The sequence below is a fragment of the Leucopleurus acutus genome, assembly GCF_964270905.1.
Source record: "Leucopleurus acutus genome assembly, chromosome: 2".
NCBI classification, from domain to species: Eukaryota; Metazoa; Chordata; class Mammalia; order Artiodactyla; family Delphinidae; genus Leucopleurus; species Leucopleurus acutus.
Genome location: NC_139143.1, coordinates 163,364,671 through 163,425,618, shown reverse-complemented (window position 1 = coordinate 163,425,618; position 60,948 = coordinate 163,364,671). Strand labels below are relative to the sequence as shown.

Below are 60,948 nucleotides of genomic sequence, written 5' to 3'. Positions count from 1 at the left end.
CATGTAAAATGCTCAGAACTGTGCCTTGTACATGGAAAGTGTTCCTAGACATTGGCCAGTTTTATTAGAGGTCTCAGTACATGCATTCTTAGGCTCCCCATGATTAAATATTTGTCGATTTTTCTGAATCAACATGATGATTTCCAACTAGTTCTGACTATGACTAGGTGAGGTGAGGACTTACCTAAGCCACACCCTACCCGTGAAAGTCCCACTCACTAGGATTTCCTTGAACATCCTGTGAATCAGGAAGTCTCATGGACCAGCTGTCTCTTCCCTCCTCAAAACTCTCCACGAAGCTCCACTTGGGAGGTGAGAGGGAACAATTCAGATGAAAGACCATTGAACCAGGACTGAGGCCATTTCCATCCTAGCTCTACCACTGCCTTGCTGAGGGAACCTCAGGTAAACAATTTCATAGGATCCTTTCCACATATTCCACTCCAGTCCTGTGGTCCCCTGGCCTGCTCAGTCTGAAACAACGTCCTCCTCTACTACTGGCTCAAAAATCTACCTATTCTCTAAGGCATACTTCAAATACCACCTCTTCTCAGCCATACAAAAGAATGAAATAATGCCATTTGCAGCAACATGGATGGACCTAGAGATTATCATACTAAATGAAGTAAGCCAGACAGAGAAAAACAAATATCATGTAATATCGCTTATATGTGGAATCTAAAAAAAAATGCAAATAAACTTATTTTACAAAACAAAAAGAGACCCACAGACATAGAAAAGAAATTTATGGTTATTAAAGGGGAAAGGGTGGGGGGAGGGATAAGTTAGGAGGTTGGGATTAACATATACACACTACTACATATAAAATAGATAACCAACAAGGACCTACTGTATAGCACAGGGAACTATACTCAATATTTTGTAATAACCTCTAAGGGAACAGAATCTGAAAAAAAAAAAATATATATGTGTGTGTGTGTGTGTGTGTGTGTGTGTGTGTGTGTGTGTATAACTGAATCACTGTGCTGTACACCTGAAACTAACATACTGTAAATCAACTCTACTTCAATAAGATACAAATAAAAACTAAACACAAATACCATCTCTTGCAAAAGGTGCAGCGCACCTCCAAATTATTTCTCCGTTTCTAACTCACAGCTGTAAACCAATTGCTAGCATAGTAAGTTTATGTAACCATTGATTGATTGGATTAATTCACTTTAACTTTAGAGTAAATATGAACAAATCAACTGTCTTTTGAAATTGTTTCCGGGACTTCCCTGGTGGCACAGTGATTAAGAGTCTGCCTGCCAACACAGGGGACAGGGGTTCCATCCCTGGCCCCGGAAGATCCCACATGCCGCGGAGCAACTAAGCCTGTGTGCCACAACTACTGAGCCTGCACTTTAGAGCCCACGAGCCACAACTACTGAAGCCCGTGTGCCACAACTACTGAAGCCCGTGAGCCTAGAGCCCATGCTCTGCAACAAGAAGCCACCACAGTGAGAAGCCCACGCACCGCAAGGAAGAGTAGCCCCCGCTCGCCACAACTAGAGGAAACCCACGTGCAGCAACGAAGACCCAACGCAGCCAAAAGAAATTTTAAAAAAATAAATTAAAATAAATAAATAAAATAGTTTGCCACTTGATAAATATACTAGAAAGTTGACCCAAGAGAACGAATGAAGCTTTAAATTCCAAAGCTTTAATTTAAGTCAAGTAGCCCAGGACTTCCCTGGTGGCGCAGTGGTTAAGAATCCGCCTACCAGTGCAGGGGACACAGGTTTGAGCCCTGGTCTGGGAAGATCCCACATGCCATGGAGCAACTAAGCCTATGTGCCACAACTGCTGAGCCTGTGCTCTAGAGCCCATGAGCCACAATTGCTGAAGCCCACACACCTAGAGCCCGTGGTCCGCAACAAGAGAAACCACTGTAGTGAGAAGCCTGTGAACTGCAACGAAGAGTAGCCCCCACTCACCGCAACTAGAGAAAGTCCACATGCAGCAACGGAGACCAAGCACAGCCATAAATAAATAAATAAATAAATAAATTTAAAATAAATAAATCAAGTGGCCTTCACTTGATATAAACTCACACACCCAGGAACACTGTGGGATCAGAACATTCTTTCACAAGCAGGCATTACTGGCGTGTTATGTGCATGTCACACTTAGGCTCTGATGAACGTGGCATCATTTCGTTCCTCACACCCACTACTGATTTCCACAAAGGGAAGGATGTTAAAAAATATAACCATCTGTGCACCATATCAAATCATAAATTATATTTATATATGTTCTAAGCCTTTAAAAACCAAGCTGTGTTGTATATTGGCATTTCAATACAATAACACAAAAAATTTTTTTTCAGTTATCTGATTACTCTGCTTTCCCTTATCATCAGGATACAATAAAAGTATTTAAAAGTTAGATCACCAGTTGCTCTTAATGAGCTATCCTTTGTCAATGTCAGAAAGAGGGAATGAGAAAATGACTGGGAAGAGGCTCCTGGGGAAAATCTGAAGATTCTGTCCCATACCTCGGCAGAACTGTGGGCCACCACAGAGGATTTGGGGGAGGGGCTCAGAAGCAAAGGGCCGTTTTGCAGATCGCTTGATTTTAACAGCTATGACTTGCAGACAAGATAGCCAGGGTGGAGAAAGGGTGGGTGATAAAGCAATTGCAAACAGCTAAAATGAACATCAGTTTCTAAGCAATGAATTAATTCAAGAAGAAAGTTTTAGGATTTTGTCAACTTCAAATGAGAAGTCTGCTGGTGATATCTGGCTTTGGAGATAAGTAGTATCTTTTCTTTCCCTTTCTCTTAAAAAATAAAAAGTGTGTGTGGGCAAGGAACACCGTCCCATATATCAATGTTTGGCATGAAGAATCTCTTAATCCAGGAAGCAAAAGTCTACTACACAACTGGGACCTTTTATTGAAAATGTAGGCAAGGACTTGCCTGATGGCACAGTGGTTAAGAATCCACCTGCCAATTCAGGGGACACGGGTTCGAGCTCTGGTCTGGGAAGATTCCATATGCTGTGAAGCAACTAAGCCCGTGCACCACAAAGACTGAGCCCGAGCTCTAGAGCCCTCGAGCCACAACTATTGAGCCCTTGTGCCACAACTACTGAAGCCCGCGCGCCTGGAGCCCGTGCTCCGGAACAAGAGAAGCCACCGGTATGAGAAGCCCGCACACCGCAACGAAGAGAGTAGACCCCCACTCGCCGCAACTAGAGAAAGCCCGCGTGCAGCAACAAAGACCCAATGCAGCCAAAAACGAATAAATAAATTTATTAAAAAAAAATGTAGGCAAAGTGGTCATCTATCACAATGTTCACCAGGATGGTGCTTGAAGCCAAGCCTAAGGCTGCCAGGAAGCAGTAGTTACACATATTGAACACGGAGGCCCTGGAGTGAGATGCCAGATTAGCCCCTCATCCCAGGAAGAGAAAACCATCAGCCTGGATCAAGAGAAAAACTCATCAAAACACATTTTAGACATGCACGTATGTAATAGTGCCTCCAGGGGCCAGGGCACATTGGGTGAGGATGCTAATTGCTCTTACATTGTTTCTTCCCTCATGTAACCTTTCACCTAATTAACCTTATTAAGTGTTCACTCTTCAAAGGGGATCTTTTTTCTTTTTCTTGCCATGACACACAGGTTGTGGGATCTTAGTTCCCCGGTAAGGGATCGAACCGTGCCCCGTGCAGTGGAAGTGTGAGTCTTAACCACTGGACCGCCAGGGAATTCCCCAAAGGGGAATCTTTTCATTTCTTTTGAATAAACATTAGTCAGCAGCCCACGATAGTCAACATTTAACCCTGAGTACATCTAAGTATGTGAGACCTCAGTGGAAAAACAATGGTAAGGAAGACCATCTAATAATGTCATTAGTTTCCACCCAAGAGAAACAGTTAGCAGAAGCACTGACTTGCATCATCTCTCCTGCCTCCCATCCCACCCCCCATCACCACCTGAGGGTGAAACAGCAGGGACAGGGGTCAACTGGTATGAGGCCCACCATGTATAACCTGCCCCAACTCTTGACTATTCTGGGAAGGAAAACCCCTTCACTGCCAACTCAGAGAGCACTGCTGCTTCAACAGGACCATGGCTCACTCGCTGAAATTTGAAGATCTGGATTCCAGTGCAGGGTGAGTCCTATCACCCCCAGGGTACCCTCCACAACTGTCTACTTTTACCTCCAAAATATTGATACAAAGATTTCTTTAGCAGCAAATATACCTATGAACACAAGGTCCTCTGTGCTAGGAAAGAAGTACTCTTTGAAAGGGGGCTATATTTACAAGTTTTATTATTTTTTATTCCAAAAATACATATAAATGAAAACCTGCTCTTCAAATGCAGGGAGGCCTTTGACTATAATGCAGTATTACATTTACATCACAAAACATTCTCATAGGAAAATCAATATGCAGCTCTTTCACACACAATTTTTTAAATATATACATACACACACACACACACACACACACACACACACACACACACACACACACACACACACACACACACACACACACACTAGATGTAAGCAGTTATGACTTTTCTACTTACACATATTCCTCTGGTGGAAAATTAGGAAACTGGGCTGTTCCCAATTGCCCAGGTAAATACAACCTCTCCGAACATTTTTGTAAAAAGATGAAAACATGTAAACCACACAACACATACACGTTGTTAGAATAAAGCAAGGACCCTGCCACATAAATGACAGTGTGTTTCTCAAAGAAGGAAGAATGGAGATAACCTCTAAATAAAAATGCAAAGTTGAAGATCAAAATTGTTCTGTACATGCTCCATGGAGAAATCAGAGTTCTCTCACAGGAAACAGATCCACGACCCATTTCAGCCTCTCGTGACATGTAATCAGCACCCACTGGTAGTGGCCATGACCTTCCTGTACAGTCATAAGCTTAAGCAGGCTCCACAAAGCATCCGTTTAAGTCCAACAGTCAATAATGAGGTCATGTGGTAAATCTCCCCCACCCCCCTGCCCACCCCCAAACAACGAAGTGCAAAATCAATTTCTGTGACTCAAGAGCTCAACCAGGTCAAAGCTTTGGTATACTCGGGAGGCTGTTTTGGTGATAACCAAAGCTTAGTAAGATTCTCTGTTCAGGGGTCTGCCCCCAAGACAAAAACAAACCCGGTCCACAAAGCTTAACAACAATATAAATAAAGTAACTGTACAAAGAAAGCAAGCCACAATCCCCTTCAACCAGGGCTTTATAGTTTCCTGCACAGTAGTTCTGAAAGCACCAACTCAAGCCACGATGCTTCTACTAAAACACGATGTGTTGGTGAGACTGTTCAGAAAACAAATGCCCACAGCGTGTGCGTGTGGCTGATGTGCCACAGAAAAAAGTTCAACCAAACATAAGTCAGTTTTCTTACACTGAAACGTAAGCTGGTCAGCAACAGAAGAAAGACTTAAGGCAATAAGAGGCGTTACAGAGAGCACGGCGGTGCCCTTTGAGTCAATCCCAAAGCTTTCGCAGAAAGAAAAGGTCTCTCGAGAGTTTGGCTTGTGCTTCAGTCTGCTAGCTGTCAGATACCTCCTCCTCCTCCTCGTCATCCTCGTCTTCTTTCCTGTCCACTTCAGACGTGTCCGAGGACTCGTGGAGCAGAACATACTCTCTGCTGCTGAACCCAAATTTAAGGACATCCTTTTCCTTCAGTTCGTAGTATCTCTGTGGCTCAATTCGCTTGTTGTTCAGGAACGTTCCATTGCCTGAGCCAAGGTCAATGATGTAGGGCTTCACCCTGCGGCCAACTGTCCCATCAGCACGGGTATATTCCACAAGCCTAGCAGAGATAAAGGAGAGAAACCTGTGAGTGAAATCCTGCCTCAGATCATCCAGCTCTTTGCTAACACAGTCTAGATGATGTAAATAACCTGGCTTAGACACAGTTCAAGTTCAAACTCTAGGAAGTCAAGGGAAAGGCATGGCCATGGATTCAGAAATTGGGAGCAAGTAGAAATGGTGAGAACTGGTCACTGGGCGGGGAGGATTCATGGTAGATCAAAGCTTAAAATGCAGAATCTAAGGCCTCTTGCCATGGTTGAGAAATACATTTTTTGACACTTTTTGCATTGTTTATAATCAACATAATGCTTCTTTTACCTATATCTCAACATACTTTAGCTTCTGCCCCAATGGGAATAAACCAGTGGATTTGGACTTCAGAGTCAAGGGAACAGATGAGATGATCAAAACTGTTCAAATCAAAGTTGATTTGAGCCAGAGTTCTACTACAGTGATCATTTATTAGGCAAGCCACTTGGCTTTGCTGAGCTTCATATTCTCATCTGTCAAATGGGGTATTAATACCTGTCCTCGCCTCCCCACTGGATTGTTGTGAACATCCAACAATAACAGATGTACTATGGAAACTGTCAAGATACAGATTCAGCTAACATATGCCAGGCACTCTCAGCTTTATTTCCATTTAACCCTCATAACAGCCCTGCGAGGTAGCTAGAAGCCGAGGCCCAGAAGACTGGCTCGCCCCAGGACAGACACCTGGTAAGTGGCAGTGGCAGGATTCAAAATCTGGATTTCTGACACCAAGTTCCAGTCTGTTACACAAATGTAAGCAATTATTGGTGTAAAGTGATCATTCGTTAGATGAATAATACTCCTTAGATACGAGGGGTATGGGCTTCTTGTGCACACACAGGCGCACAGACCTCAGCGATCCTAACTAACCGAGAAGCCGGGCTTCTACCGGCACTTCAGTCTCCCTCTGCAGACGTGCACTCACCGGTACTGAAAGACGGCGTGCTGCTTCGAACAGGAGGGGTGATCGATGGGAATGTCTGCGATGCGGCGGTGTCGGCCCAGGAGGTAAGCGCTCTGTCGGTGGATGTACATCACTGGAAGCACCTCATCATTTTTAAAGGGGTAGAGACGCCACCGTTTTTTGGGGATGCGTGCTTCCGGGGGCTCGCTGTATTTAATGACTACACCCCGAAAGGTGTTGGTGTCCTCAAGAAGTGCCCCAGAAAGTTCAAAGCTTGGCTTCTCTTTAACAGGCACGTCTTTGTCTTTGTTGTTGCTGCCAGGGCCAGGCTGAGGAAGTGAGTCCTGAGACGCGTTACCGCCGGCTTCGTTCTTCTGGCGGTGCTCCCGGCGCCGGGTGTTGTGAAACTCCCGCTCAGCTTCCTGCGCCTGTAGGTTCTGGGCATCTCGATCCCGTCCCTGAGGCTGCCCGCTGCCAGGCCTCTCGTCCGAGCTTCTCCTCTGGTGAGAGTGGCCGCGGTGTCTGTCTCGGTTACTGTTCCTAGCTCGCCTGTGTTCCTGTCCTGAGGGTTCTCGGTGCGGCCGATCCTCCCGGCCTCTCCGGGGATGATCCTCACGTTCCTGAAATTCAAACAGATTCAAGAAAGTAAAGGCAGTGCATAGTCTATGAAGAGAGCTGCAGTCAAAAAGTCATTTGTGCTTTGGACTTTGGCATTCAGAGCAAAATGTCCCACAGAAATAAGGTTACCAGTGGTGGTCATGTCCCCTTGCAAGGCCACCACACAGAACAGGTGCCCTAGGCTGCTGCCCAGCTATAGCACTAACAGTGCACACCCACGTTCAGAGCCCAAGAAACAAGAACACCTATAGGCAAACTTAGAGGGACCTGCATACAGAATCAGAACTAACAGAGAGAGTTAAGTAGTCACATACAAGATAATTACGTAAAAAAAAAAGCTAGCTTTCTCTTATGCCCAAAAGAAAAACGTAATAGTAATTTTAAAAGATCCGATTTCAATACCCAGAATAAAATTAAGAAATATGCAAGACATATAAGAAACATATAGTGCTCGCTTCAGCAGCACATATACTAAAATTGGAACGACAGAGAAGATTAGCATGGCCCCTGTGCAAGGATGACACGCAAATTCGTGAAGCATTCCATATTTTTAAATCTGTGGGTTTTCTTCTCCTGTTTTTCTGCGTTGCGTCAATTTTATTATTAGTGTAGCCATAAGAACTCAAGAGGGGTAGCAACAGTACCACGACAGGTTTATCCTGACAAAAATAAACAAGCACTTAATTTTTAAACATTAAAAAAAAAATAAGAAACCTATAAAAATTTACTACAGTTGACCCTTGAATAATGAGGGGGTTAGGGGCACAGGGGCACCAACACTCCAACTAGTTGTAGTCGGCCCTCTGTATACCTGGTTCCTCTGTATTCAAGGGTCCGAATCCACAGACTCAACCAACAGGGGACATGGAGTACTGCAGTATCTACTATTGAAAAAAATCTGCATATAAGTGGACCAGTGCAATTCAAACCCATGTTGTTCAAGGGTCAACAGTAACAGATATATTTTTTAAAGATCTGAAAAAAATGAGGAAACAGGATGGTTTCTTAAAATAGACTCAGCACTGAAAATCAACACAGGAGATAATAGGCAAAGGATATTAACAAGGAATTATCAGAACAAATAAATATTTAATGAACACACGAAGACAGGCTTACCCTGATTAATCTAATAACTAAAGCATTAGAGTTCAAGAGGGGGGCCCCCGCACACTATGAGCAAGGCTGCCCCTCCTGGAAAGGGGTAGAGAGGAAATCCTGAGCACCAGGACTGAGACCTTGTCTCCACTCCCCCACCAGCCCCACCCCCGCCTCAAGGCCTTCTCCCTACCATACACAGGGGTCAAGTAGGGGTCTGCTTGCTCAGAGCAGGACCCAGTTTTCCTAGACTTCCAACCTCCAGAGACAAGTATCAAGAGGCAGGGAGCCTCAGACACCCAACCCTCCTACCCCAAGACATTCACAAGTTTGCCACCACCATCTGCCTTGAGTTCAGCAGAACTCATCTCATTATGCCCTTTATCCCTGATTAAATGAGTCACTGTAAGAAGTCACAGATTCCAGGTCATCACCCCTACCTCCCTTGTACTCTAATCCCCATAGGGCTCTGTACATCAAGGATTCTGTCCCCAAATCTGTCCCCTTCTTCAACTCCTGAAGCTGTTGTTGCACTATGCCCCCTGGAATGGAAAGCTCGGCAAAACTGACCTATATCCTCCACGTTTTCTCGGATCATTCCCATCTCCTTTCGCTCTGACAGAACCCTGGCTCTGCCCTGAGCACACTGCTCCCCTGCAGCTCCTCAAATGGTGGCTGTTTTTCTCCCTCTGACCTCCCCCAACTCCCACCATCTCTGGGTCCGGACATATGGCAGGTGTCGTCCTTGCTTCTCACTGCCAATTCCAGAACACGCCCCACCCTTTTCTTTCTCCCTAAAAAACCCAGCTGTGAATCTCACGTAAGACCACTGTCACCCATTACTCTCAGTGCTGCTGTCATTTACTAATCCTGAGTCACTTCCCCTAACTTTGTGCCAGTTTCACTTCCAGCTCAAGTCATTCTCTCCAGCATTACTCTTGGTCATTTCGATAACGTGCTGGCATCTCTGTTCTTTGCATTTCTCTCCTCCTATTACCTTATTTGTCTCCTCCCTTCTCTTCAGCCACTCACCCCCACGGTTATACACGGACTTTTTCATTTCTAATAACTGCAACCCCTCTATAATTTCCATTTTAAGCAGTCCTCCTTCTGCCCATCTTTCCAGCTCACACTTTACCCAACTCTAACAATCCTTATCCCAATAAGACTCATCCAAGCCTTTGATCCTCTTACCGTTGCACAGTCCCTCTATCTTTTCCCTTCCTAACTTAAATTCCATGGTCAAGGGCTTCCCTGGTGGCGCAGTGGTTGAGAGTCCGCCTGCCGAAGCAGGGGACACGTGTTCGTGCCCCGGTCCGGGAAGATCCCACATGCCGCGGAGCAGCTGGGCCCGTGAGCCATGGCCGCTGAGCCTGCGCGTTCGGAGCCTGTGCTCCGCAACGGGAGAGGCCACAACAGGGAGAGGCCCGCGTACCACAAAAAAAAAAAAAAAAATCCATTGTCAAGCAGTATGATCACTCCCATGTGGACATATTCAAATCCTCTGCCCCTATGCCATTCTGTTGCACTGTCCTGGCAAAACCACAATCAGCATTAAGCACAGCAAAGTGGCTAGAGAAAAAACACAAACCATTCTGAATGGTCCTACCTTAGAAGCATGACCCCAAGCCTCCTTAATGATGCCCAGCAAACATCCTACATTTTCTTGATCTATTCATTCTCCCAGATGACTGTTTTACCACTTCTCTGCCCTCAAATCTCCTACATGGTCTTCCCCATCCCTTATTTACTCAGAAGGGATTTTCTACATCCACCCACCCATCAGTATCTGTACCCATATACTCTGTCTTCCCTCCCTGTGACCATAAGGAAACTATCTGTGCTTCTACCTAAAGCCAATTCCTACATCTGGGAGCTTCCCTCTCATCCAGAATATCACTCCAGTGATTCTCATCTCTCTTGTGCATAATCTACTTCCCCGTTCTGCACTGGATCATTCCCATCAGCACAGGCACCTGCTCTTCTCTAGAACTCATTTCCCATGTCAGCTTCCACCCTATTTCTTCACTCCTCTTTGAGTAAAACTCCTCAAAACAGTTTGGTTTTAATCAGTCTCCAATTCTTCTCCCATCTTCTTTTGAACCCTCCAATTAGGCTTCACCCTTACTACTCCACTAAAATTGCTGGTCAAGGTCACCAATGACCTCCATGTTGCTAAATCCAATGAGCAATTCTGTCTTCGTTTCCAAAAAGTGTATACCAGGCAAAATCAGTAGACACAATGGAGAGAATATGACAAATTACAAAACCAGGTAACACAAAATAACTAAGATTTCAACATATACTCTCAATTATTGATAAGTAGGATAATATACATTTTTTAATGAACATCTTTGCATAGAATACACACACACACACACACGCCCCAAAACATAAAGGAAAAGAAGATAACGTTAAGTATAACAGAACCTTGAAGTATAAATATCAAACTATTAAAACGGCTACTTCTGGGGAGTGAGGTGATTTTTTTGTTTGTGGGAAGGGGTGTGATTTTGAGGCTAATGAGAAAAGTAACCATACACTACATAAACCATACTCTCACTTTCTATTTTACAGAATTCTGTGTTATGATGAACAAGCAAATGATAAATTTATTTTTTTCTGAGGTTTCCACAATCCTGTTCCCCTCCTCCTTTTTTTTTTAATTGAAGTATAATTGATTTACAATGTTGTGTTAGTTTCAGGCGTATAGCAAAGTGATTCAGTTATACATACACACACACCCACACACATATATTCTTTTTCAGATTCTTTTCCATTATAGGTTATTACAAGATATTGAATATAATTCCCTGCACTAGATAACTTTATTTTTTTAATGGTGGCTGAGTGGTGCAGAGGAGAATATCTGTAAGTACAAGTCATGCTTAAGTCAGAGGCTGTGTGCACTCTTACAATCCAGGTGAAAGTCACTGACTTTCAGCTGCCTGTCAAGCACTCAAACCCTTTTGCTCAAGAGCCACTTCCAAGTTTCTAGCTGATTAATACAATGAAATCAGCTTTTTAAGAGATAATTTGAGGTCAGGAGGGAAGTTAGCATAGAAAAGCAAACTAAGACACTTCAAAATAACAATAATCACAAAACAGTTCCATGCTATAAGCCCCAGGATTCACTGTAAAGTGCTGATTTAGAAACCAGAGGTAAAGAACTGCAAGTTGAAAAAGTCAAACATACATATAAATAAATAAATAAATAAATAAATCAGGGAGTAAAATGGTGTTTACTAGGAGATGGGGGGCGAGAGGGTAAGACTGATGGTATTTAAGGGTACAAACTTGTAACGAGTAGTAAATAAGCCATAGAGATCTAATGCACAGTATAATGAATACAGACAATAATACTGCACTATAATGATGTAACGTGGTAAATATTGCTTCAATGGCAATCATATTACAATATATAAATGTATCGAAGTAACACAGCTTTGCACCTTAAATCTACAAAATGTAACATGCCAAAATTATTAAATCAAAAAAGTAGCAAGTTGTACATAAACACACACACACACACACACACACACACACACAAAACTACAAGTGGTTTGAGAGGTTCTATCTGGGTACTGGGCTTCCAGTGGCTGAATTCTGAGATAGCCAAGGCGGTGCCTGACCAATTCATATAACAGACCATCAAGACTGTCTGGCTTTGTATCTTTTTAGGTAGCAGACAGTTGGCCCACAGTCTCTCAAAATCATAAGAAAATCCATTTTCTTAATGCCAGTGTCTCTATTTGCTCTTTGTAACAAAGAGCTTCTTTAAAAAGAAGACTGAATGCTTGTCCATCAGGACTGAGGGCAAAAGGCAAGAGCGTCTGCTCTCACTACTCTTATTCCACATAGTGCTGAAGTCCCAGACAGTGCAGCAAGAGAAAACAAAATGCATACACACTGTAAAGGAAGAAATAAAACTGTGCCTATTTGCAGATATGATTATCTATGTAGAAAATCCCAAGTAATCTACCAAAAACCTCCTAAAATAAATGAATGAGTTCAGTAAGGTCACAGGATATAAGATAAACATACAAAAATCAATTATATTTCTATGTACTAGCAATGAACAAGTAAACAATGAAATTTAAAATATCACTTACAGTCACTAAAACAAATTACTTAAGTGTAAATCTGGGGGCTTCCCTGGTGGCGCAGTGGTTGAGAGTCCGCCTGCCGATGCAGGGGACACGGGTTCGTGCCCCAGTCCGGGAAGATCCCACATGCCACAGAGCGGCTGGGCCCGTGAGCCATGGCCGCTGAGCCTGCGCGTCCGGAGCCTGTGCTCCGCAACAGGAGAGGCCACAACAGTGAGAGGCCCGCGTACCGCAAAAAAAAAAAAAAAGTGTAAATCTAACAAAACACGTATGGGACTTGTACACTGAAAACTACAAACACTGATGAAAGAAATCAAAGAGCTAAATAAACGGAGACACACCTATGTTCATAGACTAGAAGACTCAATATAATAATAATTTAAAAAACCCGACTCACCCCAAAATACAAGTTTAACACTATTCCAATCAAAATCCTAACAAGATTTTTTTTAATAGATATAAACAAGATTGTTCCCACCTTATAGTAAAACAAACTTAAAATAGACCAGGGACTTACATGAAAAACATTAAGGAAAAAACAAATCTTCAGGATCTAGGGCCAGGGAAAAAGTTCTTAGACATGACACCAAGAGCATAATCTACAAAAAGAAAAACAGATAAGCTGGACTCCATCTAAATTAAAACTTTTGCTCTGAGAAAAATCCTGTTAAGAGAATGACCAGAAAAGATACAGACTGGAAGAAAATACTGGCAAACCACTCACCCCAAAAGGCCTAGTATCTAAGAATATTAAAAAAGAACTCTTAAAACTCAATAGTAAAAAAACCCAAATAATCCATCTAGAAAATAGGCAAAAGATCTGAAGACACATGTCACCTGAGAGGAAATACAGATGGCAAATAAGCGCATGAAAAGATGTTCAATATCGTTAGCCATTAGGTAAATGCAAATTAAGATCACAATACCACTATCCCACCTGTAAGAATGGTTAAAATAAAAAAATGGTGCCGGTAACAAATGCTGGATCACTCACATGACAGGTGGAAATGTAAAACGGTACAGCCACTGTTACGGACTGAATCGTGCCCCCAAATTTATATGTTGAAGGCCCAACCTCCACATCTTAGAATGTAACCAAATTTTTTGTAGATAAGCTCTTTGAAGAACTGATTGAGTTAAAATGAGTGAGACCCTAACCCAATACGGCTGATGTGGTTAAAGGAGGAGCTAGGAGCCAGGGATAGGAGCACAGAGGGAAAGGCTATGTGAGGGCACAGTGGAGAAGGCAAGCCAAGGAGAGAGGCCTCAGGAGAAACCAAACTGCTGAAACTTTGATCTCGGACCTCTAGCCTCTAGAACTGTGTGAAAATTATAGGTTCCGTTGTTTGAGGCAGCCAGTCTGTGGAATTTTGTTATGGAAGGCCTGGCAAACTAACACAGCACTCTGGAAAACAGTCTGGCAATTTCTTAAAACAATTAAACCCACAACTACCATACCATCCAGCAGTTGCACTCCCGGGCATCTGTCCCAGAGAAAAGAAAACTTACGTTCGCACAAACACCTGCCCACAAATGTTTACATAGCAGCCTTATGTCTAATAGCCAAAAAACTGGTAACAACCCAGATATTCTTTAACGGGCAAATGGTTAAATCCACACCACTGAATACGACTCAGCAATAAAAAGGAATGAACTACGGAGAGAGGCAACAACCTGAATGAATCTCTAAAGAATTTTGCTGAGTGAAAAAAGCCAATCCCTAAAGGCTTGTACTGTGAGATTCCATTTACACAGCATGCCTGAAGTGACAAAATTATAGAAATGGAGAGGAGATTAGAAGCTGCCAGGAGTTGAGGGGTAAGGGTGGGAGGGAACTGGCTGCGACTATAAAAGGACTACATGAGGGATCCTTGTGATGGAAATGTTTTGTTCCTTGACTGCACTGATGTCAACGTTTTGACTGTGATACTGTTCTATAATTCTGTAAGATGTTACCATTGGGAGAAACAGCCACTTCTGTATTATTTCTTACAACTGCATGTGAATCAACAATTACCTCAAAATAATAGGTTTAACTTAACAAAGCAAGCAGGAAAAAAAACCAAACCCAGTTTTTAGAAAAGCCCATCGCAAGTACAGGAGAACACATACACAACACTCTTTAGCTATGATGGAACAGACTCTAGGTTTGGGGCCAGTATGAAAACATCTCAATCCACTTACCTGCTTTACTTTGACCGTTGAGTGGTGAGGACTTCGGCTTCTCTTACTCCGGGGAGACTTGCTTCTTCTCCCTGAGGACTTGTTTTTCTTTCTGGCTGGAGACCTGTTCAGAGAATGATACACGCAGATTTTACCTCAGTTTTCATTCCCTAATACAAATTAGCTTCAAGTATCAGGCTTACCTACTAACACAAACACCACATTTGTGCAGGTCTCTGCTGATCACACTAAAGGAGTAAGGAGCTTCACTTTTCTAGCCCTAATGTCTTCCACATACATAATTGCCTGATGGAACTTCTCACATAGATGACATAACTCTAGATTCCCATCCCCTCAAGAAACTTTCCTCTGTCTTTGCCATCTGGGTAACTGGCGCCACCCCATCCACCCTGTTCCTCAGGCCAAAAACCTAGAAGTCACCCTTGATTCTTTTTCTCCTCACCACCAGCAGCCCCCCACGCTCCTCTCCCACACAATCACACTCAATCAATCAATCAATCAGCAAGTCCTCTGGCTCTATTTCCTCCGTCTCCCACCTCATTCCAACCACTCTCCTTGATCTCCTGGATCCAACCCCCACCCCCCATTTCTAGAAGGAACACAACTGATTCCACTTCAGGTTCTTTGCACGGGCTATTCCCTCTGCCTAGATCTTTACAAGGCTGGATTATTCTCACCATTCAGGTCTCAGGTCAAATGGTGGACTTTTCAGACAGTGGTTCAGGGAGAACCATTTCCCTCTACCCTCTCACTATCACATTACTGTTTTAACCTACCCCTAACACTTGTTACTAACTGAAACGTCTTCTTTTTTTTTTTTTAATTTGCTTGTTATTTTGTCTCAGAGCTACAGCACGGTCAGTTTCATCGAGGCAGAGATCATCTACGGTGTTCATCCTTGCCGCCCCAGAACCTAGGACGGTCTTCTTTTTTCTACATATACATATGTATATTTTTTAAAGTGTTACATAGATATTTTTCCACATTATTTTATAACCTACGATGGTCTTTAGCACATAATAGGTACTCAGTAAAACTACGTCGAATGAATTAATAAATGGACGAGTTTAACAAGAGACAATATTTTTCCACAGAATATTAGACAGATCGCCTAGGCCCTCGATATGTAAACTTCTTGGGGCAGATAACTGAAAAGATAACTCCCGCACTCCGTTTGCAGGCAAATGGGGAAAATCTTTCATTTCAACTTAAACGATCATTGCTTAACGAACAACTTAAACTGGACCATACCCGGTGAAATGCTGGGTACCCAGAAATGGAGGGACAAGATCCTGTCCAGCAGGCATTAGGCGCTTAACGCCCAACTATTACGCAAGTGACAGGTACCAGAGTAAACGTTCCTTAACACAAGCACAACCGGTCACTTCTATCGCCTTAGGATTAAGTCCAAGCTGCAGCGCTCAGCGTTCAAGGTGTGTTTCTGGTTCTAGCCCTGTCCTCCTTTCTCAATGAACCCGACCTAAGGTCCACCCCGGGCTGCTTCTCACTTACCGGCTACCTCCTCGGGCTCGGTTCCCGCGGTGACTCGGGCGGCCCGACTCGCCGGCCGGTGGGGACGGGCTGCCGCCGGAGGAGTCCGGGCGGCGGTGCACGGGAGGCGCGGATTCCGGGCTGAGGCGCTCCTGCTTCACCACCACCGCCGCCACCATGTCCCCGTCCCGGTGCCTTCGTCGGCTCCCCCGATCCCGCTCGCTCTTCACCTCCTTCATACTAAGAGACCTGCGGAGCCCAGGAAAAAGATGTCCGTAGCACTCCTGTCCCCGAAGGAAATGACGGACCTGACTCTAGGACTTCCGCTTCCGAGTGCACGCTCTCCCAGAAACCCTCGCGGCGGAGATAACGCGATACGATTCTGGAGTGGGAGGGGCCTTAGTGACCCGACTCGAGAGGCAGGAGATTTAAGTTTCAAAAGCAAACTTTTGTGAAAAAGCTACTCTCAACTTTGGGCACTTAGGTTGTTTCCATCTCCGGGCTATTGTAAATAGAGCTGCAATGAACATTTTGGTACATGACTAGAGGCACGGACACATATACACTACCAAACGTAAGGTAGATAGCTAGTGGGAAGCAGCCGCATGGCACAGGGATATTGGCTCTGTGCTTTGTGACCGCCTGGAGGGGTGGGATAGGGAGGGTGGGAGGGAGGGAGATGCAAGAGGGAAGAGATATGGGAACATATGTATATGTGTAACTGATTCACTTTGTTATGAAGCAGAAACTAACACACCATTGTAAAGCAATTATACCCCAATAAAGATGTTTTTTTAAAAAAAAGCTACTCTCAAGGATCTTTGTTGCCCTGTTATAGTAATTACGGAGCACAGAGACAACCTACATGCCCAGCGATAGGGAAGATGTTATGTCGCCATTCGCAATGCTATTTACAAACTATATGACAAATGGAAAAAACCCTGACTTGTTAAACGAAAGAAGCAAGATACAAAATTGTGCGCAGTGTGTGATTACATTTACGTTTGGGAATACCAAGGAAAGAGGAAGAGAAGGAAATGCAATCACAGATGGTAGCCCGTGGGCAAATCATTAGTATTTCCCCTCTGTTCTTGCGCTTTCTGTTATGTTGTCATTTCTCCACTTACTTAAAAGCCAATACTTTTTAAAACCCGGCAACTTCAGATGCCTTCCTCTGGGAATCTTCCCCAACCCTTCGCTGAGGAGTCAGATGATTCCCATTTTGAAAATGACAAAATTGAGGGTCAACGAAGGTGATCTGCACCTAATTCAAATCACGAGCTAGACGCAGCACAGGGATTCAGAACTGATGTTTTCCCTGCTTCCAAGAGTACCAAGACGACCCGGTGAGCAAGTGGCCTGGGAAACTAAGCTAAGAGATCTTTCCGCGAAGGCTAGGCAGAAACTCTCGCGCTGCTGGCCCCGCCCCGCCCTGAAGCCCCGCCCAGGCCATGAGGGCGGGGGAGGTTTCTATGGCGACGGCAAACAAGGCCCTAACTGGAGGGTCGCAGCAGGGCTACTACTCCCGCCGCCGCCATGATTCCCCCCGCGGACTCTCTGCTCAAGTATGACACCCCGGTGTTGGTGAGCCGGAACAAGGAGAAACGGAGCCCCAAAGTAAGGACGGGTCTCAGAAGGTGGGGGTGCACGAAGCTCCGATGGGGAAAGACCGATCCCTGCCTTGAGGATCGGGAGTCCCGAGGGACAGAGGCTGCAGTGACTGGGAGTAAAGGGAATTGGGACCGGAGAAGGAGGGTGGGAGAGCGATACAAGAAGCCCAGATGTTGGGTGACCCCAAAGGGCAGATTTAGGATGGGGAAGAAAGTCACAGGGAGATGGATGGGGCTCACCCTTTTTCACGGTAGTCCCAAGAATAGATCTGGGAGTGATTGCCCCATCACTAGAGCAGAGGCCTGAGCAGCTGTGCCAGAAACATTTCTTCAAGAAGATACAAGCATTAGGTTGGGGTGGAACCAGAGATTCTTTGTGGCCTCCTTCAGCTCTGAAACATAACTTTGGCTGAGAAGACGGGGGAAAGTGAGCTGGGAAGAGGGGAGGGATGTGCAGGAGAGCTGGAGCAACCCAGGGGGCCAGGGTGTGTGGAGCTGAGTGTCTGAATCACCTCCTGCCCCAACTTGTCCCTCCCTCTCAGGCTCGGCCACTGAAAGTCAGCCCTCAGCAGCCCGGACCCTCAGGTCCCGTCCCACAGCCACCAAAGACCAAGCTCCCCTCAACTTCCGGTGTCCCAGATCCTACAAAGCAGGCAGAAGAAATCTTGAATGCCATCCTGCCCCCGAGGTAAAAAAGCAGTGGCTGGGAGGAGGCCCAGGCTTTTGCATCCCTGAACTTGGGGATGTGAGAGGAGGCACCTTGTCTCTGTTTCTGACTGAGATTTCCTCCCAGCATCCTAGAGTTTCTAGGGTTTACACATGGCTAGATCCTGGGAATGTGGGTAGCGGGGAGACCTCTTCTCTATCTACCATCATTTCCTGAGTCCTCTCACCCAGGCTTATGGCTTTAAACATCACTTATATGCTGATTTCTCCCACAGGTCTTTCTGCAGCCCTGTCCTCTCCCCTAAACTCCAGACCTATATATTCTACTACTTCCTCGTTACCTTCATGAAGATGTCTAATAGACATCTCAAACTCAACATGTCCAAACTAAATCATAATGTCTTCCTTCCCCCAACCAGCTCATTCTCAGTCTTCTCCTTTTCCATTAGGGGCACAGGCCACCTTTCATTCCCTTTGATCTCTCACATCACATGTCCTGTCCTTCATCACATTCTTTTGGCTTTCCCTTCAAATTATTTTCCAAATCTGACTGCTTTTTACTCTGCTTCTACCATCTATTTTTTTTTAAATTTATTTATTTGGTTGTGCTGAGTCTTAGTTGCGGCAGGCAGGCTCCTCAGTTGTGGCATGTGAACTCCCAGTTGCAGCATGTGTGTGGGATCCAGCTCCCAGGGATTGAACCCGGGCCCCCTGCATTGGGAGTGCGGAGTCCTGAGTCCTCTAGGAGGCCTTCCTTCAGACTCCTTTCTAAAAGGAGAGCTCCCTTCTTCACCATCCCCTTACCCTGCTTCTTTCTTCTGCAGCCACAAAGATCATTGTGATCACAGTGCCTTTCAACTGTTTTTATGTAATAAGTTGACAGCAGTTTTTAAAGTTATGATGAAAAGGGGAAACAGTAAAAGCCAGACTGCAATCTCCTCTGAAATGGAGGTCAAAGGAGGGGAGGGTGTTTTTCATTTGCTTGCTTTTCAACAGTGCATGGAATCCTCTCCCTCATGGTGGTTCTGCCCTCAGGCCCCCCCTCGTGATTCCAGAACCTGGCTGAGTCTCTGACACAAGGTTCATTACGGGGGGCCCATATAGGTACACACCCCCAATACATACATTCACCTATTTCTGATTTTAGTATATGTGCTGATGAAGCGAGCACCATTCACCTCTTTCTGGCTGGCACAAGGTTTATAGTCCCCTGTGTCTCCTACTCACAAGTCAGTGGGAATTTCCGCTGGGCCTTCCATTCAGATCAAGCAACAACCACCATCAGTCTGCCCTCAACATGTTAGGAGTGTTAAGATCTGGACCGTGGATGACGACTTCACAGAGGGTCGTGGGAGAATGAAGATAGCCTAGCCCCAAGATAGGGGCCCCGTGGAGGTGGCACAGTGGGTGTGGCTTTGGAGCCACACACTCATCAAGGGAGAAAGAGATGGAGGATTCTGGTGGGTCGGGGACAGAACCGCCCCTCACTCATCTCAGGCAGAGAGCGCAAAGGGCCATCTCTGCTCACATCCTGAGGACCCTGTCTGGTGGATGGGGTGCGCTCAGCCTGGCTGTGTCTGTCCCGCAGGGAATGGGTGGAGGACACGCAGCTATGGATCCAGCAGGTGTCCAGCGCCCCCAGCACCAGGATGGATGTGGTACACCTCCAGGAGCAGCTGGACCTGAAGCTGCAGCAGCGGCAGGCCCGGGAGACTGGCATCTGCCCCGTGCGCCGGGAGCTGTACTCGCAGTGTTTCGGTGAGTGGTCCTCGAGGGAAGCTACACCACCCTCTACTGCCTCCTTCCCTTCCCTTCGCACAAATCCAGGCCCTGAGTCCCCTGCAGCTGAAGCCTGCCCCATCCTGGAATGTCTGTCTCCCCCCACCTGCCCCACCCAGGAACTGCTAACTGTGCCCTCTTCCCCCTCCCAGCCCACCTCTCTTACCAGTCCCGCACCCACCCTTGTCAGTCACCGTGTTCCTGACGACCTGCTGGATCTTAGTTCCCCGACCAGGGATTGAACACCCGCCCTCTGGAATGGAAGCGTGGGACCACCAGGGAAGTCCCAATATGTTCGTTTTTTAATCAGAAAGATTTAATGTTCTATATTTATATCCATCCATCAACATTAGGCCTTGGTCCAGAAAAATATTTCAGGGTGATTTGTTGTGACCCGACACACGCAGGGATTTGAGATCTCCCTCCTCGGGTGCTGGTGTCAGATGACTGGCCCTCGGTCTAGTCTCACCAGCCTGTGTGGACTCAGACATGCAAACCGCATCCAAACCCTGAGGCAGCTGCACTGGGCTAGCGGGCTCCCTTCAGTCTGAGTGTGATTCTGGTTTGCCCTCCCAGTCGGCATTTATGGAGGAGATGGGTGGGCAGGCTCTAGACCCTGCTGTTTCCAGCCCCAAACCAGTCCAGCCAAGGGGCCACATAGGAGCTTCCAGCTGCTTTAAAACAGCCACCACGTTTATATTGAAAAAGTCAGAATTCTTTGAATAGCACCCAGTTTCTGCCTAACGGTGGGAGAGAGGGCCCCCACGGCTGCAGACAAACCTGGGCTCTTGTCTGCCTCTGTGCTGGCCAAACCAGGCTTGCTGATGGCCTGTAGTCCCAAGTGCCAAGTTCAGAGCAGTGGCTGCATGGCAAGGCCCCTCCCTGAGGCCTGTCTCCAGGTGAGGAGGACATACCCTAGTGCCCTTCCGACTTCCCGGTAGGAAGGTGGTTCGCAGTAGGTGCGGTGCATTTCCCCGCCTGCCTGCCTTCTCCGACCTCGCCACGTGTGCCTTGGCAGATGAACTGATCCGCGAGGTTACCATCAGCTGTGCGGAGCGAGGGCTGCTGCTGCTGCGAGTCCGGGACGAGATCCGCATGACCATTGCTGCCTACCAGACCCTGTATGAGAGCAGCGTGGCATTTGGCATGAGGAAGGCGCTGCAGGCCGAGCAGGGGAAGTCAGACATGGAGAAGAAAGTGAGACTTTGGCCCTCTTCGACTCTTCTGTCAATCTCAGGGCCACAGCTCGTCATTCCAGCACCAAATTCCGGCCTCCTAGGTGCTCTCCCATCACCTTAGTGAGGACCCTTTGGTTCAGTGTCACGGCCAGTCCGGTCGTGGCAGAGTTGTCTCCCCTTGGACATGCCCTGCCAGTCACTGACCTCCCACTGGGTGGCAGTACAGACCCTGGCAATGCCTGGGGTTGGACAGCTGTGTCTCAGGTCCCCTTCACCCAGGCACTCACACCGCCCCGTCCACTTGGCGACGTCCCAGCATGACTGGGGATTCTGTCCTCAGATTGCAGAATTAGAAACGGAAAAGCGAGATTTGGAGAGGCAAGTGAACGAGCAGAAGGCAAAATGTGAGGCCATCGAGAAGCGGGAGAGTGAGAGGAGACAGGTGGAGGAGACGAAGCACAAAGAAGAGATTCAGTTCCTGAAGCGGACTAATCAGCAGCTGAAGGTAATCGATGCCCAGGCCCAGGTGGAGCTCCTGCCACCCCCATCCCCGCCCCTGCCCCCGGCCCTGCCAGCCGAGCAGGCCAAGCATTTGGTTCCTTGTCCTACACTGACTTTCAATACTGCCAAGGAGTAAAGGAAGCTCTTTTGGGGAGAGGTGAGGGATCGTTTCCCAGATTCTCTGTCCATCTCCATCCGGCTCTGAAGAGAGGCTGTATTCTCAGCTCTGGCTCTCCAGCGGAGGATTTTTTTCCCCTTGGATAAAAGTTGCCTGTCGTCCGGGAGAGGTGGCTATGTCAAGAAGCGGGACGTCTGTCCCATGGCAGCTGGCGCTTTGGAGACTTCTTAGAGTGGGCTGAGTCTCTCCAGCCGGCTTTCTGGGAGTGCTTTCCTACCTGCAGTTCCCTCTGAGGCGCTGCATTCGGGGCGGGCTGGGAAGGCCCTTCGAGAGGGAAGAACCATTTCAAATCGGGAACCTTCCCGAGGTGTGTGGGCAGAGGAACTCAGCTGTAGGCACTTTTCATCAAAGCCCTTTTGCTGATGGTATACTTTTGTCCAACTGAGCTGAAGGGAGGGAGGGAGGGAGGGGGACTAGTGAAAAGGGCTGGGCTGGGGGCCAGGCTTCAGAAGCTCCAGGCTCTCTGGTCCAAAGGTTCTCAGAGGGTTGGGCCCCAAACCAGCATCATCCTCATCACCGCAACTTTCAGAAATACAAATCACTGGGCCCAGCCCAGAGCTACTGAATCAGAACTTTGGGGTTGGGGTCCAGCAAGCCATTCTAACAAGGTCTCCAGGTGATTTTTTTTTAACCTTTTATTATGAGAATTTTGAAACACAAAGTAGAATAGTGCAATAATGCACATCCATGTGCCCATTACAGAACTTCATCAATTGTCATCATTTTGTGAATCTTGCAGAAACAAGTGTTAATTATAATGAGATAAAACAGGATTCAAACTTCGCAGAAAAGAGTAAAATATAGGTTTTTTTAACCAACAAATGGTGAAGGTGGGCAGAATCACTGCATGGGGCAACATTCTCCATTCTGATGTTTGCCAAAGTTTGAGAACCACTGCTCTAGATATACGGCCTATTGACGTTCAGTGGCTGTCTCCCATGGCCCTGGCCAGGAGGGGCCCCTAGATGTATCTCCTTTTCCTCCCTAGTTTCATAGAAGCTTACATTCTTGCGATTGGCAGGCTTGTTGGTACTACAAGCCAAGGCCAGGCATTTGAGATAAAGAAGGGCTTGTGTTAATTGCTAGTGGAGGATGACATAGATTTTCTTGTTGCTGAGTTTAACAAAACAAAGAAACTTTCACAGCCAGATGTGAATCTGTTTACTTAGCAGTCTCTGAAGCTGCCTCCCTTATCTGCCATATTCTTTTATCATAAGCTCAAGTTCCTCAGTTCCTCCTATGGTATTGGCGGCAAGAGCAAAACAGAATACCTCGGCATCTTTCTAACGTTTACAAGCAACCTTGGAATCCCCAGGGTGAAGGACTCTTTAGCAGTGAGTTATTTTTATTGGCTCAAAGCTGCACTGCAAATAAAGCAGTGTTTGCAGTCCGCAGAATAGACCTACTTAGAGATCTGTTCACACACCGTGACAGTGAATTATTTTACTGGCTGCCGGAGGAGCAGAGTAAATAACTCCCAAGTGCCTGAAGCTTTACATACGAGATGGACAGCTCCCTACTCACTGGTGGCAGTTTTCTCTAATTGGGTATCAGGTTGTCTCAGTGGCTGAAAATCTGCTGTTTCCAAAACCTCTTGTCCCAGCACAGAGCTCCCAGGCTCCCAAACCAGAGAGCCAAACGCTTAACTTAGCAGATGTACTCAGGCTTGAAATCTGAGCCTTGAAAAGCCACTATTTCAACACCTTTCATTCAATATCCTTTTCAATGCCTTATATTACACACTGAGCAGCTATTGTATGGAAACCAGGACAGCTCTGATTTCTCCTAATGCAGCAAGACTGAATGCCAAGCCAGAGACCAGCTCATCTAGAAAATACGGAGTTGGGAATGACGGGAAGAACACTTGGGGTGGCAGCATTTGGATTACTCTTCCCGGAGACTTTTATCGCCTCTCAGCTAGTTGTGTTAGGCTGCAAGTTTCAAATATTAACGGAGTTTGGTTTTGTTTTTCAGGCCCAACTGGAAGGCATTATTGCACCAAAGAAGTGATAATTTCCATATGGGTCTCAGCAAGCACTACTACCCCATCATAAGCCCTTTGTAATAAAAAGCTTCCTGAGTGAAGCCATACCCCTCCCCTGGTCCCACCTACGTATTTGTCAGAAGCCCCACCACCGCCCCAGTGTGGTGCGACACCTACGGTCTGGCAGCCAGGCTCCGGGCTGGACGACAGAAGGCAGTGTGGCCCAGGAAGTCTCTGTACGTGGCCAACCTTGGGATTTGCCAACTCCAACGGTGAGACTCAGAATTCACCCCTTTGGCTGTATCCCTCTCAGGTGGAGCAGCTCCTTTCTCACTGTCACTCCATACTGTCACTTATTTCCAGCCACACGAAGCTGCTTCTCTGCCCCGCAATTCATCTTGTCCCTTAACCCGGGCTCCTCTGGCCTCAGTCTTGCCCTTATTTGATGTCTTTTCATCATCCCTACTCCAGTGCAGTTCTAGTACCTCATTTTGGAGTTTTCGGTTTATACCGTATCATCTTATCCCCGCTTGCCAAGTCACTGGACCCCATCCTCCTTAGTTTTGGACTGCCTGGGTAGGAGGCAATGGCAGGGTCAAACCCATGGGTTTCGAGAACGTAAACACGTGCTGGAAAGAAATACAGGTCACGGTGTCCACTGTGAGCTGCCTGGACCTCGGCTCCTCCCCCAGCACTGATTTGTTCACCTTGCTCTGCAGACAATCAAACCCCAACCCTACAGCCTGACTAGCCCAGACCTCACTCTCAGTTCTCATTATTCATGACGGCCATGGCCTGGAGACAACTGCATTTTACTATGCCTCATAATCTAAACTCAGTCTGGAGGCTCAGGAGTCTTCTGGTTTCACAGACCCAGGAGACTTAATTAGTGACATAAATCCTTCATTCCAGGGCACAGCAGCAGCTCCACGAGTGCCATCCTTCAGTCACACTTCACAACTAGCGTGACTAAGAAGGCGCTAACATCTCCCCTCGGTTAGAAGGCCTCAAGTGCTCAGCGTTCTCTTGGAGAGGCGCTCGGGTCGGATACCCGTCCCGGCCAGGGCTTCCAGGCTCACTGGATGAACTGCAGTCCAACAAGAACCGCTGTGTTCCACTGAGTCAAACAAGCCCTCTACACTCTAATCTCAAATTTGAAGTCACAGCTTTTACCCTCATCCAGGTGTCCTGAGGAGTTAATCCCCAGATTCCACTAAAATGGCCTGTCTGTGCTCTGTCATTTTCATGGGAAAGAACTGTGGTCACTGAGATGTGCTAGTCCCATGACTCCTTGACAGTGCAGCACTCGTGGCCTGTTAGGTTCCCCTAGCAGACTCAACGACGGACAACACAAGCTGCTGTGGCTTTTTCTTCGTATTTTGAAGCCTAGGCTCTGCACACGACATCCCTAAAATTTTCTTCTTTTTACAGTTCTATTCCAAAGAGCTTCTGTTCTAAATTGCTCATTGCCAGTACAAAAGAAATACCACACTCCACACTTTCTAGACCTCAGGCCTGTTTCTGTCAGATATCTCCATTTGCTTGAGGAACTCACAGGGCTAATTCAAGTGTCCGAAGTTCCAGTGGACCCCATCGCTGAGATCCTTGGGGGTGAGGGGCTTATCTTTATTTTCACTGGCACTGGTGAATGGTTTCAACTGTCAAATCTCAGAACAGATGCACCCATGGCCTTCGAAATGCCAATTGGGCATGAAGAAAACGAACAGAGTTTCTAACTGCATATTTTTGTAGAATTTAATAAACAACTTTTAAAACGTTACTGCTTATGTTTCAATTTCTTGTGTCTGTGTTTCTGCCCCTCTGAGTCACTGGTCTTTTTGTTCCTGTTCCTGTTTTTCACGTTGTGTGTTTCATAGTAGCGTACACCGACTTTTCTGGATCGTTGCTGCCGTGCTTCTCGCCTCCGCTGTAAAAAATGGCGCACACACACAAAGAGGGAAAAAAAACAATCAAACAGTGAAAGTCATAAAACAGGCCCCTCTGTTTCTCTGTGTTCTATTCCCACGCTGCTCCCACAACTACTGGAAGCAGCACCAACAAGGGAGAGTTCACCTCACAGACCCAAGTCTGCACTTCCATTGTGACTTGTGACCACTCCAAGTTAGATTGTCATTTGGTCCAACCCTCATCCAACGCTTGAATCTTTTCTCCTGAACTCCTGACAAGTGGTCCTCTGGTCTAAGGCTGATCACTCCACCTCCGAAGAGGGCCCCCTCCAGCTCTGGAGAGCCCAGTTACAGAGCTGAACTTCACAGAAGGCGGTGATCTGTCTGCCTACACAGCCCTGCTCCTCACGTGTCATTTCCCTGAGGCCACATAAACCCAGCGGACTCTTCCAAACAGTAGTCCACGTGTTTGGGGATACTGACCAGGAATTCGTAAAACAAGACATAAACTCAAGGACCTTCATGCAGCAGCCCACTCCTTGATCCTGTTTCACTGACCTCAACTAGGTCACTTAGGACTGGGATTTCTTTCTTCTTTTTTTTTTTTAGCGGTATGCGGGCCTCTCACTGCTGTGGCCTCTCCAGCTGCGGAGCACAGGCTCCGGACGCGCAGGCTCAGCGGCCATGGCTCACGGGCCCAGCCGCTCCGCGGCATGTGGGATCTTCCCGGACCAGGGCACGAACCCGTGTCCCCTGCATCGGCAGGCGGACTCTCAACCACTGTGCCACCAGGGAAGCCCCAGGACTGGGGTTTCTTGATTTCAACTCTAGACCATTAGTTTCTGCAAGAGTGAGTCTTAAGAAATGGACTTCCCCTCTCTACACCTGGGGGACGTTTCAGACCAAAGCACGTACTTCCTTAGATGTAAGCGTCCTGCGAGCTTTGTTCGACTGCTCCTCCCCCCTCTGTGCCTTCCTCTTCTTTCCCTTCCTGGTAGGTGCTTCCCCATCTGCAGCTGGCTCCTCCTCCCTCTGTGCCTTCCTCTTCTTTCCCTTCCTGGTAGGTGCTGGAAACGAAACACAAGCACACACAGAGGAAAGAAACAGGAATTTTTAAATTCAAAATGTGTCTGAATCCTAAGGTGGGAATGAGCTTGTTGTGCTGGAGAAGGCAGGCAGAGGCCGGTGTGAAGGGCGTGTGGTGAGCAGAGCAGAGCAAAGCAGGACGAGGCCGGAGGCTGCCAGACCTGCGGGTGCTGAGTGGCCTTGGCGGGGTTTGCGTTTGTCTTGAAAACACACTCAATGTAGGAGCTAGTAGTCCAACCACAGAAAGAATAAATACATGAACCATCCTACCCCCAGAAAAAAATTTGTCTTTGGACCCACCCTTAGATTACAATGTTCATAATGTACTCTTTTGAGAGGAATTTTCCCAAATCACCCATTTAACCCCAAGACATGTGCAGAATAAAAAGAAGAAAAGCCAATTTGTGTGATAAATAGTAAGTGGAACCAGGGTTACCTGCCAGATATGATAAATATCTGTGTGGATGACAGTAAAAGAGATACTTTGGAGATTAAACTTGGATTCCCCAACGTTCTAAAGATGCAAATCACATCTACATGATTTTAATACTTTAACTGTACCTGTATCTTCTACATCTTCTTCAGCTGTTCTTCTCTGTTCTTCGGATTTTGCAAAAACCACTTGACTCAGTCCCTTGGATATTCTGTAAGGGGAAGAGTAGAGCAATGAAGCCGTCCAACATTCCCCCCCCCCGCTGCCCACACAGGCGCTGACGCAGGGACCATGACAAGCTCGCAGATTAACGAAACCCCGCTGCCCCTTCACGTGGTTAACACCATCGGTAGAAGCAACATTGTTTTGGCGGCTCCTGGGCATTTGTAAAAGACAGAACTATCAATACTAAGCTTCTCATACTTCAGGCAGTTGAATTTGAAAAACGTACAGATCACTTTTAAAAACCGGCAATACCCTCCCCTGCCCTACAAACACACTGGCTCCAATCCTCGCGGCAAGTTTCTGGGAAAGGAATGAGCAAACTGCAATTCGTGAGGAGATGAGGACGCTACCTGACTGCTGAAAACTTCTTAGCTTTGGCTTTGTTTAAAAACCTCTGGTACTTAGCAATCTTCTCATCCAGGGCTTGAATAACGGCCTTGGTGTTGCTTCCCGCGTGTTCTTCCTGGGACTTTGCGTAGGACTCTTCCTCTTCGTCTCCTTGGTGCTCCTGTTCCTCCTCCTCCTCCTCCTCCCTCTCCGCGGAAAGGCTCTCCAGCTCTTCGTCAATATCAGACATCTCCAGAGGAACGAGGTCATCCCCAGAAAACTGAGGCACGACGTTGATTTTGCCGAAGTTCTGCCGGACCCGCGCCACAATCCGCTGCATTTCTGAATCGGCGCCACCGCGGCCGGGCTCCTCTTTTTCCTTCTCAGTGATGGATTCCGACTCCTCACCTACAGTGTCTGTGACGCCCTCTTCTGGGCTGTTCTGGGCTGTTTCTGTGGCCACTTCCAAAGATGAGGAGGATGGAAGCTAGTCAGGCCAAAAAGGGGTGGGGTGGGGAGAGAAATGGAATCAGAAAATGCAAATTGAGTCCCTTTTTTAAACTTTATTTTATATTGGAGTATGGTTAACAATGTGTGTTAGTTTCAGGCGTACAGCACAGTGGGTCAGCTACACATACATATGTATCTATTCTTTTTCAGTTAGTCCCTCATTTAGGTTATCACAGAATACTGAGCAGAGTTCCCTGCTGAATTTCTGAACTTCCATACCTTGCTCTCAAATGAGGCAGTCCTCTTCTCAGGACTAAGGGCAAGTGTCGAAAGCATGCACATCTGAGTCATATTGTTAAGCTATTTTTAAGTCAATGTGCATTAAACCCTGAACCCAGCATGGAAGGATCAGAGGAATACAGCTACGGTCCCAAAGGATGCACCAACCCTGAGTATTTAGCCATCAAAACCAGTCAACTCTACACTGTAGACAGGGGAGGTTCCCTACACTGTTCCTGGGGACTGCAAGGAATGGGGGGTGCTGAGAAAGCACATCCCAAATGAGCACACAGCTTGGGACTTCCCTGGCCGTCCAGTGGTTAAGACTCCGTGCTCCCAATGCAGGGGGCACGGGTTCAATCCCTGGTCATAGAACTAAGATCCCACACACAGCACGGCCAAAAACAAAAGAAGAAAAAGGGTAATTCCAAAGGAGCACACACTGTAACAGAAGAATGAAGGCCCAGCTGAATGCTGAGGGCGATCGCAGCACTAGTTTAGAAAGTGTGAGGGCAGAGGAGAGGCACTGAGGAGGCACCTCGAAGGAAGGAAGGTGTGAGGAAAGAGGAGGGAACCTCCTAGGAGCTCAGAACGAGCCCGGAGGCGGCCTGTTTCGGGGAAGGGGCGGAGGGAGCGTGGGCTGGTGGCGCGAGCCCTCACGCAGCTGACGCAATTGTGCACTCACAACTGAGGCTCGCAGAACTCAAGGGATTTTCCAAAGGCGAAGGTGGCTGCGCGAAGCACTAACTGCATCAGGAATCCATGAAGTTCAGGAAACTGTATACAAATTCGTATGTACGTTTCCGTGCATTTTTCTGGTAAGGTGGATTTCAGCCTTCGGATTCTCAAGGGGGTTGCTGCCACCACCAAAAAGAGGAAAGGAGGAGAATCCCGGAGCGGGGGTGGGGGACGACAGACATTGACCATCTCAAGTTAACGACTAGACGTGGAGGAAGAGTTAGAGAAAGCCCGCCGTTCCCACGCAGGGCCACATGGGAGCAGGGGCGGCCTCTTTGGGTCAGAGGCCACGGCCACGTGGCCCGCCCGCGACGTCCTCCTGGAGCCACGACACACCAGGCTCGCTCCGCCTCGCGTGCTGCTCCCCATGCCTGCAACGCTCGCCTCTCGTGACACCTGCGGAGCTCCTGCCTCCCATCACTAGGGCCCCCCCTCAAAGGCCACTTCCTCAGAGGCCGTCCCTGACCACCCCACGTACGAGGCACTGCTCTCCCACAAACCCCTACCCCTGCTTTAGCCTCCCTCACAGCAATCAGTACGTTACATCCGTATCTGTTTACTACGTGTCTCCCTGCAGGACGATAGAAGTGCGCATTTGGTCCTTGACCCCCAGTTCCTGGCACAAGAGCTCCTAAAACCCTTGGAATCTCCCGGGTTAAGACAGGGGTGTCTTGCTTTTGTTATTTGTAATAAGGCCCTCTCCCCCAAAGTTATGCTAATGAGATGACTGTGGTGGGACCTAGCTTCAGACTGGGGGCTGGTCACCGGAGAGCCCGAGCAATTGCTGAGAGGGCTGGAGACTGAGTTCAGTCACCAGTGGCTGATGATCTGGTCAACCGTGCCTACATGATGAAGCCTGAACTTACACACCTTGCATACAAACCCTTAAGGACGGACGGGCTCTGGGGAGCTTCTGGGCTGGTGAACACACTGACGTGCTGGGAGGGTGGCCTGCCTGGAGAGGGCACGGAAACTCCACACCACCCTCTACCCCGTACTTGGCCCTATGCACCTCTTCCATTTGGCTGTTCCTGACTTGTATCTTTTGTAATAAACCAGTAGTCATAAGCAAACCACTTTCCTGAGTTCCGTGAGTCTTTTCAGCAAATTATCAAACCTTGAAATGCTGGAGAAAATATTCAAACTGGAAATTTATAGCTGACAATGGAAACTCTGGGAATGGAGCCCGGTGAGAGAAAACCAGAGAAATATGGACCCAAAAGACTAGCATGGAAGCAGAACTTAAAGCCACTTCTTCAAGAGACTTGGCTGAGCTCCGACAAAGACCCTAGAAATAGACTTTCCCTGAGCATCCACTGTACCACTCTCCTTTCCCACCTGACCACGAGCTTCTTGAGGGCAAGGACCACGTTCGTTATTCCTATGCTCCCAGTTCCTGGCACATGGTTGGGCATAATGTCCATGAAACAAAAGCATCTTGGAAATGCCTGTTCTTCAAGCAGAAGACACAAACACCACAAGAGCACTCACATTTAATGAGCCCTCCTTTCTCAAGGCCCTGAACACTGGCATTTACACTCACGCTTCTATCATACAGCTACTTCCTGGTCACCCCACCACCAGGTCACAGCAGTGGCACCCTGGGATGGGAGACACTGCAGCTGAAAGTTCTACCCTAAAGGGAGAAGACAGTGGTCCAAAGACACACCACACCCAGGTCAGTAACCATGCCTCCCGAGAGAGGGGTCCACCCTTCTCTTACCTGGGGGGCTACAGGGGGCTCTGCATTGGGCGGCTTGACAAAGAAAGGAATCCGGCCCCTCTGCCAGTCATTGAGGACCATCTTCCCCACAGTCCGCAGGTCAGGCTCTCCACCCTGAAATGTCGCAGGAAGAGGCCCAATTAAATTCAAACAACAAAACCACCTCCTGGTTTGGAAGCACGGCGGTGGTCCCAGTTGGCACCATCTACCTGCCAAGTTTCGCACTTCATACTGCTCACACATGCATATATAAAAGGTCCACACCACACACGCACACACCTGCAGCACGTCCCAGTCTGAATTCTCACAAATCCTGGCTTACCTTCAATAACTTCCCTGTTCGGAAAGCTAGCTTCTCAAGAAAGTCCTCAGCGTTCTCCCAAGAATCAATTTTGTATGTCTTGCTGATATATTCTGGCTTTGCTCGTTCAAGTACGGCACCAATGTGGTCTTCAGGAGTCTTAATTTTTTCAACTTGAACCTAAATGTTCACAGGAAAGCTCTTGCTTACAAACTTGATTATGGGAGGAGTGAAGTTCCCAGTGTTCTCTGTAACCATATCTGAAAACAGGTTTCAACGCCTCAAAGCAAGCGGGGCCTGGCAGGAGCTTGGCCTGGAGGTGGCGAGATGCAGTTGGCTGAAAGGAGCGCCATGGACAGCCGACCGCAGCCGCGGAGCCCAGAACTCAGCTCTAACCTCGGCTCACCACAAACTGACAGTGTGACTTCCGCAAGTAGTTTAAACTGGAACCCTTCGTGCTACTGACTTGCAGAAATGGTTAAAAGTCCACCCATCCCAGGACACAAAGAGAAGGGAATAGTTTAAGAAAGAAGGGGAGGAACCGCACAGGATGCATAGCCAGAAGCACTGGTTAAGGTTAAGTGGAACCATTTAAAGCTCTCGGTCGTCTTCTGAAACAAGTGAGGAAATGACCGAGTTCCAAAATGACTCAACCCATAAACCCATGAAGATGAATTATCTCTAAACATAAACAGGCCCTGCTTCCCTTTGGAGCCCGTGTGTAAACGACAAACTCTTTTGTGGGATGACATTGACCAGACATGCCCACGGTTCCACTAACTCCTCAAACAGGCTTAAGTGGAATGGACAGACTGCCCTGTTCAGTGTCATGTTCCTCAAGTTTGGTCAGACAGGCTGACCCCAAACTGTCTGCTGAATGAGTAAAAAGCAAAGGTATCCAGAGTTCCCCACAGCACGCTGGCCCCAAAAGGCAAACAAAAGAGCCTCTCGGGACCAAAATACTCACGACTCCTTTCAGCACAATGTCCGTCTCTGAGTCCTCAGAGGGGTAAACCACACCGGGACAGTCGATAAGGAATATCCGGCGCATCAAGGTAATATACTGCCAGACCTAAAAAGCAGAGACTTCCCCAGGTCAATCCCTGAAAGCAATTTCACAAACTCCTGATGCTCAAGAAACTAGAGAGGGGGGTAGCGGTCAGAGAGGAGCAGCCTGCTGCGTGATGAAGCTCCAAAGCTCCTCTCTTTGGGCTGCGCATGAGGCACTTCCACGAGGCATAAACCGTAGTTTCCAACAGCTAAGGGTCTAAAAATAATGCAGAGGCAGGATCTCCATCTAGTATTGTGCAATAATGTCCAGTCAAGCTTTTTCTGATTTTTAAAAGTACTCCTGGAAGCTTAATACTGCTTGGCCCCTGTTCCTTTCAGCAGAACCATGGTGCGCCCCAAATACCCTGTGTTCCAGGGTAGGACCCCCAACCAACAGAATCTACCCTAAAATTGAATTTTCTTTCTTAACCCAGGCACCAAATATTCTTGGGTTAGTTTTGTTTATCAAAGCAAAAGGCTGCAGTGACAATTTAAAACAGACTCAAACGGCACATACCGAACAATGCCAAAGTCAGGCAGTGGCACACAAAGTACTCTTAGTCTTATCAAAAAGGGCAGAAACAGCTCCAGGACGTTGCCAACTATTATATGGAGACTAAACTCCCAATGGCGATCTTCACCCAAGAGAAGCAGAGAGACATCTCCACGTCCTGAATTATCACCCTCCATGGAAGTAAAGTTAAGTCAAAGCAAATAAGACCCCCTCGAGCCAGACATACCTTTGTTTCACCTGCAATGGGGGCCACATTGCAAACTTTCTTGGAGCGCAGTGTGTTTATGACAGAGCTCTTGCCAACATTTGGATAGCCAATGAACCCCACGCTGATCTGTTTCTTGTCAGTGTGCAACTGTTCAAAAACAAAGAATACACACCACATACACGCAGAGTGAACATCCCATGGCACAAACAGGTTGTGTTACTTTGCTACCATAAAGAATACAGTACAAAACTATTGCTACAACTTGATTTAAAACCCAGACACGCACCACCTGCATAGTCTGAGTGGGCTGCATACACATACTCTTTAATAAATCAGAGGTGAGTCAGCTCCTCGGTCACTCACGTGAAATTACTCTTGAATGTTTTAAGGTTAAAAGTACGTAGGTTGAGAAACAAAGGAAGAAATAGCTTGTTAGTCATCAGTTTAGAAGAACACCATCCCCTGATAAAATGTCTTCAGGGAAGAGAACCTTAGCCGATGCAGCAACCGGCAATCCCACGACCCATCCCTCTTCTTCTCTGCACAACATATTTTGCATTTTCACTGCTAAAAGTAAACAACAAAAGAAAAGAAAGGCAGCTTCAAAAACTAGATCACTGGGTGAAAGTCTCAAAGAGGCAGAGCTCAGGAAGAGTCTACAAACGGATGGGGACTTCTGACTAGAGACGGTGGACTGCACATCCCTGCCCACCTCGCTCCCTCCACAAACTCCACTGGAACCACAGCCATGGGAATTAACACACACACACCCATAGAGCCAAACATATAAAACCAAAGCATGCGCTGGAGATGAGACAGAACAAACTCATGTGTGATATTAACAGAAGACTAGCAGTTAAAAAGTAGTATCTAACTTGGCCCCACTACAAAATATGAGAGCTACATGGCTGCAAAGGTAGAAAAACTAAAAATGCAGCAAATATACTGCCAATGAATCAGGAAAGACCTTGGGAATCAGCAGTACAGACCCCTCTAAGGGTGGGACTGAAATCCAGAAGACTGACCAGTGGACCGTCTGTAGAAATAGTCGCACCTCTCCTTCCCCTCCCTCGCCTGGCATGGGTGCCCAACTTCTCTACCCCAGAGCCTTAGGAGAGATAATGACTCTTTTGAAACCCTGCATGTCTGAAAATCTCTTTAATTTTCAGACCTGAAAGGGACCCTAGATTTAGAGATAACAGTAATTGAAAGCAAGTGTTCCCAGAGTGATTAGTTGAAAGTCTAAATATTGAATAGTACAACCCCAGCCTCCTACTCCCACTGAGTTCCCAGAACCCTGGCAGCCAGGTCTATATACGCCCAAGCTGGAGACAGGAAGACTCCTTTCTAGGGAAACTCACAGGCCCAGGAGTAAAGACCTACAGACGGGACTTCCCTGGTGGCCCAGAGGTTGGGACACCGTGCTTCCACTGCAGGGTACACGGGCTCGATCCCTGGTTGGGGAACTAAGATCCCACATGCCGTGCAGTGCGGCCCAAACAAAAAACCCACCCTACAGATACTGACATCTAGAGTGTCCCCCAACAAAACACTGGGTTTCTGCCCAGTCACCTACAGTGAAATCTCTCATTCAACAAGCCCACTCCCTGCATAAAGCCTCTCTAGCCTTTTTTGGTGGCTCTCTCTTAAATGAGTGGACAACCAAGAATAACCAGACATCTGAAGTGTGACTCTACTAGAAAAGACAGAAAAACAGCAACTTGGAGGAAACAGTGTCAACGTACGAAAATGTAGAGGAAAATTTCCAAATACCACTATCATTGTTCTCAGAGACAGAGAAGCCAGTGCATCCGTGAAACAAGAACAGGCTATAAAAGGGAGCAGGGCAATTCATAAACAAGAGCTTTCAGAAATTACAAATTAAAAGTGAGACGCAAAATACAGTTTGCGATAGAACAGCTAAATGATCAAGTCAAGGAAACTTCCCAGAAAACGGGGTAAAATGTCATAAATGTGCTGAAACAAAGAAAAGATAAGAAAATTCAAGAATCGGGAATTCCCTGGCGGTCCACTGGTTAGGATTCTGCGCTTCCACTGCAGGGGGCACGGGTTCCATCCCTGGTAAGGGAACTAAGCTCCCACAAGCCGCGAGGCGAGGCCAGAAAAAAAAGAATGGAAATTCAAGAATTAAACCAGGACATAAAACCAGATTCCTGAACAAGAACAGAGATGAATGGGGGCATATGGCGTGGGGTGGTTTCCAAAAAACAGTACAGGACAAATAACGGACTAAAAGTCCCGTCCATGCCTAGCTCACTGAACAATAAAAGACCCACCTTAAAGCACATCATTGGGACACTGTAAAGCAGGAACTTTTTTCAAAAAGATCTCAGCCACAAAGGATTAGGAGTCCGAACAGTCTCAGATTTCTCAATGGCAACATCGGAAGCCAGAAAACAATGCAATGTGGTGTCTTCAGCATTCTAAGAAACGGTGTGAGGGTAGGATGAAGAAATTTACAGAATTCAAGGTCTCGAAAAATGTTCCTTCTAAGCACTCCTTTTCAGAAAGCTTTTGGAAAACAGGTTCCATCAAAAGGAAGGAGTAAACCAAGAAAGAAGAGGGATCCAGTGAACAAGAACAACACAGGGAACAGCCATGGGAATCCCCCATTCAGAGGACGGGGAAAGGAAATCCCAGGAAGACCCGGCAGCAGCCTGGGCAGCAGCCAGTCCACCTGGAAGGGAGGCGCCAGACACTCTGAAAGTTCCCACGCTACCAGAGGATTTGGTGATATGCCAGTGACAAATAAAACGGAGCTACTTAACACCAGATAAAACAGAAGGTCCTATTAGAAAGGAATTAAAATCATAGCATTGTGGATCAGCAAGGACTGACACTTCAGTCATAATAACCTAAACCCTGAATGAGTAATAGTTGAGCCAGATGTCGTACGAGGACAGAGGGAGTGGAGAGGCGGGACGGGGGCAAGACATCTAACCCTCATTTTCCACAGTAGGAACTTAACAAATACGTAAAACTGAGGGGGGTGTGACATCAAGACACAGATTCATAAGCATATATAAAAAATACGGAAAAAAACACCAGAAGTAACAGCTATGAGTTGGACGAGTTCCTTCTGGGAAGTGGGGAAGGGTGGGACAGAGGACAGGTGTCCTTGTTAGAAGCCAGGTAAGATTAAATGAACACACAAATACAAAGTTGCAGGTACAGAACATGAAGCTGCGAGAACACGTGCTTTCAGGGCCTCCCTGAGGAACTAGCATCTGACCAGGGATCCGAGGCTGGGGTTCAGCAGGGTGCCTCCCAGGCAGAGGGAAGAGAAATGCACAGCCCGGGAGCCCAGAGTGGGGATACACTGTGGGGAGGGGGCCCGTCGTCATCATCGAGCAGAGGGTGGACCATCCGGTGCCAGGGACATGGCAGAAAGGGAAGTGACGTTTGTCAGGGATGGGGGTACAGGCTGAGCTACAGAGTATTTCAGAATCCCTGAGGCTCTGTGAGTGTTCACATCTCCAGAACACACTGTCCTCACTACCGAGAAGATGTGGAAGGTGAGGCTGGTAACTCTCTGACACACCCTGGGAAGAGAAATTCTCACACAAACCCACAGCTGTCCAACTCCAGGGGGGACAGGTCAGGTCGCAATACCTTTCCAAACTGCCGCAGAAGCTGAATAAATGCTCCTTTGCCAAAGGAGTTAGTAAGACTTGCGTGGAAAGCAAGCGTCGGGTAATCTTGGGAGAGGATGGCAACCCATCGTTTCTAAAGGGAGAAAAGAAAAGAAGCTGGTAAACTGTGAGCTGTTTATTTACAACATAGGAAGAACCAGAGCTTGAATAACAGGATGGTACTTCAAATACACAGTTGTCTAAGGAAGATGTTAGCTGTAAGTCTTTGAAATATTTTTTTCAAGTATGACAGTTGATGCTTTGTCTTTTTTTTTTTTTAATTTATTTATTTTTGGCTGTGTTGGGTCTTCGTTGCTGCGCGCGGGCTTCCTCTAGTTGTGGTGAGCGGGGGCTACTCTTCGTTGTGGTGTGCGGGCTTCTCATCACGGTGGCTTCTCTTGTCACAGAGCACGGGCTCTAGGCCCATGGGCTTCAGTAGTCGTGGCATGCAGGCTCAGTAGCTGTGGCACTCGGGCGTAGCTGCTCCAAGGCACGTGGGATCTTCCCGGACCAGGGCTCGAACCTGTGTCCCCTGCATCGGCAGGCGGATTCTTAACCACTGCGCCACCAGGGAAGCCTGTCTTTTGTCTTATAAACACAAAACAATATTCCAAAAATGCCTTCACTGCTACTAAATGCAACTAATGTAACATAATGTGAAACAGACCTGGGGCCTCGGCAGCCGCCTCTTCTGAAGGGCGCACACCATTCATCCTGTGGGCACTACAGCTGTCCCACTGCCAACCATCAAGGGTCAAAGGTAACTGCCCAGGACTTCCCTGGTGGTGCAGTGGGTTAAGAATCCGCCTGCCAATGCAGGGGACATGGGTTCGATCCCTGGTCCGGGAAGATCCCACATGCCACAGAACAACTAAGCCCGTGTGCCACAATTACTGAGCCTGCGCTCTAGAGCCCGCGAGCCACAACTACTGAAGCCCGCACGCCTAGAGCCCGTGCTCTGCGAAAGAGAAGCCACCGTGATGAGAAGCCTGCGCACTGCAACGAAGAGTAGCCCCTGTTCGCCACAACTAGAGAAAGCCTGCGTGCAGCAACAAAGACCCAACACAGCCAGAAATAAATGAATTAAAAAAAAAAAAAAAAAGGTAACGGCCCATCATCAATGAAGCTGATTTTAGTTTTGTCTTCGATGAGGACACTTGAATGACTACACCCTCAATAGTGCAACACCTTAACTGCTGCCCCAACTCCTAGAGACCACGACACTGACTTATTCATGGGTAACTCAGAGCCTGCAGAAGCCGTGTGGCCTTGGTCATCTGTTCTGCATTAGCAACTGTACTTACCGTTGCCCAGGTTGGAACAAGGTCACATTTGTTAAGAACAAAAATGAGGTGTTTCCAAGGTTTCTCCTTCTTCAAGTAAGTCTCAATGTGAAGGGAACGGGTACCCATTGGATCTCTAGCATCAAGAACTTGAACTACAACATCTGATGAATCTATCACCTGCAAATTCAAAGAGGCAAAAGTGACTTGCTACAGGAGTACAAGGGCAAAATGAAAGAGAGAAGACATTTAAGGGAACCTGGGAAAAATAAAGCAACAATAGAGATAACCTCTCAACAGTCTTATGAGGAGAGCAGGTGGTAGCCAATCTCAAAGCCCAGGGATCAGTACTCAAAAAATTGTTTTCATCCTGTGAGTATCTGAAACTTGTTGAATTCCAAATAGAACTAGCTTGCATGAAACCAGTCTATTTCACGACTGCTATGTATTAGTGAGCAGAACCATTTACTTCTTTTTTAAAAAAAAATTTTATTTATTTATTTATTTGGTTGCACTGGGTCTTAGCTGCAGTTCGAGGGCTCCTTAGTTGCAGCAGGCTCCTTAGTTGTGGCATGCGAACTCTTAGTTGCTGCATGCATGTGGGATCTAGTTCCCTGACCAGGGATCGAACCCAGGCCCCCTGCACTGGGAGTGCAGAGTCCTATCCACTGCACCACCAGGGCAGTCCCTCATTTACTTCTTAGACCTCTAAGCTTCCATGTTATAGATTTTGAGTATTTTACAAAAAAACTAAAAAATTTTGTGTGCTTTCGTGGTACTAGTTTCCTATCATGTTATATTTAATTACGTGACTATGCTTGAAAGTCTTCGTTACCGAGAATATTACTTGAGTGCGGACCTAAGACTCAGCCAGCTGAAGAGAACTAGACCGGGACTCAGGAGACACAAAGCCTCTTGTACTAACTACCTGGGTAAGCTGGGGAAGGTATTCAAGCTTTCTAGACTTGAATTCTCACCTGTAAAATGAGAGGGCTGGACTAAGTAACTCAAAAATTCTCATGCAGCTCTAACCATGTATAATAAATCTCAACAGGAATATCATTTTAGCAGGTAATCCAAAGAAATATTAACAGAGAATATGTGAATCTATGCCATGTGGTTGTTACTATTATATGAGTAATAAAAAAATGCAGTTATCTAGAACAATGGTAGTACGCACACGGACATATCCATCCTGGAGGTGGAATTTGTATTGACAGAGCTTCAATAGATCCAAGTCAGTTTTCTCATATAAGATCATGAAAGCCAAAGGAACCACTCAGTGAGACAGAATTTAAAGTCTTACCTTGTAGAGTTCACCCCATATTCTTTTAGACTGTCCCTTTTTATATATCTCTTCTTGGGCTTCATTTCTAAATAAGAAAAGACCCAAAGTGAGCAAACGAAGCACTATAAAGATTAAAAGGATGTTTTAGGGAAAACACCATGTGCCAAGGGAAAGCGGTATCAAAACTAGTATCAACATCACTAATTATTAGAGAAATGCAAATCAAAACTACAATGAGGGGCTTCCCTGGTGGTGCAGTGGTTGAGAGTCCGCCTGCCGATGCAGGGGATATGGGTTCGTGCCCTGGTCCGGGAAGATTCCACGTGCCACGGAGCGGCTGGGCCAGTGAGCCATGGCTGCTGAGCCTATGCGTCAGGAGCCTGTGCTCCGCAACGGGAGAGGCCACACCAGTGAGACGCCCGCGTACCGCAAGGAAAAAAAACAAAAAAACAAACCTACGCGGTATCACTTCACTCCGGTCAGAATGGCCATCATCAAAAAATCTATAAACAATAAATGCTGTAGAGGGTGTGGAGAAAAGAGAAGCCTCCTACACCGTTGGTGGGAATGTAGATTGGTACAGCCACTATGGAGAACAGTATGGAGGTCCCTTAAAAGACTAAAAATAGAGCTACCATATGACCCAGCAATCCCACTCCTAGGCATATATCCAGAGAAAACTATAATTCGAAAGGATGCGTGCACCCCGATGTTCACTGCAGCACTATTTACAATAGCCAGGACGTGGAAGCAACCTAAACATTCATTGACAGAGGAACGGATAAAGAAGATGTGGTACACATATAGAATGGAATATTACTCATCCATAAAAAGGAATGAAATAGTGCCATTTGCAGAGATGTGGATGGACCTAGAGATTGTCATATAGAAGTAAGTCAGAAAGAGAAAGACAAATATCGTATAATATCATTTATATGTGGAATCTAGAAAAATGGTACAGATGAACTTATTTGCAAAGCAGAAATAGAGTCACAGCAGTAGAAAACAAACTTATGGTTACCAAGGGGGGAAGTGGGGGTAGGATGAATTGGGAGATTGCGACTGACATATATACACTACTATGTATAAAATAGATAACTAGGGCTTCCCTGGTGGCACAGCGGTTGAGAGTCCGCCTGCCGACGCAGGGGACGCGGGTTCGTGCCCCGGTCCGGGAAGATCCCACATGCCGCAGAGCGGCTGGGCCCATGAGCCATGGTCGCTGAGCCTGTGCGTCCGGAGCCTGTGCTCCGCAGCGGGAGAGGCCACAACAGTGAGAGGCCCGCGTACAGCAAAAAAAAAAAAGAGATAACTAATGAGAACCTACTGTACAGCACAGGGAACTCTACTCAATGCTCTGTGGTGACCTAAATGGGATGGAAATCTAAAAGAGTAGATATATGTATATGTATAACTGATTCACTTTGTTGTACAGCAAAAACTAATACAACATTGTAAAGCAACTATACTTAAATAAAAATTAAAACAAAACAAAAACAAAAAACAAAAAAACAAACAAACAAAAAAAACCCAACTAGTTGTAGACGGACCAAAAACTGACTTAATTTAAAAAATGACTATATCCAAATGCCCATTGACAGATGAATGAATAAAAATAAATGTCATGTATACATAATGGAATACTGTTCAGCAATACAAACAAATAAAGTACTGATACACGATACAACATGGATGACCTTGAAGACATTATGCTAATGAGATAAGCCAGATACAAAAGGACAAATACTGTACAAGTGCACTTACGTGAAGTACTATTCAAGAGAGAAGTCAAACTCATAAGAGACAGAGAACAGAATGGTGGTTGCCAGGGGCTGAGGAGAGGGGGGAATGGGGAATTAGTGCTAGATGGGTACAGAGTTTCAGTTTGGGATGATGTGAAAAAATTCTAGAGGTGGATAGTGATAATGGTTGCATAGCCATGTGAATGTACTTAATGTCACTAAATTGGATGCTTAAAAATGATTAAACTGGGACTTCCCTGATGGCGCAGTGGTTAACAATCCACCTGCCAATGCAGGGGACACGGGTTCGAGTCCTGGTGCAGGAAGATCCCACATGCCGCAGAGCAACTAAGCCTGTGAGCCACAATGACTGAGCCTGCGCTCTAGAGCCTGCAAGCCACAACTACTGAGCCCGTGTGCCACAACTACTGAAGCCCACACACCTAGAGCCCGTGCTCTGCAACAAGAGAAGCCACTGCAATGAGAAGCCTGCGCACCGCAATGAAGAGTAGCCCCCCACTCGCCGCAACTACAGAAAGCCTGCACACAGCAACGAAGACCCAACACAGCCAAAAATAAATAAATAATTTTTTAGAAAGATTAAAATGGTAAATTTTGTTATGTATATTTTACCACAATAAATTTAATTTTAAAAAAAGCAACTATAATTAGGCAGTCTGTCACAGAGAATTATGAAAAGGAATCTGAACCATAATCCACACTCCACAGCTCCCACGTAGAGTGAAACTTTCTTGATAAGGTTGAGAATCTGCTCATTTACTAGCCTCAGAGACATTTACCCAATGTCCCTGGAACAAGAATAGTTTTGTTTCTCCCCCACTGCCGACTGTACCCTTTGGAGGTGGAAAAAATTCAAATCAGCAGAAGCATACAAGTCCAAATAGTTCTAAGAATAAATGAACTCGCTGCCTCTTTTTGCTTGGCCTCGAGTGCCTTGACTTTACCTCTAGGAGGCCCAGGGCTAGCGATGGACCGAGGACAGCACCAAGGCAGTGGCACTGCAGGCAGGGGACAGCACCTCTCCGCTAGGGCACCTCAGGAACACGTGAGGGAGAACCAAGAGAACTAAACTGGTAAACCCTTTCTGGAGGGTAATAAGGCAGCCGCCTATCAAAAAACTGCATATTCTTCAACGGCATTTCCCCTAAGAATTTATCTTTGGGGAACAATTAAGAATGAGAAAGAATTAGTCACATTGATGTTTTACCTTAGAGTTGTTTACCATAGGGGAAACCTCTGAACAGCATAAATGTCTAACCATGGGACTGGCCACAACAAAAACCTACTCTGACATGAAACATTATATCACTGTTGACTAAGAACTGACATGAAAAATATATTCTTTTTCTTTTGTTTTGTTTTTTGTTTGTTTGTTTGTTTGCGGTATGCGGGCCTCTCACTGTTGTGGCCCCTCCCGTTGCAGAGCACAGGCTCTGGACGCACAGGCTCAGCGGCCATGGCTCACGGGCCCAGCCGCTCCACAGCATGTGGGATCTTCCCGGACCAGGGTACGAACCCGTGTCCCCTGCATCGGCAGGCAGACTCTCAACCACTGCACCACCAGGGAAGCCCCTGGAAATATATTCTTAATAATTTAGAAAAATATATTAAAATAAAAGCAAGTTAAAATACAGTCTTAAAGTATTACATTTATAAATAAAAACATCCAGAATAATGTATATATATACATATATATCCTTAACTGATCCTTGACCTTCTTTTGGGTATGAGCCCCTATGAAAGTATGATGAAAGTTATGGATCCTTCTTCTCCTCCCTTTCTCTATAAACAACAAAACTCCACTTCTTTTATGCGTGTACATAAATTTCCCATATTATCTTCAGAGGGTCACGGAAACCTCAAAGGCCATCAGTGAACTCCTCCCACCCCCAGTGGTCCAGAGGAAACCCTGATATTCACCAAAATATTAACAATGCTTAACATGAGTAGTGGAATTATGAGTACTTATTTTCTTTTTGCTGTATTTCCAATTTAACTATATTTTAAAAATTTGTCTATGATAGAATATACTGTTATTATTATGAAGAAAGTGTTATTTCTTTTTATTTGGGGGGGAATTAAGAGACCAATGGTAAACAAGCCACCTTAGATTATCTTTAGTCTGGCCCCAACCAGTTTCACTAATTTTTCTAGTCTAAGGGAAGATCTCCACCTATGAGATAAATCACCGAGCTTCTTGCAGGTAAATAACTGTAAAGAAGATGTCCATTGCAGAAGAGCAAATGAGGAGATGTGCATGAACTTTAAAACTGTACCTCACACCAGTGTCTTCAGCTACCAAGTCGCGATCCTTCCCCTGGTCATAGCTCTCAGTGGACACTTCTGCATTTTCGATAAGTGACTGCATATCACTTGCAAATAAATTTGGTCGCTTCCTCTGTGCTTTAGGGCCAAATGTAGTTTCAAAGCTTTCAGTATCAAGGATGTGCACCTTTGAGTTCTAAAGAGAAAGGAGAATTACAGGTAACACTAAGCAAAGCACTGAGAAAAAGCAAAAAGTTCAAAACCTATCTGGGAAAGGCTTTCTGCTTTCATTTTTGCAAAGCTCAACCCATACCAAAATCTACAACATGGACGCAGCCTGACTTCAAATCAGAAATCCTTGTTTAAATAGCAAACGCACTTGTTCCCCTCTTCTGAAGGCTCTGTAAGCTTTCCTGGAGAAATACAAAATACAAATAGTCAAAGCAAATATGAATAACTGTGTGTAAGACTTGCCAAAAACTCTGCTTTATTTCATTTATCATAAACTTTAGTCAAATGTAATTACTGCTACAACGCTGAAAATTAACTTCTTTTTTCTGACCTTTTTTTTTTAGCTTTCTAACAAGTGCATAAAATTCGCCAAATTCACAGATTTTTGTCAAATTTGTGAGGTTTTTTTTAAGCCAACTGTAGGGCCTCCCTTGTGGCGCAGTGGTTAAGAATCCGCCTGCCAATGCAGGGGACGCGGGTTCAAGCCCTGGTCTGGGAAGATCCCACAGGCTGCGGAGCAACTAAGCCCGTGCGCCACAACTACTGAGCCTGCACCCTAGAGCCCTCGAGCCACAACTAGTGAAGCCCGCACGCCTAGAGCCCGTGCTCCGCAACAAGAGAAGCCACCACAATGAGAAGCCTGCTCACCACAAAGAAGAGTAGCCCCCGCTCACCTCGACCAGAGAAAAGCCCGTGCGCAGCAACGAAGACCCAATGCAACCAAAAAAATAGTAACAATAAAATAAATAAATTTATAAAAAAAAAAACAACTGTAAATGCCAACTTTTTCTTGGAAGTTAATTTCTTTTATGGCTAAAAGGAATTGCTTGCTTTGTAAGATGCATTTTAGTTTCAGATAACATTTTTCCTAATTTAGGTAACGTTTTTATTAAATGCACATGCAAAGTCTTCAGATGAAAAACATCTAGCAGAAGTCCAAAATAATAGTTTAGATGTGATAAAAGGAAGCTGATCCTAGCTAGAACTTGATGTGCCTGTAAAGGAGTTACAGGCAGAGGAATTTTTGAAACAGGATGAAAGTCAAACTCTGAGTTAGGATCTATCACGTAACAGTGTGTTAACAGCCGGCAGAGAATATCCTCAAAAAAAACAAACACCCTCTGCCCCCAGTACAGGCTCCTCTGTAAGCACCAGCTACGAAACACGGAAGAGAGAACAACCCAGTGGCTTCTGAACTTAACAGACACCTCTCCAACTCCTAAAGATCCTTAAGCTATTATCAGAGTCTCTAACCCATCTCTTAGTTTAGTTTTACTCACTACGCTCCAACAAGGGAACATCCCCAAACAGAACAGTCACGTTTTACATGAGAACTAGGTTCTAATGTCACTGGGAAAATTATGATCAAAGTTATCCTTGAAAATCTCTCAGCCTATAACATACAATATACCTGGACCTGTATCTATAAACCTGTACCTTAGTAAGTACAAGGTGGTAATATGTCTATACACTAAAATATAGAGACAACGTAAGTTACAGTATTTCCACTGTAGTACTGCTACAGAAACATAGTAATTGTAATGCACATACAGGTGAATGTGCAAAAGTTAAAAGCATATCTGGGGCTTCCCTGGTGGCGCAGTGGTTGAGAGTCCGCCTGCGATGTAGGGGACACGGGTTCGTGCCTCGGTCCGGGAAGATCCCACATGCCGCGGAGAGGCTGGGCCCGTAAGTCATGGCCGCTGAGCCTGCGCGTCCTGAGCCTGTGCTCCGCATGGGAGAGGCCACAACAGTGAGAGGCCCGCGTACCGCAAAAAAAAAAAAAAAAAAGCATATCTGATTTGACTCTACTGTGCAGCAAATCTCAGAATCAGATTTCATAATGAGTAGTAGATATTGCACTAAAAATAAAACAGGTAAGGTTTTGCAAGGCCAGAGCAGAAAACTCATCAGTTACTCTGAGTACCTGTCTGCACCAAAATACAAACTGCTGCAGCTGTGGGCCCTTCATTCTATGCGTCAGACATTTAGGAACTGAATTTTAGAAGCACTGAACAACTGCCACGGGCAACAAAGCAATAAATCCATAATAGAACTTCTCTGTTCTTCTCATAAACAGGAGTCAATAGTTTGTTGAAAGATGGCTTTAGGGAGGACAGCGAGAACAAAGGAAATGAGCAACTTGTCTGTCGTTCATGAATTACACTCACGTGCTTCCCTGAAAGAGAACAGTCACTCCACTAATAGGTGGCATTCTTCTAGTCTGTCATAAAACAAAGCATAATTGACAAAACCTGAGGCAACAACCAGGCCTTGGGTTTTACTTTGTTCTGCAAGTAAACGCTTTTCTTTGAACTGTTTAATCCGTGTTTAATCCATGTATGCATGTCAGTGTTTTCTTCCCCTCCTCATGCTGGAACTGAAGCTCTGCGCTGTACTTATGTACATTTTTGGGAATTACTATTCAAAGCAAGTAAAAATGTGTAGGCAGGCATTAGGCCATTTCTTTGGTTCCGTGTGAAACTAATTCCAGTCAAGCCAGATACGGTCTTTACTGCACTTCTAACTTCAATGATTAACGACCAATCTGACTGGCACCCTTTCCTTCAGCTGAAAAGACTCTCTAAGGAACTCTCAAGAAGCTGAAAGTGCTCAACACCAAAGGTCTCCCTCCTACCAAGCCAATCTTAATTCTATGTTTCCCCAAAGTCTGATGGAACTACCACTTAAACAAGCTTGCTTACCAAAAACATTTTAAAATAGTATTGCTAATAGCCATGATCTATTTAGGTCTAAGTCAGTGGTGGCCTAAGTGCTCGCCATGTGCCAAGAGCCTCACTGGATGTTTCATCTGCATCCGGTCACCCGAAGAGGGGGTCACCTTGACTTACCCGTCAGGGAAGTGAAAGCTCGCAGAGAACCCTAACTAAGGCTGCGGGAAGGGACGGAGCAAAGATTAAAATTCAGGCCTGACGGGATTCCCTGGTGGCGCAGTGGTTGAGAGTCCGCCTGCCGATGCAGGGGACACGGGTTCGTGCCCCGGTCCGGGAAGATCCCACATGCCGCGCAGCGGCTGGGCCCGTGAGCCATGGCCGCTGAGCCTGCGCGTCCGGAGCCTGTGCTCCGCAACGGGTGAGGCCACAACAGAGAGAGGCCCGCGTACCGCAAAAAAAAAAAAAAAAAATTTCAGGCCTGACTCCCAAGCCTGTGCTTTGGGCCACTACTATGCCACTGAACTTCTCCGACAGAATTCGGTTCATGCTAAAGGTGAGACCCCTAACAAAGGTGAAAGGAGAAGTCTCGGAAAGCAGGCACTATTCTCTATGGAAAAACAAGAGCAAAGTATGGTAGAGAGGGATGTGCACGGGTGGCCGGCGACATCCTCCATCTTACATGAGGCCGGATTCCATCATGGAGAAGAGACATGGGTAACTTGCTTTGCTTCATGACGACTTTGTATGGATCCTTCAAGACCGCGTCCATTTCCTCTTGAAATTTTTGTAGCGATGACTGCTTAATCACACGTGTATTTCCTGTTTTACAAAAGAATGTTGCTGTTTAATAAATAGCTCCTCACAACTTCCGCCTCCATCTTCCCAGGGACACAGTGAAAGGTAAGATTTTATTTATTTTCATTTTTTTAACATCTTTATTGGAGTATAATTGCTTTACACTGGTGTGTTAGTTTCTGCTTCGTAACAAAGTGATACATATACATATGTATCAGTTATACATATACATATGTTCCCATATCTCTTCCCTCTTGCGTCTCCCTCCCTCCCACCCTCCCTATCCCACCCCTCCAGGCGGTCACAAAGCACCGAGCTGATCTCCCTGTGCTATAAAGGTAAGATTTTAAATTGCCCTCACTTACCCAAACACCTGACACATCCATCCCATGTAGCCATTTTCAAACTTAAAAGAAGGAAAAAACCAGAAAACAAAAACCAAAAAAACTGCCTCTCCTGCACTCATACACTAAGAACTAATCCACCAACCCAGACACACAAAGGGTTTCAATAGTTCTCCAAGTCCAATTTCCTGACTGGATGAAACTGAAAAATAAACATCACTGAATGGAACTGAGATCTGACAAATGTCCTACTTCCTGCTAGATCTGGCAAAGAAATTTGGAGCCAATCACAGCTGATCAGTTAGCATACTCAAGAGAATCCCGAAGCACAGCACCTAAGAGTCACAGCTCTGGTTTTTAGGGTCATTAGGGTTTGAAGGCACTATTAAATTAACCAACAAAGCCCTGCAAGGGAACAAAATGAAAGTATATAACACTGCTTGGAGAACACCTTGGAAGTGAGAGATCGTATTCACTAAACAGCGCATTGCAGCACAAATGCCAAACTCAAGGTGAAGACGAACACACTGGCGGGGATGGTGACAATGACAACGGTTAAAGCTTCTATTGTACTACTTGCTGGACTCTATTCTAGGCACTTTACATAAGAGTATTTATTCATTTAATTACCACAACAGTCCTACGCAATAGGTGCTGTTTTTATCTTCATTTTACAGATGGAGAAATTGATGAGCAAACTTAAGAACCTGACCATGGCCCCAGATATGGCAGAACTAGGCCTCAAACCCAGGGGGTCTGGATCTAGTGTCACCGGACCTTGCCACCATGCTAAAGGCCTCTTGAAGGAGTTCTCTCGGACACTTTTCTGTGCTATAGTTTCCTAGGGGGTACCAATCCCACCAAGAGACGTACGAGATGTGCAAAGGTAGTTGCCATCTGCCCCCCAGAAGAGAGGTCAAACAGCAGGCAAAGAATGTGGTCTGACCATCTGATGTGCCCACACAGCTGGCAGTGGCTGAGGGAAAGGCTGAAAGCCCCCACAGAGATGAAGGTGGAGTTTCCAAAGGAAGAAATCCTGCTTCCCCAAGGCCTCTGGAGATACGCTATTCATTCCTGGGAAGGACCAACGAGAGGTCCTTTCATTGTCACTCAGTCTAAATACAACCCCACTAAGAAACAGTGTTTCAGAGGAATTTTAGGCTAAAGGCACAAACACGCCTGCAAGGCACCTCTCAAAGTCACCTCTCCAGGTGACTGGAAATTAGGAGAGGAGAGTTCTAATGAATGCTAGTCATTAAGGATGATCTCATCTGTCTAAGAGGTTCACTCACGGTGAACAATGATGGGCTTTTTTCAAAAAGAAGTCATTTATGGAAGCCACCGCCACGACTTTTCCCTGCACTTTTCCCACGGTGGGGACTTCTTATCTCATCCCTTTCTCATACTGTCCTTGGCAGTTCCCCTCACCCCAGATACCTGCCTCTTATTTTTATTTATTTATTTTTGGCTGCATTGGGTCTTTGTTGCTGTGCGTGGGCTTTCTCTAGTTGCGGTAAGCGGGGGCTACTCTTCACTACAGTGTGTCCAGCTTCTCATTGTGGTGGCTTCTCTTGTTGCGGAGCACAGGCTCTAAGGCGCACGGGCTTCAGTAGTTGTGGTGCACAGGCTTAGTTATTCCGTGGCATGTGGGATCTTCCCAGACCAGGAATCGAACCCGTGTCCCCTGCATTGGCAGGCGGATTCCTAGCCACTGCGTCACCAGGGAAGCCCCCAGATACCTGCCTTTTAGATACCTGAACATTCTACTCTTTTTCATACAGCACACATTTTCTAGGGTAAAAGTACCAAAGGACCACACTCACCAAACCACTTAATGTTCGGCTCCACTCTCGCCACTGTGCCAGAAACCACCGTTGACTGATACTGCAGAGGCTTAATCACTTTACCACGGCTGTTCCTGAATTGAGGAAATAACAGATTTGGGTTGACAACAGAAGAAAGGCTACAGCAAAGCTGGGTTTACAGAATACGCTTTCCATCAAAAGGACCTCTTTTTTTTCCTCCTTCCAGTTTTAAGTGATCATGAAATACAGATTTTGGTAAACAAAAAGTACTTCTACATTCAAAACAGACTGCCCCAAAGCCACTTAACCTCTTGCAACAGAGCACGTAATGATTCCTGCTCGATGAATAACGACTAATGACCGTGTTTAAAAATCTGTTTACTGTTTGTTTGCTTTAAAAAAGAAAACTGCATACTTGAGTCTTTTTTGGATAATTATTTGAAGGCTAGTTTAAATGAATTTTAAGTAGAGGGTGATTTTTGCTGGAACTCGAAATTCTAAAACAAACTGCAGAGTAGGTGACTAAGGCAGATTACGTTCATTGACATTTGTGTTTTAGACACATCTTTTAGAACGGATGAAGAATCCAATTACCAAACAAATTGAATAAGACAAAATAAGACCAGGGCGCAAAATGCCACACTCAGCAAGCCCCTGTGGTAGAGGCTGCCTCAGCAGATCTGAGTTGTGATGAGTTTCCAAGTGCCACAATGTTGTGATCTAAAGTCTGTCATTAGAAAAAACAAGTTTTCCGGCCGCTTTCATGACACCATCCTACATGCTTTGTTAAAGAAAAGCAGATTTCTATCTGACAGATATGTACCTTGAGATTTAACATGCCATTTGTGTAGGCCGAGGCTGTGAGGAACAAGGCTGTTGTACAGTACAGTGACACAATCACTATTTCACCCCCTACTGCGCATGTCTTTAACTCAAAATTCAGTTTATCATATAAAACGGTATTTGAAAATACACTACTCCTACCTGGGGAAAGTGGGGGTGGGAATATCAAAGGCTTAACAGGTGTCAGCTATAAGTCAAGGGCAGGAAGGGAAGGGAAGAGGACACCAGCGCCCACGCTCACCTGCGCTCCTTCTGCCTGTACATATTCAGGCGTCGGATTGTGGCCCGGTCCCTCATGTTTTGGCCTCCTGCTCCCTCAACTCGATCTAGGAAACACAGAAGTGGAATGCACACTATTTGATAGCCAACAAGTCTAAGTATAGCCATTGCTTCAAACACACCAACTAGTTCACTCGAAGCAGGCAAGCTGCCACCTCACTGCAAAATCTCCACTTTCTCCACGTGTTGCTCCAACAAAATCATTCCTGGAAGCTACATGGTATGACAGAGTTGACCTAATCTGGAACCCTCCGTAGGACTGTGTTTGAAAATGATAGTAGGTAATATTTCTGAGCACTAATTATGGCACTGTGCTATCCACATTATAGGCATCGTCTCATGTAATCCATACAGCAATCCTACCAAGAGGGATGCATTCTCCCCATTCTGCAGGTTAAGACACTGAGGCTCAGTGGGCAAGCATCTTGTACGAAGATTTTTTGTACAAGAGCCAGAATCTGAACAAAAGCATCAGATCACCATCTGTGCTCTTAACCACTAAGACACCTACCTCTGGGGCTCAGTTTAACAAATACTGAGTGCCTGCTACAGGCAAAGCATCACGAAGACTACAATTCTGACACATAAGTGTTCCTAATGTACCAGTTTCTTAATTTCCTAATGTTTGACCTTAGTTTTATCAACAGCAAAATAGGTAGTAATTCTTGCCTCACATCTCAGAGAGAAAGAGAAGGACAAATTAGCATAGTAATACCGGCTTAGCTTCCATTTGGGGATGCCTTTAAGTCATCTGTCTTGAAGTCATGCAGTAGAAAACAGGCAGAAATCACAGGACTGGCAGCTCTACTGCTCACTACGTGTGCCAGCTGTGACAAGACACTTCCCCTATTTTGGCTCAGTCTCTTCACCTATAACATCATGATCTCTAAGGGCCTCTTCAGGTCTAACGCTGTCAGATCCCAGTCTACACAAACTGAATAATTTATCAGCGGTCCAGGTAAAACATTCAACATGAATTAAAATCAAAAACTTTAGGCCATATTTTAATATGTTTTATTAACTAAACCCAAATGGAAGGGACTCCCCCAAAGGCTATCTTGTTCATTCTGTGGTGGAACCTCAACAAAACTCATACACATCTTCAAAAACATCTTTACTGAAACAATCGTACTTATCTGCAGCATTTTCTATGCACTTTACCGGATGCGATGATTCCAAGATTTGAAATCCAAATCATCATGGGATGATTCCAAATCTACTAGCCCTTTCTCATTTAAATGGTCAAAGCTAAGGTGGTAGGCAAGTGTGGCCAAGTGTAAAGGGCCAGCTGGGTCAGGCTACATCACTTTTAGTCTGACTTTGTCTAATTTATAGTACTTCTAGTAATTCCTTGAGCTGGAGAGCTGGACTCATACAAGACTGAACTATATTGGGGGAGGGGCTTCAACACCTGACACACACAGGGACCCAAGAAGAGGTCAAATTTAAGTGTCCCTTCCAACTCAGAGCTTCCCAGTCTCTGCACCTCACAGGTGGAGATGCCCCATGGCTGCCAGGCCTGAGTGTTCACTTTCCCGGCTTTAGAGCTGGTGCCTGCCATCTAGCCTTGACAGGCGTGCAAGACTGAGCCCTCCTCAGGGCCTATAAACAAGTAATCATCTTCTCCCTTCTCATCCCCAAAGGCCACTCTGCTTGAGGTCACTCCAAGCAAGGCCACCCGGTGTCCCTCCCTCCAAGCTTCCTCCAAGCCCCACCCTCCACGAGCCCCGCCGCCCGTACCAGGATTTGTGCTGGCTTTAGAGGGGTTGATGGTGCTCCGTCCTTTGTACTTGGGCTTCACCATCTTGCCGACGGGACGGGGACCGGAGCGTTGGGTCCGGCCTACGTGGGGTAATAGAGCTCGTAACTTCCCAAGCCGGGACGAAACAACCCGCCCGATCCACGCTGGACCGCGTGCGCGGGACTACGTCACTTCCGCTCGCACCCCTGCCTCACCCTGAGCGACTTCCTGCGAACGCGAGGCGCGCGCCGCCGCACTCCAGGCTCCGCCCCCGCCCCGGCCTCTTAGACGTCGCCCTGCGTCTAACCCCGCCCCTCTCTCTCCCTAGCAACCACCAAGCTGCCCTCCGTAGCAACCGCCCAGTTACCCTGGACGCCCGGCCTAGAACTCCTAGTTGGGTCCACCCTCAAATGTAGATGCCTCTTCCCAGGCCAATGACAGAAGGTTAAGTTTAATTATCTTCTGAATTTGTCCTCTAAGCCCTTCCAAAAGTGGCCGACTACACAGCAGCCAAATACCAATGAGATCTTGTCACCCTTCTGAAAACTCCAACAGCGTTAAAGGAGAGAGAGAGAGAGAGAGAGAGAGAGAGAGAGAGAGAGGCAGAGAGGGAGAGAAACTGAAACTCCTTGCTATCCCTAAAGAATTTTGCATGATCTGGTCCCTGCCTATTTATTTGACCTCATTTGTACCTTCCACTCTCTGGTTATTCTGACATTTACTGGGTATTCCTTCTGCCTGAATCATCATTTCCCTAAACCTTGCATAGCTAGTTCCTTCTGGTCATTCAGTTCTCAGTTCAAATGTCACCTACAGGTAGGGCTGCAAAATTTAGCAGATAAAAAACACAGGATGCCCATGGGACTTCACTGGTGGTCCAGTGGTTAAGAATCCATGCTTCCACTTCAGGGTCCCAGAGTTCAATCCCTGGTCGGGCAACTAAGATCCCACATGCTGTGCTGTGTGACCAAACAAACAAACAAACAAAAAAGCCAGGATGCCCAATTAAATTTGAATTTCAGATAAACAGTGGAATAAGTTTTAGTATAAATATTATCTGTCCCATGTAATATTTGGGACATATTTATACTAAAAAAATTCATTGTTTATGTGAAATTCAAATTTGATTGGGCATCCTGTATTTTACCCAGCAACCCTCCCTCCTGGGGGAAGTCTTTCCTGTCTAATCTGTCTAAATCACAATCTCCCATTCTTTTGCAGTTACTCTGTTATAGTATTCTGTTTTATTTACTTCATGGCATTTATTACTGGCTGAAATTATGTTATTTACAAGTTTATCAGCTGCTTCCCCCAAAACTAGAATGTAAGCTTCTTGAGAGCAGGGACCTTGAAAGTTTGTTCACCACTGTGTCTTCAAGACTTCAAAAAGCACTTAGTAAGGACTAAGTCCTTACTACTAAACATAGTAATGACTAAATAAATATTCACTGAATGAAGGAATGAATAGATGGTGTCTTACCTGGTGCTGCTGTAGAAAATGCCATAGACTGAGTGGCTTAAACCACAAACGTTGATTTCTCACAATTCTGGAGGCTGGGAAGTCCATGGTCAGGGTGCCCATATGGTTGGCTTCCTAGTGAGAATTCTCTTCCTGGTTTGTAGACAGCTGTCTTCTCACTGTGTCCTCACATGCTGGAGAAAGGGGGAGTGTCTTCCTCTTCCCATAAGGGCACTAATCCCATCATGGAGGCTCCATCCTCATGACCTCATCTAAACCTAATCATCTCCACCAACACCACCACCACCACCACCACCACCACCACCACCACCCACCCCCGCCAACACACACACACACACACACACACACACACACACACACACCATCACATCAGGGATTAGAATTTCAATACATGAGTTCTAGGAGGACACATTTAGTGAATAGCAGATGGGAATGTCTCTGCATTCCTGAGGGGGAATGAGGGCAGTAAGACCCAGAAGTTTCTGTTTTTACTAGCCAAAGTCAAGTCTCTGGATGTTTCAACCAAGAAGACTCCCTCTTTTTTTGGCACTTCAAGTTGTCAGGAAGTGTCCATCACTGTGCCTTCAGATTAGGTCAGAGAAGAGGTGGTTAGGCCGGAAGAAGGTGGATCCTGGGTGGGGTAGCTTGTTCCATAAAAACAAACAACTTGGTATAAAGTCAGGTCCTCTAATTGTGGGAGGGATGATTGGGTCTTTATTTCTCTGAGTCTGAAACAAACAAATCCCAAAACAATCTTTCTAGAGCAAAACCAGGCCATGTCCTAGACAAGAGCGGGAAATACCTTCAGTCCCTTGAGACTCACTTTTATTGCCCCCAGGGCAAGTAAAATGAGCTTAAACACAAGTTTGCTTGAAAGCCCTTGACCCTGACATGGTGTTTGAGGAAGTGTCTCAGAGCTGACCAGAAGCAACTTCACACCCAGTGAGGATCCAAAGGTGTCCTCTTCTGCCTCACTCTGTCCCTTTGGTCCCCCAAACAAGAGTGCCATAGCCCACTTCCGGAGAATAGATTAGGATAATGTATTTCTGATGCCTCAATTTGGTTCAAACCAGAATAAACACGAATGGCAAAAATCAGCCCATGAGCTCATTCAGGCTTTGATCAGTGACATAATTTCATTATGAAATTTTGAATCAGGCTGTTGTGAAGTCTTGCCAAGGAGTTTCATTTTCCCAGATGATATGGCGGGTTGTTTCTCTCCTGTTCTCATACTCAGCTTGTGTTTAACATACGAACTTTCCGTCTATTTTTATAATGTGATCCATCAATTCTTTTACAGCAGTATTTGCTGTCCCCACAACCAACCTCAGTTCTACCAGCAGATGAAAAGCCTCATCAGGGAAAGTCAAGCTAAAGTTATTGGTTTGGTTTGCCTGCCCTGCTTACCGTATGTGTAATACATTTTTCACATATATCCTTCCTCAAGTCTTGGTGATCAGAGGAGGCATGACATACCTCCAGGCCTATAATTTCTCAGCTTTAAAACTGACATATTCATCTAACTACCCAGAAAGACTGCAGTGTGGTCATAGGAATTATGGTACATGAAAGCATTGTATACCCAGTACACACCATGTAGATGGGATGCTTTCTTTTTTCCTCCAGACCCAGGGTTAGCTTCTCACTCCCTGGAATCTTGCTCCTAGTAAGCACAGGTGTGTGTGAATGGGAAGATCCCAACAGGAATAGAGCAGAAAGGTGGTTCAAAATGCCAAACTTTGTGCCAAGTTCTGATAGGAAAGAATGAACTGGTGTTTTCACAGGAAGCAGAGAATCTTGACCTCACTTCCTTCTTCATTCTGTAAAAACTTTTTCATTGGGATCTAACGGACAAGTAGCAGCAGCTTCTAAAGAGCTGTTTTGTCAAAGTGTGATCAGAGGGCCATCAGCATCAGAAACACTTGGGGGAGTTGGTAAAAAATGTAGACTTTTGACGGGTTTCCCTGGTGGCGTAGTGATTGAGAGTCCGCCTGCCGATGCAGAGGATACGGGTTTGTGCCCCAGTTTGGGAAGATCCCACATGTTGCGGAGCAGCTGGGCCTGTGAGCCATGGCCGCTGAGCCTGCACGTCCGGAGCTGCAACGGGAGAGGCCACAGCAGTGAGAGGACCGCGTACCGCAAAAAAAAAAAAAAAAAAAAAAAAAAAAAATGCAGCCTTTTTTTAAAATTTAAGTACAATTGATTTACAATGTTGTGTTAATTTCTGCTGTACGGCAAAGTGACTTGGTTATACATATATAGACATTCTATTTTATATTATTTTCCATTATGGCTTATCACAAGATATTAAATATAGTTCCCTGTGCTATCCAGTAGGACCTTGTTGTTTATCCATTCTATATGTAACACTTTGCATCTGCTAATCCCAAACTCCCAGTGCATCCCTCCCCCACCCCACCCCTGGTAACCACACGTCTGTTCTCTGTGTCTGTGAGTCTGTTTCTGTTTTGTAGATAAGTTCATTTGTGTCATATTTTAGATTCCACATATAAGTGATATCATATGGTATTTGTCTTTTTCTGATTCACTTCACTTAGTAGGATAATCTCTAGGTCCACCCCTGTTGCTGCAAATGGCATTATTTCATTCTTTTCATGGCTGAGTAATATTCCATTGTGTACATGTACCACATCTTCTTTATCCATTCATCTGTCAACGGACATGTAAGTTGCTTACGTGTCTTGGCTATTATGAATAGTGCTGTTATGAACACAGAGGTGCATGTATCTTTTTAAATTATAGTTTTCTCCAGATGTATGCTCAGCAGTGGGATTGCTGGATCATACGGCAACTCTAAAAAATGCCCTCTTGCGCTTCACCCAAGAGCTACTGAAATCTGACCCTCTGGAGGTGGAGCCCAGATAACATACGTTTTAAAGAACTTCTCAGATGATTCCTGGGTACACAGAAGTTTGAGATCTGAAAAGCAAAGTCTTTCCCCAAAGTCCCCCTGAGGCTTTCTGATGAGCTGACTGGAAGGCAGTCCTAGTAAGACCCAGCTCCTTTCCCACCTATCTTAGATCCTCTCTTTTTCTCTCAGCAGAGCCAGGGTGAGGAAGGCTGCAGCAGTGTCTTGCGCACTCTAAAAATATATGTCTTGGCTCTGCCCCAAATGCCTTGATATTTATGCTGCAGCCTGAGGGTCGTTATCCTTTGGCAATGATCCATCGTAAGGCCATTTGCTCTTAGTTAGTGCCAGCCTGTTGGCTTAGCCTTCCCGGTTGAACTGAGAGCAGAGCCTTCTCTATTCAGTTTCCTGTGTCTCTCTGGCAAGTACTGATGAAGTGACCCCTGCCTGCTGGGGCCAAGAGCTGGGCCCCGGGAGTGGCTGCTTCTCAGAGTGAAACAGTTACCAGCTCCAGGATCCTGGAAGAACAGAGAAGCACTCGGAATACATTTTTAGAGTTTTGTTACATTTGTAGAAAACAAAAAGAGACAGTCCTTGTTCAGACAACCTCAACAAGGGAATACAAAAAAATAAGGTGTGTTCAATTAGAGCTTCATGGACCAAACTGCTATCAGTTTTCAACCCAGGATGCCAGGGAAGTTTTAGACAAGCTTATAGCAAGCTGATGGGCTGAGTGGCTATGGAAAGGTATCAAAAGCTGAGAGATTCACCCCTGGGAACCCCAAGAAACTTCTCTTCATGGATGATGTATCTGGTCACCACTTCTAAGTGGGAAAAACAGAGTCTATATTGGTCTTGGCATTCATCTCATTGCTGGGTAAGGAGCTCTTCAAAAAGATCCCCAGATTAAGCTTTGGAAACATAACTAGCAGCATTTTCTCCTTCCTATCACCGAAGCCCTGTGGTCCTCAGCATACTCTGCTTATGAAAATCTGAGAAGCAATTTTATGAGCTGCTATTAATGGCCTCTAATTTTCAGACTGGTTTAGATAACTCAGGATTGCTGGCTGTGTCCTGAGAAGTGAATCCAGAGCACACACTGATGTGGGAATTTGAAGGATAATTCCAAATCGTAGATAAGTGTCTAAGCTCCAAGGAGGCTGGAGGGCCCATATTAAGTCATCTCCCCAGGATCAGTGTGTTTCCTATTACACTTGATATCTATCTGTCCAATGATCCTTTTGATTTTTAAGTCATTATATTAAATCTCTGTGTAATTCTTTACCCCCTCCTCTCCTGCCCACCACTCCCTTTTCCTTAGGGAAGCACTTTTTTTAAATGTTGACCAGGTACCTTAGATTGTTTCCAGAAGAATAATGTCACATAAAGAATCTGAACTCAACTCCTGAAACCAATGTGTCAGGGGGACCTCTGTCTGTCAGAAGGTCAGCCTTGCCCTAGGGGCAGCTTCTGCCCAACAAGACCCCGAGGTTTTCCTTGGCCTCCTGTATCCCTCTTGCTCCTTTGTCTGCTCTAGTCTAGACTGGGAACAAAATCTTACTTCCAAAAGAGAGACCCAGACTGAGGTATGGAAGAAAGTTAGGACAAATACCTTCTCAAGCAGCAGAGGAAGAAGTGGTCAAAACCTTGATTTCTGTATTTTTTTAGAGCCTTGATTAGAAAAGGACAAATCTGCCAACTCCCTCATCTCAGGAAAAAGCAATCCTTCCAACTCACTGTGTACCCAGGTTGGAGGAATCTTCTAGATGCTTTAAACGTCTATTTGAGAGACTTTAGAGCTGTCAGTTTCGCTTCTAGCCAGAGCTGGGCAAATCCCTAGGATGCTTGGCCACTGTGCCTAGGACCTGGGGACTCAGATTTCTGCTGTGTTCCCCTTCGCCCACCTCACCAGTGCACTGGGCATAAACCACGTAGCTTATTTCTGAGGGCAGGGGTAGGCAAACCACAGCCCTCCCACCAAATCCCAATAGCCGCCTGTTTCTATAGGGCTCGTGAGCTAAGAATGGTCTTCACATTTTTAAATGGTAGAAGCAAATAAGAATAATAGGTTGTGACACCTGAAGCTGATAAGAAATGCAAATTTCAGAGTTCATAAATAAAGTTTTATTGGAACACAGCCACCCCGTTTGTTTACAAACGGTCCACGACAGCTTTGGCACTACAACGACAGAGATGAAGAGCTGCCCTGCAAAGCCTAAAATACTGACTCCCTGGCCCTTTACAGAAAAAACTTGCCCACGGCCGAGTCCTGGGGCTCTGGTGTGTGTTCTGCGCGTTGAACAGGCATGTAACCGACTAGAGCGGTCAGTTGCCATTGCCCTCTGAGAGTGAAAGTTGCCAGTCTCAACATGGAGTTACAGTTGTTTATTTCTGCCCTGGGAATTCAAAAGATGGGGTTCCCTACACATCTCAGTGTAGCTGATGCTCTAGTGGACCAGCAGGGGGCTCTCTGCAGAGGTTTACGTTTCATGGGGAGGGGTGCGGAGGGAGCCTGCATGGAGGAGAATAGGGGTCTGGGAAGAGGGACACTGGCCAAGGATTTTTTTTTTTTTTTTGGAGCCCAGAGGAGAAGGGAGCTTCAGGCAGAAATCCAAAGAGCCCCTTTGTCCAGAGTCTGTGAGATGGGCTTTGGTGATCTTGAGGCAAAGAATTTCAGCTTTGCCCAATGAGGTTTAGGTGCACTGGGATCTTCAAGGTCTGCACCCAGGGTAGGCAGCCGCAGGAGCATCCTGAGGTAGCCTCCGGGGCCCGAGGCTGGTGCACACACCGGCAGCCAGGCAGTGGTGAGGCGGCCTTGAGCAGCTCCACAGCAATGACTCATGAGAGTCTGGCGGGGAGAGGCAGGGCCCTGTGGGTGCCCGTGAGGACCCTACGGCGTTATTTGTGGGCACATGTGACCCATGCCCTGGATCCTCCTCCTCTTCTTGATAAACAAGTGAGACCTGAACAGGCTGGGTGTCATGGTACACTGGTGGGGAAAAGGACAGGCAAAATGTGAGTTTTTACACAGCTCGGCGGTAGTGCAGCCAAACTCCCTAAGTTCAAGTCCTGGCTCCACTGTTTATAAGCTGTGTGCCCCTGCTCACTTCCCTTTACCTCTTCGTGCCTCAGTTTTCTCATCTGAAAAATGGGCATAACAAAAGTACCCACGTCACAGAGCTGTGTTGAGGATGAAGTGAGGCAATGCAAGTAAAGGGCTTAGGATAGTGTAAGTGCTATATAGATGTTGGCCATTGTTATCATAAGTGTGTCTCCAACTATAACCGTAGCTTCGCAGCTTCGTAAGACTTGGGAAAGGACAGGAAATGCAAGAATGAATCCCACAGTCTCTGCTTTCAGGAGCTAACGTTGGGCTGGGGACACTTAGATGTGATAAAGGTTTATAGACAGTCCACAGAAACACAGAGGGAGGGCAGCACCTTCACATAAGATTCAATCTGGGGATGAAATATGAGTAGCTCCACAGATGAGACCATGGAGGAAGAACATTTTAGGGAGAGGGAACAGCATGGACAAAGGCACTGACGTTTGAAAGTTCATTGGTACTGGGCACCATCGAGTAGTTCTGGGCAGAAGAGTAGGTGGGATGGGGGATGGGAGTGGAGGGAGGTGACTCTGGTGAGCTGGGTTGTCACAACCAGTGGTGGCCAATGACAAAGAGATCTTGGTCCAGTGCCCTAATGAACTTTGATGCTGGCCTTATTTTTACTCCCAGAAGGAAAATGGAGTAAGTCTCATCAATAGCTATGATCTCCAGGAATAATATGAGAATAAACACATTCAAGCGAGACTTTTTCATTCATTCACTTTTTTGCATTCACTCGACAAACATCTAGCCTGCAATAACAAAAGACAAATGCAACTGGTGGAAACTATAGGGGACATGTGTACTGAGCAAGGCCTGGCTGTGAAGGACCTGGGGCTGCACATCGAAAGGAAAGAAAGACACAGGATGGTGGTGGGAGGGGGCTGGAAAAGCTCTGGGGGGAGCAGAAATGTTAAAGTTGGTCCACATGGAGAGGAATCAGAAGGACCAACAGGGTGAAGGAGGTTTTTTAGAAAAAGAGGGAAATGGGGAGAGGGGAAACCATGGGAATGCAAAGAGAATGTGTTTGTGAGAAATTGAGATGCAATGTCTGTGGACATTTTGTTGGTTTGGTGGTGGGAAAAGAATTATAAATATGCATGGTCGGCAAATACCTCATACAATAAAATACCTTGTGAGAATGGATGTGAGGGCATG

At 46.1% G+C, this 60,948-nt stretch overlaps 3 protein-coding genes across 4 annotated transcripts; 1 reads left to right on the top strand and 2 right to left on the bottom strand.

Moving 5' to 3' along the window:
* Positions 1-5,014: 5,014 nt before the first annotated feature.
* On the bottom strand, positions 5,015-16,503 carry SNIP1 (Smad nuclear interacting protein 1). Its single transcript, XM_082833298.1, has 4 exons — positions 16,255-16,503; positions 14,743-14,845; positions 6,761-7,359; positions 5,015-5,800 (listed from the first exon to the last, which is right to left on the bottom strand). The coding sequence occupies exons 1-4, from the start codon at positions 16,470-16,472 to the stop codon at positions 5,536-5,538; spliced, it is 1,185 nt and encodes a 394-aa protein (XP_082689424.1). The 5' UTR covers positions 16,473-16,503; the 3' UTR covers positions 5,015-5,535.
* A 1,263-nt stretch (positions 16,504-17,766) lies between these two features.
* DNALI1 (dynein axonemal light intermediate chain 1) lies at positions 17,767-24,180 on the top strand. Its single transcript, XM_082833303.1, has 6 exons — positions 17,767-17,850; positions 18,386-18,531; positions 20,098-20,267; positions 21,307-21,485; positions 21,807-21,971; positions 24,120-24,180. The coding sequence occupies exons 1-6, from the start codon at positions 17,770-17,772 to the stop codon at positions 24,153-24,155; spliced, it is 777 nt and encodes a 258-aa protein (XP_082689429.1). The 5' UTR covers positions 17,767-17,769; the 3' UTR covers positions 24,156-24,180.
* Positions 24,181-25,221: 1,041 nt separating this feature from the next.
* On the bottom strand, positions 25,222-52,485 carry GNL2 (G protein nucleolar 2). 2 transcript variants are annotated; one of them, XM_082833296.1, is made up of 16 exons: positions 52,335-52,485; positions 50,557-50,641; positions 49,491-49,585; positions 47,208-47,347; positions 43,634-43,818; positions 39,613-39,679; positions 38,328-38,486; positions 37,004-37,117; positions 33,389-33,517; positions 32,566-32,670; positions 31,620-31,778; positions 31,298-31,411; positions 28,131-28,594; positions 27,684-27,766; positions 26,952-27,103; positions 25,222-26,056 (listed from the first exon to the last, which is right to left on the bottom strand). In XM_082833296.1, exons 1-16 carry the CDS (start codon positions 52,396-52,398, stop codon positions 25,907-25,909), a joined length of 2,265 nt encoding a protein of 754 aa, XP_082689422.1. In that variant the 5' UTR covers positions 52,399-52,485; the 3' UTR covers positions 25,222-25,906. The 2 variants fall into 2 exon arrangements, with proteins under 2 accessions (XP_082689422.1, XP_082689423.1); XM_082833297.1 differs by having other exon boundaries at positions 25,234-26,056; positions 26,952-27,037.
* Between the last annotated feature and the right edge of the window lie 8,463 nt (positions 52,486-60,948).

What these genes read in the sequence shown, in the direction of transcription:
- GNL2 (XM_082833296.1), bottom strand. Translation starts at nt 52,398, where the DNA reads ATGGTGAAGCCCAAGTACAAAGGACGGAGCACCATCAACCCCTCTAAA. An exon ending in GCCGAACATTAAGTGGTTTG is followed by an intron (nt 47,348 to 49,490) that starts GTGAGTGTGGTC and finishes TTTGTAAAACAG; the next exon opens with GAAATACACGTGTGATTAAG. An exon ending in GCTGAAGACACTGGTGTGAG is followed by an intron (nt 39,680 to 43,633) that starts GTACAGTTTTAA and finishes TTTCTTATTTAG; the next exon opens with AAATGAAGCCCAAGAAGAGA.
- SNIP1 (XM_082833298.1), bottom strand. Translation starts at nt 16,472, where the DNA reads ATGAAGGAGGTGAAGAGCGAGCGGGATCGGGGGAGCCGACGAAGGCAC. An exon ending in CGAGCCCGAGGAGGTAGCCG is followed by an intron (nt 14,846 to 16,254) that starts GTAAGTGAGAAG and finishes TTCTCTGAACAG; the next exon opens with GTCTCCAGCCAGAAAGAAAA. An exon ending in CACGCCGTCTTTCAGTACCG is followed by an intron (nt 5,801 to 6,760) that starts GTGAGTGCACGT and finishes TATCTCTGCTAG; the next exon opens with GCTTGTGGAATATACCCGTG.
- DNALI1 (XM_082833303.1), top strand. Translation starts at nt 17,770, where the DNA reads ATGATTCCCCCCGCGGACTCTCTGCTCAAGTATGACACCCCGGTGTTG. An exon ending in AGGAGAAACGGAGCCCCAAA is followed by an intron (nt 17,851 to 18,385) that starts GTAAGGACGGGT and finishes CCTCCCTCTCAG; the next exon opens with GCTCGGCCACTGAAAGTCAG. An exon ending in AATGCCATCCTGCCCCCGAG is followed by an intron (nt 18,532 to 20,097) that starts GTAAAAAAGCAG and finishes TCTGTCCCGCAG; the next exon opens with GGAATGGGTGGAGGACACGC.